Source organism: Sesamum indicum, linkage group LG6, assembly GCF_000512975.1.
Source record: "Sesamum indicum cultivar Zhongzhi No. 13 linkage group LG6, S_indicum_v1.0, whole genome shotgun sequence".
NCBI classification, from domain to species: domain Eukaryota; kingdom Viridiplantae; phylum Streptophyta; class Magnoliopsida; order Lamiales; family Pedaliaceae; genus Sesamum; species Sesamum indicum.
In genome coordinates, this window is record NC_026150.1 from 20572705 (window position 1) to 20634270 (window position 61566).

Here is a 61566-nt window from a genome sequence, read left to right on the forward strand (position 1 = left end):
TACGAACAAACAGATTCAGAGACAAGAAAAACAGTGAGGAAAGACAAGGAACATGACTCACGGAATCATGCGTGAGATAAGTGTCGCAATAGTCACAGTAATACCTGAAGAGAACAGAACATAAGAGGAAAACATAATTCAGATGAAATCTCCGCAAGAGTATCATCTCTACTCCCTAAAAAAAAACAAAAAGTTAACACATACCTGGGCATCGCGAAATTCCGCGATAAACGGAAAACCTGTCGATCAACGAGATCCAATTGGAAAAGCTTTCCAATTAAATTTGAGCTCTTCGCGAAGATCGGAAAGAAGGAAGCAGCAGAAAACCCTAGAGTAACAGAGAGAAGCGTGATTTCATTTTTTACAGGAAAATTTCTACAAATATACTATTGATTGATGCGACGTCCACGCTTTTACGGTGTTTCAAGACCAGTATAGGAAACTACTAGAGGGAGGCTTTGGGCCGGATCTTCATTCGATATGGGTCGGATCTCTGACAGCCCATGTCTCATTTGCTCTCAAATCGTCGAACTCAAATCCAATTTCAAAATTTTCTTCTTTCCAATAACAAGTTCTCATTCAATTCAAATTTGACTCAATATTAAAATAAAGGTATAATTCTCCTCCCATGAAATTTTAGCATAATTATACGTGGATTCTCTATAATTTGAAAAATTATATCTAGTATTTCTTAAGTTTGCTTTTATCTAACAAATAAATCCCTCTGTTAATCAAAATTCATCGAATTTGTTGATATTAACAAAAAGAATAAAAAAAATTCAATCTTAACCCTTGATTAACTTATTACAGGTGAAATAAATTTTTTTATAATCAAATTACCATTATACGTCTTCACATACTATCGCATGCAACGATGATGTATATCTTCACATTGCGTGTGGGTATGCGTGTGGGCAGGGGACCATCTCTGGTGGTGTGCTTGTATTTAGTAATCCTAACGACAAGTAAAAGGAGCGACTTGTTCGAGGATGATGTTTGGTCTCTTGTGATGAAAAGAACACATTATAATGATGACATGGTTTGCTTATGTTGTCTCAATAGCTCAAAACTAAACTGAAAAGGGCACCGCTACTCCTACTCCACTCTATTTATTCACTCCTTGTTGTCTCAATAGCTCAAAACAATTGTACGGCAAGAAGGGTAAAATAGTGTTGTTGACTGCATCGTTTAGAGATTACATAATTATTTTTTTATTTGATGAGGCATTTGTAATATTTGAATTAATGATGGGATATTTGTAATTATGTCGAGTATAAAGAAATGTAGCTATAATTTATCCTAAAATAAAATGTAGAACTTTGTCGATAGATATTCCATTAATTTTAATATTTTGCATTTTAACTTGATTTTTGCTCTATTTGAACTACGAACTTTGTAAATTGAAAATTTGGACACGCACGACATATCTGTAGCTCCCCCCCCAATTTTAATATAAAAATGAAAAAGCACAACGCCAATGAGGTCTAATTTAATTTACAAAGTTGAACTCCAAGATTAAGAGGTGAGGTCGTGGGTTTAAGTTTATTTTAATAATAGTTGTTGGTTTATTGTAATAGTAGTTGTTGGTTAGTTATACATATTTGATATTTATATTGACCTACATATATTATTTGAAAATTATAATATAATTGTAACTAATTCTTAAAATAAAACTAAAATAATAATATGGGTGGCAGGCGAAAATTGACAAATCTTGGAATTTTCAATTTTGTACTTTACAATGTAAAAATAATAATAGTGATAAAAATAAAATTATTATATGACGAACCAGAGGGTGTACTTTTGATGTTTCGGGGCATTTGATGTAGTATGTGGATTTAAAATAAATAAAACAATAAATCCCAACATACATGCTATAGATTATAGAAACAAACGAGAAGTGGTATTTAAATGAGACATTACCTCTTTCGTTTTTTGTTTCAATCGACAATCTTGCATTCGCCCCTTTGTTCACTCTGGACTCCGACGTAGGAGCTCTCTAGAGATGATTCACACCGCACCATGGAAGGTTGCTTTGATCTCTTTGGTAGAAGAAATCAAAGTCGGTTGAAAGAAATGATTGAAGAGAACTACACTATTGATGAGTGTATTCTCTTCATCAAAAAATTCTCTACGACTCTATCTTTGATCCTAGATAAAAAAGAGTTAGAGAATTAGAGGGATGAGAAGGGGAGAGAGAGAGAGAGAGAGGGCCGAGAGTACTAGGAGGAGAAAGGGAAATGTGTGTTCTCTTCACCTTTTACTATGTGGAGTTATCATATGAATAATGATAATAACACACACATACATATATATATATATATACTTTGTATGGGAAGGTGAAAATGTATCCTGGTATATTCCACCTATCTACAAGGCAACCTCCTTCCTATATGTAATGATCCAACCGTGCCATATAATAAAGACTTCAAATATGGTCAAATTTACATTTTTTAAAAGTGCAATTTTGACCAACCCTCTTTCCAACAATAGAAGTCAACTCTATTGCTAGTAGGCCTTAATTTAGTAGACCAGATTTCATTTTAATCAAATTAACATAAATCCAAGGCCCGATGAATTTAATTAAATTCAATTTAATAAGATCCAATTAAGTATAGCCCAATGTCATTTAATCCAATTAAAGGCATAAACCCACATTCTCTTTAATTAATAAATTGAATTTATTAAGTAAGACAAGCTCAATTAAATTAATTCAATTAATTCAAGCTAAAAATTTCTCTCAATCATGAAGGCTTGGTAGACATCCATTGTTGGCACTATACAAGAAATGGGATTTTCTCTATAAGTAGTGCCTATCATTTGGCTTTGACTCTTCAATATGAGGCTTCCACAAGTGCATCAGTTCCAAATCCTTCTTCACAATGCTGGAAAATATTGTGGAACAACTCTATTCCTCCAAACTCAAGCTTTTCATTTCGAAAATTTGCCTGGATTCTATCCCCACTACTCACAATCTCAATAGTCAAATGCGTACGGACGTTTTCAGCTGCTCGTTCTGTAACGAAAACAGCGATGATGTTGGCCATATCTTTATAGCATGTCATTACTCTAGACAGGTTTGGGTTTTATCCAATTTCTCAGTGGCAGGGCGATAATACAGATTGGATCTTCTCATTAGCTTCATTGCTCGACCAAAAAGACTTTGAGTGTTTCTTGGTGTATCTGGTGGGGAAGAAATAACCAATGTATGGAAAATTTCTTTGTGCACCCTAGTCAAATTATCCTCTCACCAAATTCCTTGATCCAATCCTATGCAGCAACCATCAAGCTGCAGACTCAAATGATATCAAGACATCTAGATGGACTCCTCCTCCATTTAGGATGATCAAGATTAATTTTGACAGGGCTGTTTTCGCAATCGACGATGAAATGGGGACTAGTGTAGTAGCTCAAGATGGAAATTGAACAATGGCCGCCTAACTCTCCTTTCAACAGATAGCCGATCCTAAATTAGGGGAAGCAATAGCAGCTAGGGAAGAGCCAGACTTGGTACGCCGTAGGAATTGGTCACAAATTATTTTCGAGGGTGACTGCCTCCAAACTGAGATCTCATGCTCATGATTTATCTTATGTTGGTGTCTTAGTGTAGCACCCCCCTTACTCACTACATTAATTATTACTATTTCACCCTTTCTAAGCGATTTCTTTTCACCCCGTAAAATAAATTTTATTTTATCAATACAATATAATATCACAAGAGATAATAGATTCCACAAAAGTTTATATTTGCTCTCACCAAATGTCCTCATATACATAACCTCAAACGAAAATAGCATAACAGCTAGCTGTACAAAATTTTAAACACAAACCCGACAAAAGACTAGTATATTTAATAACCACACAGCCAAAAGTCCTGACTTTAGATGTTACGGTTGACCCACCTAATAAGAATAATGGCACATCTCAAAGTTCAGTGTAGCTAATCAGTGTGACCTATCTCTTGAAAGTACGTGGCAAGGAATAAGTTGTCTACTCCGTAAGTCTAGCTAACCAGTCTATATATATACACACACAAGCAGGAAGTTACTGTACAATGCAATCACATCAACTAATAAGTATTCGTCATATAGCAACAACAAATGTAAGGAATAATGCATACCCACAACTGTAAATCAGTCCATGATAAAGTATTTGAAGTTATTGTTTATTTCTTAAGGCCTTACTCTAATTGGAGTACACCAGTTAATGGTTTTGTTGGTCATCATCATCTTAGTCAATGTCATATCATATACAGTACAGCATACTCGTTGTATGTAATATCCCCACACTATCCATCCCAGTGTGTAGTAATATCAGTACAGGACATTACGACAAATATGGAATCACCACACCACCCTACTATGTAGCTAACAACATAGGATATTCTCTGTTATCCGAAATACCCCGGTACCCAACGCGCCATGGTACCTAGCTTAAGTCATTTATTTTTCATATCATATCATCAACCACACCACCATTAATCACATTATCATAATCCATTGACTATGTTCCCAACTAGGTAAGCACCATCTTTTATTCCAATTCACAACAACAATATCACTAACTTTATCATTCAATTCTCTATAATACTCATTTTCTCAGTAATAACTTTTCCATTCTATTTCATTCAACAACCAATATACTATATCCACATATATAAATATAAGTTCAAATTCACGATCAAATATATAAGTAACCTATAAATATAATGCTACACATATAAATATAAATCAATTAGTGACATTTACCTCAAATCTCCAAAATAACTATGTTAACACAAAGAGCTGCTCAACCTTTTATCTTATCGTCACGTCCTATAATAAGATATTATACATATAATCAATATATATAAAATATCATAAACTCTAAATAGAATATTATATAATATTCGTACGTTTTCCACCAATCTTTTAACATTTCATTTATATTGAAGTCTAAACATCTGTTCTATTTTTTTTAAATAACTACATTTTTCTTGTATATTTATATAACTACATTTTGCAAGTTCAAATACACATATATGTATATTGTTCTATTTCTTTTAAATAACTACATTTTCTTGTATATTTTATTTAATCCTTTTAATAATTACCATTACATCCTATCTAATTTTTTAATTAATATAATTTACTCAAAAATATTATAATGAATTCCAATTTACTCTATTCAAATTTTAATATATTCCATCTCCAATCTACAATTTATTTTTAATTTTTTTAATAATTATCAATTAGTCTAGTTTATTTTAAAATTTCTTAAAAATTATCAATTAATCTCTCAATTATATATAAAATTCTATCAACGTCAGATTTACTTTCGGACATCCTTTACTTAGTGTTTGTTCTTGTTTTCATTTAGTCATGTTAACCGTGACTGTAATGGCTTAGCGCACAAATTGGCTTGCCATGCACGCACCCAGCTTGAGAGTCTGTTTTTTCAATTGCTGATGCTGAGCAGTTTCGTCCAAGTGATTCAAACTTGACTTAATTCAATTAATATATCGATTTTCCTTGAAAACAAAAAAATAAATAAATAAAAGAAAGAATTGAAACATGTGACATAGGATGCGTAATTTACGCGCAATTAGTTTATAGTGGGAATTAATTTATATTTAAACCTTAAACTGAACACCCTGAACATGGTTTGCTTCAATGACATTATGGTCAACTATGAAGCTGCTACTTTAAATACTACCATTATTATATATTTTATTTCATTTTTGCTGAGCCTGGTTATAAAAATAGCTGTCTTTCGAATTTTACTATAATTATAAATATTTTTTTATTATTTTAAAAAATTAAATATTTTTTTAAAATTAAAAATATATTAATAAATACCTCTACAATAAGCTGTCGTAAGGGATATTTATAATTTAAAAAAAATTATAATTTTTTAAATAATATAAAGATATTTATAATTAACGCAAAGAATTTACTGTGATTTATTTGAAAAATTAAAATTTTTTGGTTGTAGAAAGAAACCCTAGCCGTTGGATGAGGCGAGCAAGATCCACCAAGAGATGAGATGTAAAATATTGGGCAAGTTGGAGTAGGACAAAGATAATGGCACAGTTCGCCTGAGGGAACCTGTCTTTTATTGGCAGAGGCTTGGCGGGACAGACTGGCATTCTTAACAATCACCCTCGCTTTCTATGTTTATCTACGGTTATGCCCTTACCGTCTGAATCCCCCCGCCCCCCCTTTCTTTTTCACTTTCCTTTTGCAATTCTTGATGATGAATGCCATTGCCACGTCAACCTCTCTCTCTTGATTTGATGCATCCATTTTAGGAAATAATATATGACCCTAATTTCGAGCTATTTCTTTTTTTTTTTACATATTAATCATTTTATTGAAAATTAAATTCATTTATTAAAATATTAAGTATCAAATATTAATAGAATAATCTACTCAATGGTGTAGTAGACTTAATGGTGTTCATAATTTGGTAATTGATCGTACTGAATGGAACTGAAAAATTCGATATGTATTAAATATTTGATTCGGATAATTAATTTTGACGAATTGTGGTATTTGGTCTGATATCGGTATTTGGTATTAATGTACAGTACCAAATTAAATATATATATTTTTTAAAAAAAATTATATTCTGATTGTAATATAATTATAATAAATATGGAATTATATAACTGTATAGGATTATTTTTCAAATTCGATTAGATCGATAAAAAATTGAACTAATGCCAAATTTTATGCGATTTTTTCTAAATCAATTTTTATTTGGTATTCAATATACTATGTTAATGTGTTATCGAACGAACACTCGTAAGTAGACTAAATACAATTATTAAACTACTATTTAGTCTTGGTTTTATCATTATAATTGTTTTTTATTTCTGAAATTTTCTATTATAAAGTTGTCCTGCATCATACTATGTACGATAATATAGACGCATGTTTCACATTAATTAAAGATGAAGAATGTGTGTAGTTTATAAATTCCAAGACTACCTAATTAAAATTTATTTTATGAAAAAATTATAAGATTTATATGAATCAGGACAAATAATATATCGTATAACGGATGTCTATGATATCGCACTCGACATCTTGCATCTTTAGTACTCTTTTGCATAATTAATTACTTTATTAAACTAAATATTTAGAAAACGACATTATTGCAAAATATTAGCAAGTTCATTGAATCTCGTATTCCTAATTTTCATATTTTAATATTAGCACTTCTGATTACTCTAAAGTAAAAATGTTTTAATTATCCTAATCCCAATGGTGAAAGTGTGAACTTTATTATTTAATGTCTTGATCAAGAGCGTATTTTCCCGATCATGATTATATTATTATTTTATATTGTAAAAACAATTAGTATTAATTTTTAATATTTTAAAGATCCGATACCGTGTTCGAGGCGTGTCATTTCCAAGCCTTAAGATTTTATTTGATGGATTGAATTCCGAATTTTAATAAGTTGGTTCAAAATTCGATTAATTAAAATCTGTAATTACTTTTGCAAATCAAATATTTATTTAAAAAGGCACAAAATAAATAATTAAGTGGGGCCCAGCAGTAAGATAGAGATGGGGGGTCCGTGGGGGGTAATCCCGTCAATTGAGATGACTCCTTAAATCTTCAATCAGTCGAATCTATTACAACAGTCAATCGCCGACTTTTACCTTTTTTTCCGGCTTAACCGTTGAACAGAAGAAACAGAAAGTAGTGGCAGCCTCCGTAAATACAATCGGAATCCGAGGTCATATCCCTCTCGGTTCAATTATAATAAAATTCACGGAAGATACCAAATTCCCAACTTTGCCATCTAGAGAATTCCCAATTTCCTCCGTTGGGAGCGAAGACTCGGCGCAGAACAGGAAAAACACCTCGGAAGAATTGTTTCAGATCATCATTGAGCATTTCGTCAAACGGCTGAAGAAATTTTTAGGGGAGAGAGAGAGAGAGAGAGAGAGGAAATAATTGTGGAGAGAGAGTCTTTGTCACGTTGATGGCGGAAGGAGAGAGCGTGAAGCTGTTCGTAGGCCAAGTGCCGAAGCACATGACGGAGTCGCAGCTTCTCGCAATGTTCAGAGAATTCGCGCTTGTAGACGAAGTCAACATAATCAAAGACAAGGCGACGCGTGCTTCGCGAGGTTAAATTTTTTGACTCTCATTGCATGCTTTGTTCAAATATATGTTGTGACGGATCGCGAGGTGTGATTTGCAGGTTTTTTTAGGTATTTTTTCGAGATTTGTTGTTTTGGATCCCTAATTTTAGTGTTGCTGTTCAATAGGGTGTTGTTTTGTGATATGTCCGTCGAGAGAGGAAGCGGACAAGGCAGTCAATGCGTGTCATAACAAGAAAACGCTGCCTGGGGTTAGTATAATTGTGTTTTATCGACTTGTTGGCTTCAAGGTTAGGCAATGTGTTTGACTAGTTAGAGTTGAAAGTGTTGCTTGCCTTAGAGAGCAGCTGTAATTACATATCGAGACCTCATCCCCATTAGATATCTGCTCCGTGTTTGTTATAACTTGATTTTGTTCATTCTCCATTTCATATGAAGGTGACAATGTTTTACTGTGTCCAATTCAGGCATCTAGTCCGCTGCAAGTGAAGTATGCTGATGGAGAGTTGGAAAGGCTAGGTGTGATATAATCTTGATTTTGTAACGCATGTTTTTCCTTATGATTTTTCCTGTTATATTTTCCTAGTTCCGTCTATCCTATGTTTTCTTTTTCTTTTATTAATAACCTTTCTTTTTCTCTCTATTTGTTGCTTCTAAACAAATATCTCAGAGCACAAACTCTTTGTTGGCATGCTTCCGAAAAATGTTTCTGATGCTGAGGTGTCTACTCTATTTTCGGAATATGGAACCATAAAAGATTTGCAGATTCTTAGAGGTTCTCAGCAAACTAGCAAAGGTGAATGATGTATTTGTTATTGTTAAGCCAACTTTTGGCTTGGTCTTTTTAGCATTATCTGGTGTGATCTATTGACGTGATGGATCTAAGTTTATCCACTTAAGTTCTAATCTGACAAACAACTCCATTTTTATAGGTTGTGCTTTTCTGAAGTTTGAGACAAAAGAACAAGCACTTGCAGCAATCGAAGCCCTCAATGGGAAGCATAAGATGGAGGTGTGTCTCAGTTCAGCAGTTTATGTTTATAAACATGCATAACAAGATAAAGAAAAGTATAAATCTTGTGACGTTGAACTACTGTACAATTCTTTCAACATATTTTACCTTTTGTACTCGTGCAAGTATTTGCACAATCTTTGAGGTGATTTACATAAACAAATGTTCCTTTATACTGCACAAGAACCTCCTTTGACAATATTTGATAGAATAATTTCTCGACCTCATTCAATGTTGAGATATCTTAATGCGGGCTTTCACTCAAATATAGAATTTGAGACTTAAGTTCTCTGAGTATATATGCCTTTCACTTCCCATACCTGTTACATATGTTTGCCTTGAACACCAATGTAAAGAAGGTAACCGTATTGTCTTGGAAACATTGCATTCTTTCCCGATCTACAAAAGGTTTACATTTTGTATGTTTATGTCATGTCCATTTCCCGGTATAAAAAACTCAGATTCTGTATTTTATGCAAGTTCATCTCTTTATCCATGATTTTATGCAGGAGATTAAATAGCCAAATATTGTAATTATTAGGATTCTCCAGACTATTGCTCAATGACATTTTAACTTTCAAGTGGAGCAAAATGTCTGCTATCATTCAAGTAAAAGGAAAATGTTTCCAGTAGCTATTAATGTACCGTAGGCCAAATGAATTGTTGAATTTTAATATTGTTGCCTTCTGTAATAGGGTTCGACTATTCCTTTAGTGGTCAAGTGGGCTGATACCGAAAAGGAAAGACAGGCCCGAAGGGCTCAAAAAGCTCTCTCACAGGCGTCCCATGTACAGAATGCTGACTCCAGGCAGCATCCATCTGTATTTGGTGCTTTACCAATGGGTTATATGCCTCCATATAATGGATATGGTTATCAGGTTTGTCCGGATTTATACTGTATACTGCATTTCTTACTTAATGAAGTACTTTTCTCCTTTGCTATAGCTAGTTCATGCTGATGGTTTCATTTTTATCAACTTCTGCTTGCCTCTGTAGACTCCAGGGACTTATGGACTCATGCATTATCGCCTACCAGCATTGCAGAGTCAACATGCCTTCCCCAATTTGATTCCATCTATAAACCAAGGAGGCGCTATACGTGGAGTAAGGCCTGATCTTTCATCAGGAGTGGGCCCACGAAATTATGCAGTGCAACCTGCAAGTTATGTTGGATCTGCTTATCCACCTGTACCTGGGGTTCAATATCCCATGGCATATCCTGGAGGAATCATGAATAGTCGCCAAGTTGGGGCCGCTTCTGGTTCTCTATCACCTTCTCCTTCAAATAGCCAATCCGCAGCATCTTCAAGTGTCACTACAAGTTCTGGGGGTCAGATTGAAGGTTGTTGGAAATTTAGTCCAGTAGCTTTCCCAAGTTTTCTTATGCTGTAACTATACACATAGACAGTCATTGTGTTCTGTATGTGCGTTCCTGTGCCCAAGCATCTGTAGGTTTCACAGTTATCTTACATGTGTGTAATCTGTTGGAAAGCAGGTCCACCTGGAGCTAATTTGTTTATTTACCACATTCCCCAAGAATTTGGCGATGATGAGCTTGCAAATGCCTTTCAGCGTTTTGGTAGGGTGTTGAGCGCGAAGGTTTTCATCGACAAAGCAACTGGTGTCAGCAAATGTTTCGGTATAAACTCTAAGTTGCTATCAATCTAATGCAAGGACTACCCCTTTTATTTTTTTTTTCTAATTAGCTGTTATCCACAGGATTTGTCAGTTATGATTTGCCGGCAGCAGCACAGAATGCAATTAACACGATGAATGGTTTTCAATTAGGTGGTAAAAAATTGAAGGTTCAACTTAAAAGAGACAATAAGCAAAACAGACCTTATTAACTTAAGGTAAGCAATGGACGAGAGTTACATTCTCAAGCATGAATGTTCATACGAGACCTCAAATGTGGAAAATGCTGCAGTTTGAGCGAGTGTGGTGGGTCTGAGATAATCAAAGATTGATCGCAATTTCCATCCTTGAGGGAATGAAGTCCCAGAACTTGTAATTCTTCATTTATTTCACGCCACTGTAACTGTAGATTGTATAACATGGTTACCAATTAGACATTGATTATTTATTAATTGATTTTTATTTAGATGTATTTGTAGCATAATTGTCTGTGAATTTCATAAAAAAATATGACACTGTGGAAATTGGTTTTTTTCTGTAGTACTGTTCTTTTATTCCATTTTTGTTTCTAAGGTTCCTAACTATTTAAGAAGTTACCATGCTGGAGACATTGAAAATGTTCATGTGACATCTTGGAGCTCAAAATAACGCCCTGCCATTAACATTAAAGGTAGTATATTTTGAGTAGTTGCTATATGTCCTTCTATAAGTCTGGCTAGTGTGTCTTTGAATTGAGCATTGTATTATGACATATCTTTTCCATGTGTAGCATATATTTTGCTTTTGCCTGAATCTTCAGGTGTGTTGTGACTAACATGATTGGTGATTTGTTTTTTTGTTACTTAATAGCATTCAGTGCCATGATTGGGTAGTGCGATCCTGTCCATTGTCATCTTGATGTGAGTTAAAACCCCATTTGCTTGATAAGTTAGCTATATTTTTGTTTCTCTGAGTTTTGGTTCCACTACTACTGTGTAGTTTCTCTCTGAACTGTTATATTTCATTTCAGGATCTCAAAGACATCTTCTGGTGTTTCTCATGATTGAAGCCTTGTTTTGGACTCCTATACCCATCTCAAGCTTCCGCTGGAACTTTCCAAGTTATTGTGCCATTGTTTATTTATGATACTCGGCAAACACTGAAAAGAAAGCACCGATTCTTCCTGCTTAAGATCCACTGTGAGCAAAGGTATATCTTACTTGGATTCACCCGTCTATTTGTCATGTTTGCCCACTGCATATACTTGATGAGAGTGTGATCGATGATTTTGAATGAAATGTCTTTTTATCATGAGTTAGTCCAACTGTCTCTTCGTCATTTTGAGAGTGACTAACTAGGTCTGGAGATCTGCAGCATACTATTATTAAGTCTTACAGCTGGCTAGTTGGCATTATCTTGTTAGAGGTTTTTACCATGTCAACTACAGTTGCATGTCTTCCAGCCATGGAAATAAAAATCAAATGAACTATCATTCCACAATCCAGTAAGAATTACCTTAGAATGTGACGCCAATTTCCCAGATTTGGTTCATCTGAGTATTAACTGGTATAGTGCATAGATGTCAATAGCAGTTTCTCGGATCAATGTTTTTGGCGTTCTGTACATGAGCTCCAATCGATATAGTTGTATGCATGAGGTTTGCGGCATCTGATATACTGATTTCAATAGTTTGAGACTCTTCTTACCTATGTGAAAACTTCTCATTGATGAGCTGCGGCCATATTGTTGGGAACACAGGGACCTAGACAGTTTATATAGGCAGTTGTTGAATGATGAGACTCTCAGATTCGGCATGCCTTGCCATGTTTATCTGATTATTGAATGCAACATCCTAAATTATGGGAACTCATCTATCGTCTCCTTGCTTCTAGCAGGTGGTGTCAGGGAAAACATTTTCCGCTTGCTTCTGCATAAAGGACCAAAAGCCTATTTTAACACCAGTTAATTATGTTTATAAACAATTCTTTTTGTTTCATAATTCATCTAAAATTCAATATTTTATTTCATAAATTCATCTAAAATTCATTACCAGAGTGCTGGCGATTGAAAATTCTTTTGTTTGCCTGTATGTAAACATCACGTTTTCGATTCTGTTTCAAATGCATATGTGCTTGACTTGGGATTCATACATCAATCGTTTTTATTTTGAAATGCATAGTTATGGTATTCTGTATTAGCTCGCCTGAGAGACGCATCCAATATTAGAAAACACTCGGACATGAATGGATTTATCTGAAATTACAAGAGTAATATATACAAGTAGAATGGTAGCAAGTGGAATGTCATGCTCACCAAAGATGATGCAAATACCTACACTATCACGATTGCCAAACCCAGAATTCATTCTATTCTGGACCTTAAATCAATTGATTTTCACAGTCGAGAGTATAAATGTAATTATCCTTAAAAAGCATAATGATGATGTAAGTGTGGTATAGAGAAATCGGTCTTTTAATTTTTAGTTTATTTACACAAATAATTTATTCTTTTTGCGTAATTAGAAGAATCATCCTTAATAGTAAAAAAACATAGAAATTTAATACTGTTGCAATTTTTGGGGTTGTATAAGTAATTTTTAACAATTAAAAGTAAATACTATCGATATTTTTAGGGATGTAAATGTAATTATTCTTACTTTTTATTTGTTTAATCTCAGCTTTATAGCTGCACCACTTTTGAGCTACTAAACCCCAGATTTCCGCCTCCGACAAATGGATGTCTCAGTACGGAACTGAAGAAATAATAGTCGATTAAGTAGAAAATTTTATGGTATTCGGATTTGTTCCCATAATTTGTCATACATTGGGTGGGGGGAGTTAAATTAAGTCCAACAGAATCCTATTACCCAAACCCACTACTTGGCAAAAGATGAAGGCATCAGAAATTCCGATGAAAGAGGAAACGCAAGTAAAGAGAGAAGAAGAAGAAGAAAGTGAGAAACGGAAGCCCCTTTTCAGACCCGCCAAAGACGACACCAAACCACTGCTCCAGGACCCTGTAACTCTTCACTCACTCAATTACTTTTGCTTCTACCTTCAATTCTTTTCAATTCAGTTGTACGCTAGCATTTTAGTTAATTATTTGTTTCTAATTTTCTGGTTTAATGGTTTGGTTTGCAGATATTGAGATCCGATCCGATTGAGACAGAGGAAGCTGTGCTGCGCTTGCCTCCTATACCAGATTGCATCAAATCTCAATCCCGAGGAGGCCTATGAGTTCACTTTCTGTACGTGATTTTTGCTTTTTGTTTCAAACTGATTTGGATTTTGACTCGTCATTTATCAACTTTGTCCTTTGTTTTTCATTTGGAGTTGGCAGCTGGAACTTGAAGGATGAATTCCACCGGTTTCCGATCGCATTGGCGCCTCCTCTTGAGGTTCGGAACTCATTGCTGATAATTGCTATTTACTGTTAAAAATCATCAAGATTTTGTGTGCGCCCTTATCCTATGATGTACAAGACCAACAGTACATTGTGGTAAGGCGTGTTGGGGTTTAACTTGTACGTTTGCAATTCCTTTTTATATCAATATTTGATGTTTACTCGTCTATTGCTTATTCAGTTCAACACACGTTACGCTTCAAAATGTGATTAGTTGAGCACAATGTTTTTTTCAAACTTATATGTGGAGTTGGAGCAGCATTTGAGTCAATGTTGATTCGTTTACACAATGGTCAGAATGATACTTGCGTGTTGCATAATCCTGAATGAGCAACTGAGGTTTTGGGTTCTAACTCAGATTGGGGTGCCCTGTTTTGGGTTGTGCTCTTGGAAGGAAAGTCCTGGCTTATGCTTCTTGACTCTCAGACCAAAAATTCCTGCTCAAATCAGGTTTAGTCGAATCAAACTAATCACAAAATAAGTGTATCATATTTTATGTGATTGGCCATTTTCTCTGAACTGTACATCAATCACACACGACTAGTATATTGCACTAGCCATGTGATTGGTTCAAATTTGGTCAAGTCGAGTGCGAACTAGAATTTTTGTTGACCTTTTAACCCTCTTTCAAATGTTGATGAAAGGTCCTCTGCTTAGGTGAAGATTTACATGACAAGGAATTTAGAGAAAAAGGCGTCAAATACCAATTTTTATTTTCACTTCATTCTTCCTAAATTAAAACATGTATTCCCTCAAATGAGAATTGGAGTTAACCATAAAATTTCTACTTTTCTTCTTTTGGATAATTGACAAAGCCATTTTCGACACTGATTCTCTTTTAACTGTGCTGCGTGGATAAAATATCAGTCAGCTTCATGTATCAAAATCAATCACCTGATTTGACCTGGTCAACTCGGGTAGACGTTATTACCGTCGAAGAACATTGGGCAAACGGCCTCATCGGAGAGCCAAGAAAATCAATGGAAGTCGTAATGAGATGGCTTATCAGGTAGCTCGATGAGCAAGCAGGTCAAACTCGTGTGGTATATCCCACCTTCCCAATTCCGCTTTTTGTGATGTTGAAACTTTGTATTTTGAACCTCGCAGTGTTTTTTGAATAAATTCTCACACAAAAAGGGTAAAAAAAAATGGTGGAGCTAGCACATGTGATTTACTTAGAAAAACGCAATAGTAATTTTTCTTTTTAATCAAATAGTTGAGTGTTTAATCTTTTCTGAAACTAATGAGTGAGATTTGCAATTTATACGGAGTCCTAATGATAGAAAAATTGAAAAACAAGTTATAGTTGATGATATTTGACAAGTATGAGGCAAGGAGGAGGACCCACGAATTCCTTCTAGAAAAATACAAGACAAGGAAGAATACGAACCACAGGTGTATAAGTAGTCTTCTAGAAGCAGAACTCGCATATGTAGCGGAGTGTCGTACGAGGAATCAATCGAAACTGTCGGCCCATAAAGATTTCCCTCAAACCCATACAGTAAAAGCACAATAGCTATTCTACTCATCAAGCGACGAACAAGACACCCTCCCCACCACTTCACCTTTTCTTTACCTATTTTCTCCACATTTCCATCTCTCTGTTTCCTTATATTTTCATTTTCATTCCGAGTTATCTGTCTATATATGTATGTATGGAAGGGGGGGGATTTGATGCATCTGCTTACATGTTGTTTGAGGCGAGCGGCGATTCCGAAGCCGGATTCTTTGACGCCGCGGCGGAGGCGGAGTCCGGCGCCGCTGCTGAGGATGATGCGCAGTCTTGCAGCTACGGATCTGTGTCTGATAGCGGGGCGGTGCATGGGGTTGATGATGCAGGTGGGGATGCGGATTTCGATGATTCTGATGGAGAGGAGGAATACGGTGGGCGTAACAGTGATGAGGAGGAGGGCGTGGTTGATCAATGCTGCGGCGTGGCGACTAAGGATTCGGTGGTGGCTGGGGGGGCGAAGGAGAAGCTGAATCATGAGCAGAAGGCTTGTGAGGATTCAAATGTGAAGCTGATGAATGAGAGGGAGAGGGATAGGCTGTTTTGGGAGGCTTGTTTGGCGTCTTAGAGAAGAAACAAGTTTTTCTTTGAAATAATTACATCGCCCTTCCCTATAGTTTCATACTAATTATTTTTTCTCAATAAATATCTTAAAATTGTAGAGAGGATATACATATAATTTCAGGAATAGGTGGTGTAACTATCTCTTTCTTTTATATTAGTTCAGTTTTTGTTGATTATGCAACTGTACATAGGTTTGGCGCAGTGAAGATACTGAATGTTACTCTATTATTTTAGTGTGTTCATTTCATTTTCATTCCTTGCATTTACAGATTTGTTTATTTAATGACTTTTCTTTTATATATATATGTACAAAATGTGCAATACAAGATTCATATTAATTTGAAGGCTCAATTTTACTTTTGTACAATTTTTAAGGATTGTAAAATGGTCTATCACATTTTTTAATTTGGTGATTTTACGTCAAAAATTGATTGGAATTTCAAAGGTGGCCGGAATTATGATGTTACTTTTCGACAAATTTTGAAAATCTTGATTAAAAATTAAATTAAATCTAAAATTGTATTCGGAATCAATAATTTGAGTTTTCATTTTTAGATAAATTTGTTCTGTTAGTGCTCTTATATATACCATGAATAAAGTATATGGATCTCAGATCTCCTTAGGGGGGAACAGAAGTACTCTTAATCAATTTAGTAGCTTTTGTTACTAACATGCAAAGACAATGAGCCTCAGAGTGAATTGAAGATTGTCCAAAAAGCAAAACCAAGTATTTGTTTATTCTCACCAACTATTACAACTGATTTCTTGTTAACTATTAAGTACTTAAAACTATTTTCTAGTGCAGATTTCACATGTTTAAATCTTTTAAAAGTACATTATTAACATTGTATTTTATATATGTATAACTATTTAAATACATACAGATAATTCGAATTTTATATAAATACTCAACACGTATACATGGAGTAAGACATAAGATATAACACCAAACAACTGTCATAACAATTAAAAAAAAGAGAAATTGACTGAATCCCGTTAATGAGATTCTGTTTTATATTGAATTATAGTGTCAAATCAATATATTTTCAACGAAAACGTGTATAAACAAATATTTTTTCACTTCAATTACCATATTATAGAAACAAAAGCAAACAGGCCTGCTTTTAGTGATTGTTGAAATTAACTCAAACCAAAGCCAAGCCAATTGCATTGCATGTATCAGTACTCAACCAAGTGCTGCACAATTTCTTTTGCATTGGATTCAGCTTTGAGCAGCACAGCAACTACAGTTAGGAATTGGGCAAAGGGCAACCAACTAGTTCATCAGTTTACTGTTAATAGCAAAGCTAAATTGGTAAAAACTTAGAATCTTTGCTGGTGGAGCAAAGCGAGGAGAATAATCACCATTTCAGCACTCAACTGAAACTCACTATCTATCAAAAGCAGACCATTCTAGCTGCCTAAAACTGTTGTTGGTCAGTAATTGGTGAGTTCTTGTAAACCGGAGGTACTCTTTTGCATCCATCTCAAGACGGCCTATAAGGACCACAACTTAAATTTTAGTCTTCATCATAGCTCGTGCTAATGGCGCAACTCCCTATTTTCTGGCCGTATAACAAAATAAGAATCTGCTGTGAAAGTAGAACCATTTATGGGACTCGGATGGTCTCTGCACAATATTCTCTGAAGTTTTTTCCGAAAGCCATCTTTTGCATTCTCATTTTCGTCCAGTTGCCTTAAGAAGGACTCTTCAATCTCGCTCAACGACTCGACTTCATCTTTATCTTCGCTGCTGGGGCTATAGTTAACTGGCTCTTCATCATCTGAGGCTGGTCCTCTCGATCCAGAACTTGTATCCATCTCATGTTGACCACCACAATATTCCACATAAGTCTGCCTGTCTAAGAAACGAGAAGAAACAGGTGAGTATCCTCCAGCTGTCTCCTCACGTTCTCGTAGTTTTTTCATGATCAGTGCTTTTAATAAGTTCATCACTTGAACAGCATGCATGAGAGCTGTCAGTGGGTCGGACATCTAACACAAACAGCAAAAAATAAAATGGTTCAGTCATATAAGGAATGAAACTAATGATTCTTGATATATGAGTAGTTCTAGGATGGTTTGTTTGAATCACCTTAGTCATGTTAGGGGCAAAAACCATGGCAATGTTTCTTGCATTCATTTTGTTGGATTCTTCTTGCTCAACAACATCGGCCATTAGATCAATAGCCCATCCAAGCAGAGCACTCTCGGTCGGTTTTAGCTGCTTAACCAGCTCGATAAATTCCTCTTCTGTATTGCATTGCAATACCTGCTCTGGCGAAAGCCCATCAAGCACACCAGATGGGAGCTCTCGGAACCAGGCTTTGATCAAACCTGCCAAACAATGGACATCAATGTCTTCAGGCACAATGCCTCGGTTGAGCTGGTCCCTAACGTATTCCTCTTGGCTATTCTCTGGATTTATCCGAAAAATCCCTTCAGCCTATCACAATAGTGAGATAAATAGGATCAGAGTCAACCCTTAAATCCTTATGGCCAAAGTGCTGTAGTGGAAGAAACCTTAAGAAAGAAACTTCATTCACCTTCAGACCATCTTGTGCATATAACTTATCCTGCATTAGTAACAGGATAGTTGGGACACTATTGCCCCTCATGTCATAAGACCACTGCATCGATTCGGCAGAGACACCACATACACTAACACTGCATAAGTAATTGGAGAATCAGCCATATAGAATGCTAAATTGAACTAAATCCAGTACAAAAGAACAGTAACTGCTTTGAGGAAAAACTGTCAAGAATCAAACATAAAATCACAGGAAACTATTCATCAGGAATATTCATTACAGCAAACTACTGCCCGTATTCTTCACTCAATACTAAGACAAACCGAATACTTGAAGCTGGAAATGTCCAAGCATCCATTGCTTCACGTCAGAAAATGTCCAAGTATTCGTTCCAGTAAAGATTAAATTAACCTCATCATAATCCCTCAGTGAGTAAATTGTTTCAAATTTCAAGTTTACATATACTTAGCAATCAACCTTGTGCTCTGTGATAAAGAAAAACAACTTATACTGAACACACACAGCAGTATTTGCTAGTATTATGCATCAAATCTAAACAAAAAAACACAACTGTCCCTTTAACAAATCCAACAAGAAAAACCAAACAGATTAAACATCAGAACTTCAAAACAGCCCTTCTGAACCAATAAACCTGAGATTTCTACTGCTTTTACACGACACACAAATAATGAAATTCGAAGGAAAAAGGAAAAGAAAAGAAGACAGATGTCAAGAATCTTGCAATTCAGAATAGCCATAAAATAAAAACAAAACCAAGGAAAAAAAAAAAAAAGAAGTCCTTTTGAACTCGCTTTCAGCATACCTAGCACTGGGAGCTTTACATGGAATCTCAACCTCAAACTCAACAGGAAGACCCAAAAAACCATGGAATCTATCAAAAGTAACATGAGTTACGTGCTGCACATTTGTGGGCCACCCGATTTCCATTCGGTGAACGGCGGAGGCGACCTCTTGGTCTGGCCTATCGATACGGCAAGCCGAGACCATGGATTTCCTTAAAGCTGATAGAATAAAATCCAACAAAGAAAGCTGCTTATCCTGATCCTCACCCAGAGCAGATTTTGAGCTCTTCCCTCCACAGCCACCACCCCTCGTCACCATAACCATCCCAGTCATCACTTCCTCCCTCTCTCGCTCACTAGAACTTTGTCTTTTCTCTCTCAAGAAGAACTATGGGGTGGAAGCTCCAAACCAGAAAATGGGTCTTTGTTTTGACTGTGTGTTGCATTCAATGCAAGAAAGTGAAGGGAATTGAGTTTTTTGAAGCTTCAAGTGATATATATTTCTGTTTATATTTTATTATTCAAACGGCCCTCCATTTCAAATTTTTATTGACTTGTGTGTATATTTTTGTTGACCATAAAGGGCATGCCTCTGGGAGAATATTTCTGTTTTGCCACTCAGCTGTTGAGCTATTTCTGTCTGAGTGGTTGGTTAGTCGGTCACCTACTTTTACTTACTTGGTTAATAGCTAATCTCTTATAGAGTAATTGCAATTACGGACGGCAATTGGACCCGATTTTTTAGAAGCCCGCTTTGGATCGAACGGGTTTGATACTTATATTATTGGGTTCGAAACGGGTCCGAGTTCTAAAATATTAGACTTGGCAGGGTTTCGAATATGTTCGGGTTTTATATCGAACATGCCTCGATCTATTTTTTATTTATATTAATATATTATTAGTTAAAAAAAATTATAATATTATAGGTAAAAAGTTTTAAATAATTTAACATAAATATGAAATACAAAAAATATAGTTGAATGTATTATTTATATTATATAATTTATTTTAGATAAAAAAAATTATGTTAAATTATCTACATTTATAATGATATTTAGTATTACTTGTATGAAAAAATTAGTTGAATATATCATATTTATTATATAATTTATTTTTAAATAAAAAAATTATATTAAATTATTAAATTTAAATTTATATTACTTAATTTAAAAAATAAAAATTATAAATTAGACGGGATGGGGGGTTTGGCGGAGCGGGGCAATTCAGAATGGGGGTGGTGGGGCAGTGCGAGGTTTCATGAAGCGGGGCAGGTCTGAGGTCGGACAAACCAACCCCAAACCCGTCCGATTGCCATCAATAATTGCAATACGTTTTTGCCCTTTTACTTTCAACAAAATTAAAGGGTAAATTGGGCAATACAGTACGATAGCTGTCTTCAAATAGTAGAGAAGAGGACCGTTGACGTTGATCCACATTGAGCCCTGAAAACTTTGGCTCCAACAAAAAGAAAAGATGCCTTTTTTTTATTTATCGTGTTTAATGTAATTTATTTTTCTTTGATATATAAATAAATAAATTATCGTCTTATAAAAAAATATACTAATTTATTTTTTTATTTTTAAAAATAAAATAATCTAATTTCATGTTTAATGATGCAAATTGCTTTATTTTAAAAAACACAGGGGGATAAATTTAAAAATACAAAGCGATAAATTGCTATTTATTTTTTTCATAAGATAATAATTTATTCATTTGCAATATCACAAGAAAATTGCTTATATTTTTTCCCTAACACAAAATCTTATGGCTAACCATAAGTTTGAAACTGGGGTAAATTTCAATTTACCCCTACATATTGGTAATATTTAAGAAATGCCAAGAGGACCAACAATTTCATTTTTTATTCCCTAATTATGTCACTGAATCAAAGGGATAATTAAATTTTTTTATTATTAAAAAAATTTTATATTAAATAATTTTTTTTATATACTAATATTAATATGTCTGGATCGTGTAGTCAGACTCGACATATTATTATTAATATATTAAAAATAATTATATTAATATAATTTTTTTAAATAATAAAAAAAATAAATAACTCGGATGTAAAGGTAGATTCCCATTGATTCTCTTTTAGCTTTCAAAAGTGCTTCACTTCAAGTAGGGTCCATACTTGCGGAATTTCTGTAGGAATAAAAAATTCGTAGGGTCCATACTTGCGGAATTTCTGTAGAAAAAAAAAATTCGGGAAAAGGGGATTTGTTTATTATTATTTGGTTGTATAGAATGATTTAGGGATAATTACATTTACGCTTCCTATTTTGTGTTCTCTTCTCATAAATTAATCATACGTTTTGAATTTTTTTTATGTGTATATGTAATTTTTTTAAAAAAATACCAACATTTTTATGTAAAAGATGTTGATGTTTCTGATGAATGTATATGTAATTATTCAAAAAGTAAGAATGATTTGTGTAAATAGGTCATAGATTAAAATGTGTAAATATAATTATTCTAATAATTTTCTTATTTATTTGGACGGGTTTAATGCATTTTACCTCGTATATTGCAAATGAGCAAATTACTTTTCTTTATGAAAAAATAATAGTAATTTATTTTTCTATATTTTTAAAATGAAGTAACTTGCCTCCTCGTTTAAGGAGGTAAATTGCTTTATTTTGAAAATACAGGATTAAATTATTGTATTTTAAAAAAATAGGAGTATAAATTGCTGTGTTTTTTTTTTATATATATATATATAAAGATAATTTACTCATTTATAATATTGTATGGGGCTTGCTTGCATTTTTCCTTACTTGGGCGGAAAATTTTTCTTTGAATATATTAGCTATAGAGAGTTGAGGAGTTTAAGTAGGAGTGGAAGATTTGCAAAGCTTTCATGTATAAAATAGAGTAAAATACACTTTGCCACCTAAACTATCTCTAGTGTAACATTTGCTCTCCTAAATTAATAAATGTAAAATTTACCCCCTTAATGGGATAAAAAATGCCCTTTGTTCTTTAAATAATTATATTATTTTTAATATATATTTTAATATTTTGCATATATAACTCATGGACTTAAAGTATGACAAATTATCATTATATGGATATTATAGTTATGCTCTTAATACATGATAAAGGTGGATCACATCAGCAATCTCATGCAATTTAAGACACTCTATAGAAAATGTAGATATTTACACTCTCCCACTTGACCTACCCACTTTAGGGCGAAAAAAAAATTATTCCTTTAACTTTGTCATCGATTAATTTTAATCCTCTAACTTTTGTAATTATCAATTTAAAGAAAGTAATTTGCAAAAATCAAGTAAATAAAATTATCATATATTGCATGATACATAAAGTATATATAATGCATGAGTATCATGGCTAAAAAACTAAGTTCATCAACAAAACTTACTAAACCAAAATTATTAGAACAATTATATCGGTATACTTTAAGAACAATACTACTAGACAAATATGACTAGAGAATGGCTCTGATACCACAATGTAGATAAATTTCATAGAATATTACCTCCAGCCATGTTTGTCTAAGTTTGGTTGTTGTTTGACAACTCTTGAGATAGATAATCTTTTACACCACTTGTTTGTTCTTCACTCGTTTTTCATGGTTGTCTTCTAACCCAAGAGATCTTTATGCTTATACTCTACAATATATTCTTCACAAACTCACATATATATCTTTCTAAGCTAAAGACCTCCCATATTACTGTGTCTTTATTGTTACCCATGAAGAAAACCTTTAGGTTTTCCTACTGAGTGATAGATTAATTATATCATTCATAACAAAAATGGTTAGACTCTTTACACTAAATATTCTTAATTCTTGTCACATAATTATATGTAACTCATGGATTTAGCATGATAAATTATCATTATATGAATATTATAGGGGTGGCAAATAGGCGGGTTGGCCAGGTTTGAGTCGGGTTAAAAATGAGTCAAGTCTAAAATGGGTCTAAATTAACGGGTTCAAATGAGTTAGGTCAGATTTGTATAAATCATTTTAGTAATTTGAATCTAAATATTTCAAGATCTCACACAATGAAAAGACAAAAAGGACAATATTTGAGATATGAAAAATATAATTACTACTTGTAATGTAATATGACTAAACTTGTATTACACGTCATTTTTTCTTTGTGACCATGTACTTTAAGATTTATTTGCTAAATCATAGCGTAAAAGAATCTACTAAATATCTAACAAAATACTACATTTTATCAAAATAAGTCAAACATTTTGAATGTTCATCTTGAACGAACATCAAGCCGTGCAACTAAATTCTCTATATTAGTTGAGAGATAATTTTCATATATGTGTAAGAGAAAGAAGGTTGTGTGTGTATGGAGAGATGTGAGAGTGTTTGTATAGGAAGGAAGAGGAGTTGTGATCGTATTTGTATGTGTGTGTGTGGAGAAAGAGGGTTATATGTGTGAAAGAGAGATGTGAGAGTGTATGAATATGAAGCAAGAGGAGTTATGAGCTTGTTTTTGTGTGTGAGAGAGTGTATATACGAAGAGAGAGAAAATAGTGGGTTCTTTTAGTTATTTTTATTTTAGTTTATGGATTGAACCCTTTAAAACCCATTATCAACTCATATCCAACTCACACAAAATATATTATTATTTAACTCCAACCCCATATCTATTCATTTTAAAATATAACCAACCCAACCCAATCTAAAATTAGTTGGCTAGATTGAACCCATGGGTTTTAATCCATTTTATCACCCCTAATTATAACCATACTCTTAATAAATAATAAAAGTAGGTTACATAAAGACTCTCATGCAATTCAAGAGACATAGTCTCTAGAAAATGTAGAGAATTACACTAGATGCTTCCATCGTCTCAGAGAATATTAACTAGAAAAAAAACAAGAAGAAATACTTTACAAATAGTTATGCCCCCATTTCTAAGGTTTGGTAAAATTTCACACACTTTCTATAGTTTTAAATATTACATCTACTATTCTTGACATTTGTTTTTGTGTAACAACTAGATCTTTCTGATGGTAAAAAATTATTGAATTTGTTAATATTAACAAAAAAAATGAAAATTCATATTTTATTGGCTTATTACTAACTTATTACAAATTAAACTAATCGTTTTTTTAAACTAAGTTACTCTTATAAAGATGAAAATATATCTCCTCATATATATTAGTGTAATAATTAGATTAGAAAAAAACCATTTGACATGTATTAAATTTTAACTACCATACAAATTTACTTATTAAATGAAAATGAATATAAAAAATACTTAAATATAAATTTTCAAATCACAAAAGATTTACGTATAATTACATCACACCAGAAAGAAGAAGGGTGGTGCAGTTATCCCAAAACTTTATAAGCACATGCAAAATTCTTAATCCGTCACATCAGGTATTAATTGGCGGATTCCTTTTCATGTTTCTCAGTAAAAATTTAACTTGTTTAAACTAATGGAGATGTGGTTGATACAATATTAGTTAGAAGACACGTCCAATAATTTATACACACGACGAACAGATAAAAATGCACTCCGCTATGATTTCTTTGAATACACAACTTTTCTTAAAACTAGTCAAAATCAACAACACCACCCACCTACATATCAATATACTATCCTTTCTATCATCATTACTATAAATCATTATTCTGTAACTCTTTCACTTACAACACAAAGAGGGTCACAATCTTCTCTTCACTTGTCTCCTCTTCTGTACACCAGAAACTCCATCTCCTACCAAATCTCCTGTCTTGCTTTGTACACATTTCAAGAAAGCAACTTGATGGAAGATCGATCACCTTAATTTACCAAGAACTGACCACTCTCTTAGTCTTCTCAAAAGCATTTGTATCAAATACAACAGAGGGTGCTGATTGTAGTGGGTTGCCGTTATTATGGGTTCCATTGCTTCCACTCTGAACCAACTACAATCATGCTCCTTAAGGACATTTTTTTCAAGAACAGTCATGTACAGCAAAAAGGGTAGACATCATATATAGGCAAGTGAACTTCGGTCATGATCAGGTTGTGGGCGACCTCGTGTAGGAGTTGGAGGTCTTTGAATGTTAAGCTCCTAAAGAAACCAGAATCCAACATCAATACTTCATAAGCAGTCAACTGGAATAAAAACTTTTTGACTTAACAACAACTGGAATGTAATAGGGAAAAAGCAAAAAAGCTAGAGTGTACCTGCATCCATGTCTCCTCAGTCATACGTTCTGGAGATGTCTCCGGAGACTGCAGAGGAGGTGGCAGGGGATGAATCAACTTTGGAACAATGACCAATCCTCTGCCAACAACCAATATCGCCCCAGCATTGTTCGCCGTTCCTGAATGCATTTTCTTAATCAGACTGTATTTCTTTATATGAGAAAATGGAGAGTAAAAACTTTGAATGCATACCACAATAGTTCGTCGCAGAAAAAAGGGTTATCAACTGCCCTTGGGCAAACCGTTCGAATCCATCCATAACACACTCATGAGCTCTTATAATAAGTTGCAACTTATTCTTCTTACAGAAATCCGTGACCCGATCAGGCTGCAGTCAATAATTAAGTAAACAAACAAACAGCAAGGCCGTGACTATACAGTAACTCATTCTCAAAACTGAGATTATTCCATACGACTAATAATCTTTAAGATTTAGTTGCAGAATACAAAAACCTCAACGTCACATTAAAACTGCATTACAAAATCCATGTCCAGATTTTGATTTTTGAATCATCAAACAGAATGAATGTAACCATGTTAAAGATCTTGCCAATCAATTGGCCAGGCTCAAGGAATATCAAAATAGAAGGGAATGAAGATAGCTCGACAGCATTCTGCAGGCATTTCAAGTGCAAAATCACTACAGTAATCTGCATCGATATAAAATGGTTCATGATTGCATACCCCAAACGTCACTAGACCGGGTCCTCTTGCATTTGGTCTCAAGCCCTCTACGCTATCATTTTCAGTGGGATCAGACCTGCATAAAAGCATGAAAATGATAAGAAGGAATTGGCTACGAGCTAAAGTAGAGTAAAAGAAGATACATATAATACCATAACAAATCCATTAGCACTATTGACCCAGCATCCATTGTTATGGGCCTCTCTAGTTTCTCTATCTGTTCTACTGAATTTATTGACCTCCCAATGCCACCATGCATGCAGATGATTTTCTTCTCTATTAATGCAGCAAGAGGGAGATAATTGAACAACTGATTAAAACGTGTCCAAGCCCAGATTCCATCACTTTCTCCCTGCACGATTACCATGCAACCTCCATCAGATGCTCAGAAGTATACAAGGTAAGTAATTTTTCAAACTTGTGCATACCATTCTCTCAATACATTCAATGCGAAAACCAAAAAGTGCATTGATGTCAGCAGCTTCATGGTTCCCACGTATCAGGTGAACATTTTCTGGGTACTCAATCTGAGGTCCAACAAAAGTAAAAGTTAGGATAAATAGAAAAACACATCTTGAATAAATAGTCATTACACTAGTCAGCCCAGAGGCTTGCCTTAAGAGCTAGGAGCAAGGTTATGGTTTCCAAGCTGTGCTGTCCACGATCAACATAGTCTCCCAGAAACAAATAGTCGATATAACTGAAACAGAAGAAGCCCACAACATCACTTCAGAAGTAAATCCAAAGCTTGTCATTCACATATTGCAAGACAAAGCTCGTATTTGTCACTATAGGCTTCCAGAGAAAGGCATCAATCTGCAACATAGCTCATAAATAATTGCATGACAAGAGTGCAACTCATAGGCTCAAGCACATCTATATGTTACCAAACTAAACAGCAAATCCACACTTGCGAAATTGAATAATCTACAATGTCCTGACATTTAGAGACAAGAAGCTATTTCACAAATCATCTACTATCCTTGAGCACCTCATACTTCACGTTGCAAAGATTCTCCCATATAACTCACATCAAGAATGACCAAAAGACTTGCTTACCCTAGATCCCAACAGTTGATCCCACATGCAAAGAAACTGACATAATGGCTAAAGAGAGCTAGCAATGATGGCTCAAAAAAGGATAATCGAAGAACTGATGTTTCAAAGGTCAATCAATATCATCCTTATTGGTGAAGACAGGTTTTATGGACAGTCCTGCAGCATACTGTGGCTCAGCAACTGCAGAACCCATTTTTGCCATCAACCAACAATGAGATATAATGTATGATGTGTAGGCATGCCAAAAGCTAAATAGAATTACTTGCAATGAGATGACAGATATTTGAGCCATTCTTTTCTGAAGATCTTAATCCTTCTCAAATTGACTCAAACCCACGTTTATATCTATTGTAAATCAGAAGTTTACAGTTACAACTCTTAGCAGAGTCTGACTATTACATATTGCAAGGTTGCCAGGGTGGACTCTGAATATTTAGTATAATTAAATATCTCCACAAACAAAAGAGTACCACTTCCAACTGAAAATAATAAGATATGTATTATATGTTGGCTTCCATAAACTATAACACGAAACTTACGTAATGTCCCCAGCAGTAGAAGGAAATCCATATTCATCAAACAGCCGCATCAGATCACCGAACTGTCCATGAAGATCACCAAACACTTTGACAGGGGCTTTCAGTTGCAGGACCGTTGGCTCATGCATGAAAATCTGCTCAGCAGCATAACAAAGCTCACCAACTTCATAAGAGTCCAGAAAGAACTTTCTGTTGACAGGAGGTTTCCAATTCCGAGGCCTCAGCAAAGTTGATATAATCTGCAAGACATAAACCGGGCTAAAAATTTCAGTGTGTCATTAAATTATATCTTGAAAAAATTAGAAGATTCCACAGAAAAACTTGCCTTTTTATGCAAGCCCTGAGGAGACTTTTGTCTTACAAACTTTTTAGTGGGATTTGACAGGTCATTATGTGATGGAATCATTCTTCTACTTTCATTTTCAAATTGATCCAAGGACAACTGCCTAACCATACCCCCCAAGTTCCCAACAGCTTCTTTTGCAACCACAACCTGAAACATTGAAAAAGATAAGATTTTGTGGCTTAAGATAAACGCAATAATTTGCGCAACCAACAATATATACAAATCATACCGCTCTTGGGTGAAGGCGAACATCAGCCTCTGTGTCGCTACCTTCAGAAGTCGTCTCTGGAGAATGTGAATTGACATCTGATAAGGACGTTTCCTCTGGGTTTGCTGATGCTGCCTGAGCCGATTGCCAGACGGCATTAGCAACCTCAGCTTCAGCAGCAGATGCCTCGGCCAATTTTTCCATAGAATTTTTGTCCATACTGAAGGATTACAAATTAATCTAAGATACTTGATATAAACAAACAAAGAACTATAAGGGACTTGGAAATAAACCTCAGAAAGCCAGATGAGGGCATTTCAGGTCTGTCATCTGGAGTTGATGGGGAGGAAAATGGATTTAAAGTAGCATTGTTTGATCTTGGACTACTAGTCAAGGCTCTCTCTGATGGTGATGCTGGGGTGATGTCAGATTGAAACTCAGAGTTTTCTGCAACCAGAAAATCATCTAACAGAGTATCTGCAACATTAAAAGCTATGTGTTACAGCTGTTTTCACATGCACAAAGTAGGACAGAATGTGGACTCTGCTAACTGTTAGCATAGACGTCCAATTTTAATTTTAGAAGCATGAAAATTACTTGCTATCAGCAAACCAGCTGTATTATCGTCCAAATGATCACGACAATATAAATATCTACAAAGAAGACAAGGTTGTGGCACAAATTGCAAACTTTACCTCCCCTTAAACCACCATAGATATATATTCGAACACCAACAGATGCCGCTGCATGGCGACATCTACGCATAGACTCCAAAGAGGGATCGGGATCACTGTGTCCTTTGTTTCCACGTGAAGTCACTAGCCCATTTCTGTCAAGCCAAACTCCAGCAGCAGTATCCAACACTTCAAACCGAAACAAAATTGTATACATAAGTAATGATCTTCTTCATTTGAACAAGTCCAAGCAATTCCAGTAAATTAACCAGAAAACAACTCAGAAAATTACCTGCCACTGCAGCATCACCTTCTACTGCTCGTCCACCTCTAAGAACACCCCCAGTAACATGCAATCTAGCACCAACGAACACCTGATAAAGGGAACCACTTACGACTGTTATACAGAAATACAGAAAGTAGCAAACTGAATAGGTCTATCACCATCCATTTTTGTTCCTACAACTCTAAGCTTCTTCCTGAAGATTATAGTGTTGGCAAAAGGTATGAAAAAGTTAAACAATTGGATGTCGGATGACTACAAGTCTTCCGCTGTTAGACCAAGATCCTATGTTAGTGGTTACATACCAACAGTTGAATCAGTTTGGAAAATGAAGTTTCTATGAATAAAATCCATAGGTATCCAAAAGGACACCCCTCTTGTATGCATAGATGCCTCGTTCAAGATTCACCATTACAACCAGATCGAAAAATAAAATTCCACTTTGTTATAAATCAAAAAAGTTTGAAAGAAGATCATCTGAATTTGAAAGAAGCAGCAGCAGAAACGAGCAATCCTAGATCTATTACTTACCGCAGCATGCTGATACCTTGGAGAAGGTGACACTCCTGGTGCAAGAGTCCATTCCCACAGGCCATTCCGATGCATAAGTAATCCATAAGCATCTGCCAGTGGCTGTAAGGCCCACAAACAACCAATAGCTAAGTAAAACACAGGCAACGCAATAGGCCTCAAATTACGGGAAATCTCAATTTCTATAGGATGAGAATAAGCAAATTATCAAAAGCAGATCGATCAACCAAAGTAGCTCTATGGTGATGGGAACAACCATCTGTATTACCTTCCATACAGATGTCCCATAACAACGCTACCTTAATAAATTTGACTTCAATTTTGTGTTAATTTGCAAAACAGATGGTGAGCATACATCACTTTCACGCCGAAACGAAGTTTACAGAGAGAACAAATGAGTGCATCCACTGGCAAGCAATATATTGACTTGAAAAATGTCTCTTTCCTTTTCTCAGGTCTAATAGCTCAAGATTTAAGCACCCTGAAAAAAGAGATCATACCGTTCCTGAAGCGTCTCTTCCACCACAAAGCAAAAACATCCCGTCAGACCTGGCACTAGCCGTTGCATACCTACAGACGTGTTGATTTAATTCAGTAATACTTGATTTATGGACTGAATAGCAGGAATTTCCAATTGCATGTTCAATTATACCTTCCAAAGCAATCATGATATAGATGATGAAAAATCATCATATTACTGCTTCTACATTAATTAAAAGCCTAACCAGTATATCGAGAATTTTCATCATGAAATCATCCTAATACTACTTCCAAATTAATTAAAAGCAAAGAATCTAAAACAAAATTTCCATTTGGGTGTTCGAAGACTCACTTCCAACTGGAAGTATCAGACTTTAGAAGTCAATAATATTGTATACCATTAGGATGAACAACATCACTTACATTCTAGCAGAAGGTCTATCACCTTCTGGATTAAGCCTCTGCCACGCATATGGTTTTTGTGCAGTATCCAAAGCCCAAGCATCTGATAGCACTCTTTTACCTATAGAAGAATAAAAAATCCTTTTCAAGTAGCATCAACCAATAAGCAATAGATCCACCGAAAAATAAAAGTTAATAAAAAGTAGTCCAGCGAAATATAGGATAACTATTCAGCACATTTTGTAAAAATATATAAGTGAAACCAGCATCACAAGTTTCATACAACAGTCAGGTAATAGAAACATTGTTCGATCTGGTCCCCTTTTGAGAATGGTTTTGGAATCTTTAACTCAATTAAATACAACCATCCAAATACTTTCTAGCTATAAAAGATCCAGTCAACTACATTCTACCAGGACATGTGAATTTTGTTAAATTGAGATTGCACTTCCAGTCCAACCTCGTAGAACTGCCTCCATGAGGAGATGAGAGCTAATTAAAAGAAAAACATGCAGGGCATCTAAATGAAAAGTGAAACCACTCAGGAGAAGCAACTTGTGTACAATGTCATAGCTCAATATCAAAAGATTGATGCTATTGTATTCATCCTAGCAATCGTATACAGAGAATTCAAATGAGATTCCCAGCAACATCCTAGAAGTAAATTTGGCGCAGGTAAAGATGTTCACCACTGAAATCGTACCGCGGTACCGCATCCAGCACTCAAGAGCAAAGATTTACTTAATTAACAGAATCTATCATAAAAGCTCCCAAAATTAATCAAGATTTGGGTTGAAGCTTGCAATAACAACCAGTCATCACTTTAAATGATTCTGGGATGAGATTTCATCATGCAGTAATAAATTTCTAAAGAGTTATTCGCCTAACACCTCCATATAATTGAGTGATATAACTGCCACATGTACTTTACTTATTAAGATTACCAAATGTAATCTTACTGAAAAAAGAAGGTTCGTACCATCATTTCCACTAACCGTGACAAGATATCGTTGTGCAACCAAGTCCATGACATGGCCATATCTAGGACCCGGACCCTGTCCTTGAACTACAACTCTGAGCTCCAGAAAAGCGTAACAACCGAGTCAAAATCAAAAATCAATTCTACTGATAAGAAAGAAAGATACAAAAACACAAACATCCGTCTCTAGAAGCTTACCGATGCCACTTGAACTTGTCATTTGTCAAGTCGAGCACGTATAGGTCATCTGTCGAATGCCCTGCAGGACCTATCCCACCCTGATGACAATTGCATCAATCCAAACTTAATTTCAAATGTTTCACTTCATAATAAGGTAAACTTTGCAGCCTTTTCACATGCTAATCACCTGAAACACGACCATGGTGCCAACTGCTGCTGCTGCATGCGCAGCCCTAGGAGATGGTGGCTCACCAGCTGGTCGAAGTCTAATCAAATATTTGTAATAAAGTAAAGCAATGAACATTCACTTTAAAGTAAATCTCACCAAATTCAGACAAAAATAGCAAGGCAAAGTCCAACTGAAACCAAAAAAAAAAAAAAAAAACCAAGAGGGCAAAGAAAACCTGGTCCATTTTCTAGTGAGAACATCGTAGGAATGAACTGAATTAGTCACTCCAGCTAACCCTAAAACACAAAAGAAAAACTAAATAAAAAAACAGAGCAAATCAAATTTAACTAAAAAAAAATGCAGAGCAAAGAGCAGCAATTACGAATGCCGGGTGCGCCACCGTTGCCTCCCTCAATGGCAGTGGCGCCTCCGAACAGAATGAGGCGAGGTCCATGGGTTTTAGTGGCGGCTACGGCAGTAAGCGTGTGACCACAACGCGGCCCCGGAGCGTCGTCATCAGTGTCCCAATAGCTTTCCAAAGTTCGATACGTCGGCGCCGGACAAAGCCACGGTTTCGATCCCATGAACAAATTCCAACCAAACTCAATTCCGCCGAAAATTCTCAAACTTCAGACTAAATACATCCAATGACCGGAGAATTGAATGAAGAAACCCAACAAATCCACAAGAATCAGAACCCTAAAACTGAGAATAGTAACAAAAAGAACAGTGGATCCAGAGCAGCAGCGGTGGGTGCCACCGGAAACTGTTCCCTCTACTGGGAGTGGTTGCCAGATAATTTGAGTTCTATATTAAATAAAAAATAAAACAAATTGTTCCCTTTTCATCGTCTTCTCCTTTTTATATTACTGATGACAGACAAATATAGAAAACCAAAATATTTCAGAAATGGGGTTTTATCGATCCAAGTGAATGAAATTATGATTCACGACTAATAATTGAGATTTAGGCAAAAAGGGAGAAAAGCCCACTGCCTCAGGGTCAACTATTATTACACCCTTTTTCAAAAGTTATTATTTTTTTCTTTTTTGGTGTCAAAATTATGGACTTTATTACCAGTCCTAAGGAAGTCCATTCTCACAAAATGCTGGGGTGTCTTAAATATTTCAGTAAAATTCCCATTTCAGAACATTGTAATTGAGATCATTTCCCTTTAAAGGGACATTATAATAATTTAAGGTTAATTATACTTAAATTCTCTTTAAAACTATGAAATTTGAAATTAGATTTACACCTTTTTCAAAAATTCTCTATTTAACATTATTATATATATTTTTGTATTTATAAAGGGATAAAAGTAATATAAATTTATATATAGAGAAAGAGTAAGGTTAACATCATTATATCTTTTTCCTTATAAGTGCTAAATTATTATATGAAATGTTGAATGAAGGGTAAAATTGAAAATTTATGTAGTTTCTTTAGCTGACATCAATATTTTTTGTCTAAATTATAACGAAAACGGATTCGGTGCAAACAGTTAATTTTTAGAGGGGATAAAAATATCATTTTAATTTTTTTGAAAAAAATATAATTCTTTTATTTTTAGAGAAAATCAAGGTGTAATTAACCCTCATAACTCATTTTTTAAAAAATAAATATAGCATTTATGTTAGAAGTAATATGGTATTTTAAAAATTAACGATCCGAAACAACAATAGAAAAAGTATTCGAACATTAATATAACTTGGCGGAGAGTCTGAATTTTATTTCGACACCTCTTTGATTGTTGACTAAAATTCTTTACGACGGCGTCTTCTAGAACATACTATTATTATCTTTTATTGGTATTTATATTTATAGAATTATTACTTTTTGGAAAAGAAATCCGAAGGCATGTAGGATTTTGATATTTATGTGAGACTAATATTAACGTAGTCTTACTTTATGAGTCTATAAATTGGTTGACACGGAGTCTTGAATAATTCCTGTGTTTACACCTAACCCTCCGATTATTTAAACATGTTCAAATCTATGATGTAGCTCCCCCTGCTTTCAGTTTTGTTAGAAGTTGATCCTTTTCTACTAAGAAAAGGTAAAGTTATCCACAAATTAAAGCAAGAACCCAGTCAACTCCCATTATGGTTGGACTGTGTATTAAGATACCTTCAAAGACAATTAAGCATCAACATGATTCTAATCAACCTGGCGATGCTGTTGGGAATTGATTTTTGTGTTCATCACAATGTTATTCATAGAAATGCTTACGTACAAGAGAAAGATAGGTAAAGGAGCATCATCTGTAAAATTGGATTGGAATTATGGCTTCCCTGTCTGTATCATCACGGCTCCTATTTATGTTTATAAAATATAGTTCTGTGGCTTTCTGTAAAACCCAATAACTGCATTGACACAGTTTTCTCTTGTTCAAATTAAGGAAGCATCGAGTATATGCATTTGTTAACCTGAATCTTTCATGAAATGACAAAATTAGGTCGAAGTCTCATCGTACAAGAGAGTGGAGAAGCTTCTGGACAATGGAGATGGCGGGGTGGCAAAGGGGGTGCCCTGCACAAAGCTTGACATTAGGGACAAGGACTGGGAAATGCTGAATGAACCTTGTCAATTTCTGCCACTATTTCTGGTGTGAGGTGGACACTGCAACCATCAAGGACATCTTGGAGCTGCCACAGCTTCGTTGCTCCAAAAACAGCGCTCGCAACGAGAGGGTGTCTCAAAACAAAAGCTGCACAACTTTGAACTATAAGATGCATGTAGACAATTCCCCAGTAGTTCAGGATCATAAAAACACAAGAGATACAGGAACATTAATTCACAACCTAATAACTCTTGGACAACAATGTCAGCAGAAGACATCAGCATGTTCTGTAATAATATTACCAAGACAAATGTTCCATCATCCACAACAAATCACGCCACGCTAATAAATGGAACATTGTTAATAGTTCAAAATCATAGAGAAGTACCTCATCAACTCAAAAGGAATATTAGACATAAAGTTACAGTCAGCGACACGGTACCAAAATATCAGACCTCCCAATTTAAGTTTGCATCATTTGTTGAACCAAGATGTTTCAGATGAAAAGGTAGTCCAGTTCAATACCTTCAGTTCCTAACTATTGCATCACAGTGGGTTCACCTTTCATTAGTACTTTTTACTTTCCGCAATTTTGCTATAAGAGCTCTCTTCATTCATTTATTGAACATAATTATGTGAATAGGGTCTTAATAAGTTCTAATATGCAAAGTAATGTAGTTCCGCTTTCTCAATCCAGGAAATGCATTGTTGGAACTAGTTTGGAAAGACAAGCAAATCTACATTAGGGGGCCCTTCATATACCCAAATGTAATGTGATATTTCACAATCATATATATGTGTGTGCGCGCACGAGTGCTTGTACGCATCTAATGCAACTGAGTATCTATTCTACAGGAATTAGTAATGCCAAATTATTTATTCCCAGGGAGGAAATGGAATATGCAAGTTCAGAATGCAACCAATCAAATAAGTAAACACTCAAAGATTTAACACCAGATGTGCAGAATAGCTAAAAGAACCATAAGGTATGAAAGAAACCTTCCTGTTCGGAATGGAGTAGTCTAGCAGAACAAAGGGAAGTCCACACAGGGAAACCTGGGATTTTTAGCATTTTACAGAAATGGTTTCACCAAATTTAAATTTTCCAATAAGTCACTTGCCAGGTGGCAGTTCTGCCACATCACATCAACCAATCCGCGTCCACCATTCCACTCTGACATTTCTATATAAACCCCCTTCTAACATTCCGCCGTTTCATCACATTTTTAGGGCTCTGAATCATTAAACGCATTTTGAAAGATGAGGACCACAGCCACCGCCTCCACCAAGGGTAGCAGAGGCAAGTCCAAGGCCTCCAAGTACGTTTCCCGTTCCTCAAAGGCAGGCCTCCAATTCCCTGTTGGTAGAATCGCCCGATTCCTCAAGGTCGGAAATTATTCCGACCGTATCAGTGCTGGAGCCCCTGTTTACCTATCCGCCGTTCTTGAATACTTGGCCGCTGAGGTGATCTTCTATATAAATGAATGTCTCTAATGTTTATTTCCTTTTCTTGTTTTTTAGATAGAGTTTTGGAATTTGGTTGACTGATTTTAATAAGTAGCGGGTTTTCTTGATTTAGCTTTTGGAGCTTTCGGGGGATTCGGCAAAGGACAGCAAGAAGAACCGAATTGTACCAAGAGACATAGAGCTGGCAGTGCGAAATGATGACGAGTTGAGCCGGCTCCTAGAGAGAGTAACGATTCCATATGCCGGAGTTACACCCCATATCCATCACTTTCTTTACCCTAAAAGCAATGAAGGAAGGGACGGAGAGATTGGCTCTGGATCGCAGCAACTCTAGGGCTTTTTAAGGTTGAACCGTTTGTAACTGAGATCATGAAATTGGTGTAGAGTTGTTCAAAACTCGATGTCTCCTTTAATGGCATTCTATCAGAAATCATCCTTTATTGTGACGTTCGCATAACTTCCATTCATATCTACCTACTCTTAACTTTAAATCAAACTAATAACCTAAATGAAGCAAATTAACAAGGCTCTATGTATCTCTCAAGGTCTCTGGAAACGGTAAGATCAAAATATTAACACCATACAGGAGATAGGAAATCTATGCAAGTCCTTTATTGGACGTGATTGACAACTACAATGTTCTGTCATTAAGAAAACCAATATATAATGACATAAAGATAATACGTATCGGGTAAGTAACCTGAAGCAGAAGTAGTGCAATAATACAAGTACCATATAGCACACAAGAAAATTCTTAGGTTACAATGTCAATGAACAAAACTCTGTCGTACCTATTGCAAGAGATACAGGATGAATGCCATATTTTTTCGCAATGGAAAAATATAACTGCAACACACGATTAGAAGAGGTAATTAGAGAAGATGTAACCCATTGACATATAATTCACCACTGCAGCATTATACTTCATCTACAAAGTATCAAATAAGAAAAAGGTGAAAAAACAGTGAAATCCGGAGCACTGCCTGCCACAATTTTAAAGTTTATTTTGATATTTTCATTCAAACTGTATAATTGATGATTAAAAGGAAACAGATTATGCGACCTGATTTAATTAGCTCAGCAGTATAAACAAGTAAATGACGAAGAAAATAATCAGGTTTTGCTTACTTCAGTGGCTTTTCTAATGATAACATTGGACAGATTGTATCTTGACTCCCCTTCAGCATACCTCCCTGAAAGACGCACAAGCAAACATTCGAGTGAAAGATCAAGTGGTCGTCAACCATTCCAGAAGAGATGGGACAAAAGACCTTTGAAAAGATTCAGACGACCATCAGATGGACCTCCACCAAGTGAGAGATACTTCCCCGAGAGGATGCCCATTGCCAATGGGCTATAGGCCAATAAGCTTATCCTAGAGAGGGAGAAACCAAAAAAAAAAAAAAAAACAACACTGATGGTCAAATGACTGACTAAAAATATTTTCAAAGGCATAGCGGAACATCTCATTCCAATAAGGCTAATGGCATGCTTAAAAGATCACAAAGATTACTATCCTCTAGTGGTCAAAGAAAATGATGAGTCCTGTAAATTTGAATGAGAATTACCACTCCCTTTCTTTTTAAACATTTCATTACTTCAATGAATATCAGGAATTCGCAAAGACAAACCAATACACACTCTTCCAACCAAGAAAGTTAAATTCATTAAAAACTTACTTAAAATGCATGTAGGTAGCTCAAAGACAAGGAAGAAGTATTCAAGTAAGAGGACAACACCAAATAACCCATTGACAAATCCCACACCCAAAAAGAACCCAACAAGAATTGACGAACAAAATATTAGTGTCAAGAAAGTATATGACTGAACATGGTCACTAAGTAGACTAACAGTAAGCACCATGCTCATATAGAAGATCCTCGGGAAGTAAATTCGGGTAAGAAATAAGAGAGTGCATGCACTGTGTTTTGGAATTTACAGTAGGAAATTGTTGCTATGATATGGTTTATAGCAAAAAGAACAAGATAATAGTACATCTAAAGTCCTTTGTGACTGGAAAACAATATTCAAAGGAATGATTTACATGCCAGGAAAAAATCAAGTGCCACAAAAATGTTATTGTAAGTTCCCGAAACCATTTTGGTATAGGTTCTACATGATTCAATAACATTCTCATGCTTGTCATGCCAAAAAGACATATGCTCAGTTGTTCTACAAGAAAGACAGAGAAATTCAACACTTTTAAGTTAAATGAGATATGGTTAAACTGCATGGCAGCTGATCAAAAAAAAAAATTGTGCTAACATTATTGATACCTCTCATGATGACAGCACTCAGCCATCCCCGAATCGAAATTTCGGCAAAGTAGGTTATAAGAATTCTGAGAAAGAAGTATAACTTTGTTTTATTTTCATTAAACTTTAGAGAGAGAGAGAGAGATGGAGAGTGGTAGAGAAGAAGCCTCACTATTTTTTAACAGAGTTGAACCATACAACACCTGCACAGAAACTATGCTATGATTGACAGAGAGACCTTCAGCAACATGTAGGAACTTCATGAGACCATATGGCGTCTCATTACTTAGCCCAATGTACCTTATCTGCGAGCAAATATTAGCCTTCATTAACAGGAACAGAATTTCAATATGGTTAACAGCAGGTAATTACCCTGAAGCATCACTGACCTTACCAGCAGTAATAGCTTTGTCTAGAGCAGTAAGTTGTTCCTCAAAACTCACAAAGGGAAAGGTTCGAGCTGGGTCATACTCAGTTTCTCCAAACATAGGGACATAGCTGCAAGTAATCCTTGACAAGTTGTAAAAGCAACCCACTACAAAGTTCCATGTCATTTCATGAGACAAGAGAAGCTCATCCACAGGTTCAGAGATGTATGTTTTTAGTTGTGGAAATACCAGATAACATAATTTTGGTTATTATTGTGGGGTTCTAGAAGAATGAGACAATAAACAAACCGGTCAGGCCAATGAAGTTGGTACAAGTCAATGTAGTCTGTTTGTAGGCGCAACAAACTGCAAATTTCCGTTAGAGATCAGGGCCAAACAATAGAGTGTAGAACAACAAAGGTAGCACCTCAAACTCCAAGCTGAGTCCACTAAAGTCATTTCAGACAAAAAAAAAATTGAGATACCGATGGATATATTGTCAATTACTATGTAGTATGTACAAGAGATAAATGAAGTTGAATATAGAGAAACAAAGGATTCAGCTTAACCTATCGTGAAGGGCCTCAGCTACATTCCAAGCATCCAGACTTTGTGGCCCGTTACGAATCCAAGTCATTTGCCCTGATGGCCCACTAACCTAACTCCACATAGTAACATATAGGTTAAGCAAAGCTTATGCAGTGATACCACGAAACCAAATTCCAAAACAAAACAATTATTCATTCAAGAAACTTCAACAATATCCTTCTCATTTATTGTGTACACGGCTTGGTACTACTGAAGCATGTCCAGTGACTGTTTAGTGGATGTTCAATCCCCAGTTAAATAACATGACAACTTCCATCTCAGCTTTCATAATAAGGATAAGTTATGAAACATACACAAGGGGAAGAAATTCGAGCTAAGAACACAAAGAATTCCTTTACGTCTTCTAAAACTATAACAGCAGAACTAGTTCAACCATCAACAACAGATTTCTAATCTCTGCAGCTTTCGTATTTGTCTTTTAAAACTATACCAGCAAAACTAGTTTAACAGAATGATATCAACAGGTTTCTAATCCTTACAGCTTTTTTACACCATTTTGTTATGTAATCTGATCCAACATCTTCTGCACATTATTGTAAAGAGCTGAATCAAATAAGTGAAACCTTAGTAGCAAGTACTACACGATCGCGTGGAATATTCCGGCACCGAATCCAACGTCCGAGATACTCCTCACTCCTCCCCTGAGTTTCGGCACGCTGCGGTACCGGATACCTACACCAAGCAGACACAAAATAAATGAAGAAAGTGAGACAGATAGTGGAAGTACAAAACACCAAAAGCAGAGAAGAACAAGTTGCACATTTCGGCTGAATCAAAGAAATTGATGCCGGAATCGAAGGCTTTGTCGAGAAGCTGGAAAGACTGAGGCAACGAGTTCTGCTCCCCAAATGTCATCGTCCCTGAGCCAAACAACCGGAAATCAGCTTCTGAGAGAGAAACACGAGTTGAGAAATGGAAGAGAGTGAGAAAGTATCGAGCTGGAAACCTAAGCAGAGTCTTGAGACAGACATATCGGGTGCGAGATTAAACAGCGGCACCGCCATCGATGAACTATGTGTATGTAATGCCCTCCGGAGCTTCAGGGATAGGATCAGGATGATGTTGTACTACCCCGCTTTTCCTCGTACACACCCGCTGACTCCGGTTATTAGTATAACGATATAGTCGCTGGTTCTGTCGCACGATTTTGGTTCTCGAGGAAGTTGTCAAGCAAATACGGAACGACATAAAATAAAAATTATTGGAGATGGGGAGACAGACAAGATAACCCTTGTGGAAGAATTGATTTGTCAAATTTATTTAAATTTATAATTTCAATTATATGTTAATAAAATTATTAACATGCATACGCTATCGTCAATTTATTTCAAATTATCTATATCTTTTAATCATCATTATATTATAATATTGACGAATGACTTACATAATATACTACTTTTTATTTTTAAACATTGTAACATATAATCTATTAAATTATACGGATAATTATATCACATTCTTTACTTCTTGTTATTTTACATAAACCACTCCTATTTTTTGAAAAATTACAAAAATTACTCCCGACAGTCTTTAAAATTCAAAAATACTCCTATTGATTAGGTCAACTTTTAAAATAATTTTTTAAAAATAGAAATACCCTCAAGAGTGTTTTTATAATTATCAAAAACTAGAAGGAATATCAAAATATTTTTTTTAAGATGAGTAATACGACCCCGTATATTTTTTTACTATTATTTATACTAATTTTAATTTAAATATAAATTATTCCTCAGGAGTGTTTCTATAATTATCAAAAACTAGAAGGAATATCAAAATATTTTTTTTAAGATGAGTAATACGACCCCGTATATTTTTTTACTATTATTTATACTAATTTTAATTTAAATATAAATTATTAATTATTTTTATTGAATCTCTATATTACACCTTTTAATAATTAAAATATTAAATTATTTAATTAATATATAAATTATCTCTTAGTAAAATTATTAAATTAAAAGATTATTTATCCTCTATTTTTATTTATAACTAAACTTTACTAAAACTATATTAGAATTAATATTATTAAATTATTTATTTAAAAAAAATTATCCTTCTTCCCCAACTGCACCGTCATGCCCACCCTAACCCCCGTTTTATTAAAAAAAAAGTATCCCTTCTTCCCCAACTACACCGTCATGCCACCCTAACCCCCATTTTATTAAAATATTTTTTAATAAATAAATTATTTTATTTTATTAATTCTTATTATATTTATAAATTATTTTATTCTGTTAATTCTAATTAAATTTATATAAAATACATAAATGGTATTTTTTATTTTCATTTTAGTAAAACTTAATTAAAATAAAAGTAGTGGATACTGATCTTTTAACTTTAATAATTTCAAATAATTTATACAATTGTGATAACTTTTTAATTTAAACTTATAATCTATTAATTAATTTTGTTTATATATTAATTGAATAATTGAATATTTTAATTATTAAAAGGTGTAATTTTATATAAAGATTTAATAAAAAAAGTTAATAAATAATTTAAAAATTAGTATAAATAGTAAAAATATTATTTATCTTCATGAATATTATTTTGACACATTATCTACTTTTAATAATTACAAAAAACCCTAAGAGCATTTCTGTTTTTAAAAAATTATTTTAAAAGTTGACCTAAATAATAAGGATATTTTTTGGTTTTAAAAACTATAAGGGATGATTTCTATAATTTTTCAAAAAACAAGAATAATTTGTGTAAAAAAATGATAGGTGAAATAGTGTAAATATAATTATTACAAAATTATATACACAAAAATATTACGGCAATGGACGGGCTTAGAAGGCTTCAACAAATCAATCCCATGTAGGAAGACCACCCATTGCCTACGACTAGAAAGAACAGAACGACTCTTTTCACAAAAGTCTTAGCTTGCTCGACTAAAGTCATGCCTTCGCTCTCAAAAGCAGGTAATTTTGGATTCGCTCCATGTTACACAATTTTCCGGAAGAGTGCGCCAAGGTTCTTATGGTATCGATTTGAGGAAGAGATCTGTCTTTCTTCAATCGAGTGAGATGATCGAGAAGGCATGAGCCCAATAGCCACCCACATACAAACAGTTCTGCAGAGCTTTGCGGTGGCCAGTTCTCAAATAAAAAGGGGGATGGAAGTGCTTAAATTAAGAAGGCGATGGTTGATGTTGTCCAGCAAAATTGAAGAATGGTGATGATAGCTTAAATCTTTCACTAGGAGTCAGACAAGAGCAACCCAAGTGCCAGCAACAGGAAAAAGAATTCAGTTCTACCAATTACTAGATGCACCCTGCGTTTTGCAATTCCAATCAAGAAGATGCCTGGGGAAGAACATAAGAAATGCATTCGTTTGGTTCACGGCAGGGTAGAGCAACAGAATTTGCAGTTGTTAAACATTAGGTACAGGAAAAGTTTGTGATTCCGTATGATAAGAATAGACCAAAAAGTAATCAATCAACATAAACATATTCCGCAAAATGGAAGCACACTGTTTGGAAATCAAGGCCATCAGAGACGGGATTGCAAATTAAAATACTATTGATATAGAGATTAATCATCGTTCATCCATACCACTATATGTACTCCAAACACTCCAAAACTAGGGTTTTACATGGACCAAACATCATGGCAACTCAGTCGATCCAAACCCTTCATAAAAGCAACCAGCAACTAATATGCCTAATTCACAACGAAGCCCTAGAATTCTTGTGAAGCAGATCCAATCTCTTTGTCTTTTCCACCAGCCTTCTTCGGCAACAGAGTTTGGTGAATGTTAGGCAACACACCACCATTTGCAATTGTAACATTCCCCAACAACTTGCTTAATTCCTCATCATTCCTCACCGCCAACTGTATGTGCCTTGGCACAATTCTGTTCTTCTTGTTGTCCCTTGCCGCATTGCCCGCAAGCTCCAAAACCTAAACCATAAACCAAAAAAAAATTAGATTCACCAAAACCATAACTTTTCTTAGATCCCAAATTTAGCAGAGGAAATCAAAGATAAAATGAAGAAACGACTGAAAAAACTGATACAAATTAAAGTTTCCCTTTTCGAAAAACCGAATCAACCACAAGAATCACTTTCAAGCCACAAAAAGATCATTAACAAAAGGCATCTTCAAAGTGCAATTCCCACCATCAAAACAGAGTATTAGAAAAAATAAGAAAATTAACAGCAAACACCCAAGCCACATTACCTCAGCAGCAAGATACTCAAGAACGGCGGAGAGGTAAACGGGTGCGCCAGCGCCGACACGCTCTGCGTATTTACCAGCCTTGAGAAAACGCGCTATTCTGCCAACAGGAAATTGAAGGCCAGCTTTCGACGAACGGGAGACAGATTTCGAGGATTTAGGCTTGCCCCTACCGCCCTTCGTTGAGGCTGCTGCGTTAGAACTCATATTTCCGAGTGCGAATACTGATTCAGAAACCCTAGCCACTGAGAGGATTCGAGCGAAAATGTTTTGGTCAGTGATGAAGTTGAGGCGAGGTGAAATAGGGTATTATATAGGAAAGCAGGGTGGATTTTGATTGGTTGGTGGGATGCGCTCCGGATTGCCAGCCTGGCAAGGATATTAGTGGAGCGAAAAGCAAAAGGGTTTCAAATTTTTGCGCTCGCGGAACAATTTTGGCGCGTTAAGAAGTAGACCTGGACATCTAGAAATACAGCGCGATAAATACAATTTTGATTATCAAATAAAGTTATTTATGTAGTTTTGTATTATATACAACATAGATTATTGATAATATTTTTTTAATATTATATAGATTATTTATTGATTAAATTTATTTTTTTTCTCTTTTGAAGCTTGAAGAAAAATGGGGAGGGGGGCGAGGAGAACTGGTATATGGTGCCAAAATTTAAAAAATACCCCAAAATAAAATAAAAATGGCTATTTTTTCCCCTTCATATGAAACTTTCATTAACTTTAATAATTTTATTAACGAAATGACTAAGAATTAATACCAAAAAAATAATTTGAGGACCAAAACTGCAATTTTAAATTATTTGAGAACCAAAGTTACTTGATTTTGTTTGAAAATCAAAATTGCAATTATACCGTACATAAACCTCATTTTTCTCACTTATATGCTCGGTTTGAAATTTCCTTCCGTTTATTCAATCAGAAAAAAATCTTTACGTTACCATCGAAACTATGATGAAAAATATAAGTAGATGATAGTGTCAAAATTATCATGTTTTTTTAGAGAAACTCTTTCTTATGTTTCCATTTCCCGTTTTCAGTTTTTGAAATAATAATTAAAGTAAAAAAATATTTATTTATACACACTCTTATTAAAAATATATTGATTTGACATTATGATTTAATATAAAATACAATCTCATTAACTAATCTAAACCCATATTTACTAAGGTCAATTAATATGGATATTAGTTGTTTACTAGTAAAAGTGTTGCCCACTACTATGTCATTGGCTCGCTACTAGTCCCTATTCGCCCCATAATGTGCAGAGGATCTGCGAAAGATCATTCGATTTGGGAAAGATCGCTAGATCTGAAGAAGATCGCAGGATCTGAGAAAGATCATTCGATCTAGGAAAGATCGCGTCGCTTCGAGAATTGAGCTCACCGCCAGATTATTGACACGTGTCACCCTCTTAATTGCTGTGGTGTTTCGATTGCCAGGTGACCGTTACAACTTCAACCCTAGCTTGGATGATGGGTAATGCGATGAAAGGTGCGACCAAGCGAGCCAGTGGGTGCTTTGGAAGAAATATTTAAACTTCTCCCAAAGTAATTAATTACATTTGGAAGAAGTGGGGGAATTATGATGGAGATTTTATTGAAAAACAGAGATCGGGAGATGTAGCCCATCGATGGTCGCGGATCAGTGTGGGCCAAGGACATTCTAGAGGTCGCAAGATGTGGTTGCTTTGTTGGTCGTTGTTCATTGTGGATCCTGGACATTTCTTTTGGGTCAGGAAAACTAGGATCCGACCCATATAGGGACCCAAACAGGTGGCGTTCTGAGGCAACGCTTAGTCATTGCATGAGCATCTTTAGAGATAACACGTGTAGAAGGATGGGACCCACAAAAAGGACCCTATAAATAACCTACGCCATGACAATGAGAGATACTTTTGAGACACTACTTTTTACTTGCATATTTAGATTGTCAATTTTTTTTTCTACCACAAACTTACTTAAACATCGGAGTGTCATCGTCGGGAACGAACCCGACTAGTTTATTTTTTTTTATTTTATCTTCAAATATCAGATTTGGTGTGATAACATGGAGAGATCGTGATCTTTGATCGAGATCGAGCATGAACAAGCCGGATCAAGAAGCCTCCTCTAATTGATGGGTTGCCAGGATTTGGAGAAGATAATGAAGAAACGAGTTTGAGAAAGAAGATGAAGTGGTTGGGTGAAAGATGGTAGTAGATAGTGATTTGATTGTATTAAAGGTGTGGGCAAAAGTGTAAATTGATGATTTAGTCAAGTTTGCTATTCACGTCTTTAAACAATTGGCTTATTTATCCACCAAAGCTTAACACAATAATATTATGAAGTAAACAAGTAGTGCAGAAGTCTTATCCAAGTGAATACAATATTTAATATGAAGTAATGCTATTCCTAGGCCACAAACATTTTTGTTCATTCTTCCTTTTCTTTATTTATTTGAATAAACAAAAACTGAACCATTAAAAATGCTTTAAAATATTTTTAAAACATCATATGATATACAAAAGTTAAAATACAACACAAAAAATTTTCTATCACATAATCATACATAAAAAAACATGTAAATCATGCTTAATCAAAATTAAAGCAACTATCTACATTACATAAAGCATAACATCACATGAACAATTGCAACAAGTGTCGAACTGTGCTTTGATACCATCGAAAGAATCGATATAGCTCAGGACTTGACAAGAATGCAACGAAAGCATAAAAATAAGCATATTAAGATTTTAAACTGAAAGGGAACTAGTCCCATAATCCCAGGCATTCAGTACTCAATAAGTATAATACAAGTGGCTATTATAATATAGAGTGACGAAAATGTAATCACAAAATTTTATCTTTTCGATTTGAAGACTTTTTTCAAACTTTTCTCTTCCAAACGTGTGCTCACGCAAAGATCAACGAGATTTTCTCTACGTCGAACACACACTACGCTACATGGTGGTCTATACCAAATCTTGTTAGAGGTAAAGTGTATGTAGTACAAGAGACTTGATTATACTATTAACTTAGTATATCAAACTTAAGAGGACCTTACTCTAACTTGAAACTAGTTCAAGAAGAACAAGAATATAGAGAAAAAGAGGGAGAAGAGAGTTGTCAAGATAATAAGTATGAAGAAGGAGTAGCGTTGTCTTTCCTATCATATATAATGACATATATACAAGTCTATACAATATTCACACACACACAAGTGACATCTTATGTACTTGTTGTATGTATTGATGTATACATTGCATGTCAAGTCAAAAATAGGTACAATGTGTGTCCCTATGGTATACTATCTACTAGTACTATAAGTACTCAAGCAATAACTCCCTCATCCTTACAACTTCATATATATATATACATATATCACATATAAATATATATATATATATATATTCAAGCTAGGGCTACACACATATATATATTGTTGGGCTTAATTCAAAAATAAGTTAAACCTATAGGCTGGGGCCTCTATAGAATTAACCCAATTAATTTTTAAAAGCCCAAATGAAATTTATTTGATTTTATCAAATAAATCCTAGACTCATAGCTTCATAAGTATTTGAATTTGGGCTGATAACAGTCTCTCAAGGCCCAACAAGAATATTGGGCCCGTCAATCACTAGTGGCCCATATTTACGTGTATCTATTTTTCTCAATTTTTTTTCTTTTGTTTAAAATAAGAATTTATTCTTTATAATATTTTTACACAAGAAAATAAATATTAACTACATTTTTATTATATCAATTAGAATAATTAGTCATTCAATCATAACATCATGCTCAATTTTTACTTTTGTTTCCAATAATATGCAATTCATTACGTTATTCAAATTTAAAAATAGATTTATTATTTTAATAACTCAAGTTGATGAATTTGTTCAAATAAGATTAAAAAACAACAACAAATTACTATAGAAGTAGACCACCACCCTCATTCGTGGGACTCAAACTCCGCTAGAAAAAAAAATTATTATTGACTATAATATTAGTGGTTATGAAAAAAAATTATAATAAATGACTATTATTAACTATGGTTAAATAAAACTGATGCAAAAAGCTGGCTTTTTCACCATAAAAAAAATTATTTACCACCAGTAAGAGCCACGGCAAATATTTTAGCCACCCTTACAAAAAGTACGGTCAACAATTGTTGCGTGACCGTAACCAATAATTATTTATTTCGACTATTTATTATTAAGCATGAGAATTGATTTGAGTTAAATATTATAATTCTTTTAGTGTCACAACCAAAAAGTTGTGAGACTCCAACCTTACTGATCGAATAAAGCCTTATTCGTCAATTTCATGCCCATTAATGCCTAACAATTGTCAACAATTAATGACATAAAATGAATTGCATAAGTGAAATAAATATTCACACGTTTAATACAATCATAACCCTTGAGGTCATTCTTGTAAAATCATGAAATTGTCAGGTTAAAATCTCATTAATTGACAGCAAATCAGAATTGGACTATAAATCAGAAGTAGTGATTTGAATGATCTAAATGATAGATGCAAGCCAAATAATTTATCTTTATTTTTCATCTAACTCATTTTTCTAGCTTTATTCTTTAATTTTTCTGCACCAATCACTGTTCTGTATAAACATTACTCTCACAATCACATTAAAATTGTTAAGGATAAATTATAATTAACTCCCTTGAAATTTGACATAATTACGAATATTCCTTATTGTGTGAGAAAGTGCCTACCCCTAATGTTTTTATGAAATTATGTAATATTTGGATGAAGGGCGCTAAAATTATAAAAAAAATTATAAAATTAGGAACAAGAGAATGGAAATTTTTGAGTACAATAAATATACAAAAGAATTTTTTTTCTTTTTTTTTATAATAATTTTGCATTTTAAGTTTAATTTAAAAAATAATTAGAAAAATATCTGTATAATTAGTGAGTTAAATAGTTTGAATTTTATTAATTTTACAAATTAAAAGTTAACTAATAAATGAGTACAATAAATATACAAAAAAAATTTATGAAAATATTTTATTAATTTAATAATAAAATTAAGTTATAACTATTTATTCTTTTAGATAAAAATAAATAATTACATATAGGTTTCTTAACATATTCTTTTAAAAAAATTATGATAAAATATTTTTATTCATTTTTTTAAAAATCTTTAAATTTTGGTTAAGCATATATATTTGTCAATTTCTTTTGAGAAGTATATATGAGTTGTTGGTTATATTATATTTATCATGCATCTAATATATATATATATATATATATGTGTGTGTGTGTGTGTTAATTTATACTTCACTTTGAATTCAACTTATTCACTTATTAAAAATAATTTAGTGATGATTTAACGTGCAAAATAGTAAAATATATCGAAAATAATATAATTGCTCAAGGCATGAGGGGTATTTTTGTCCAACCAAGGTGGTAAGTGTTACATTTGTTAGTTTAGAGTGGTAAATGTTACACGATGAATAATTCAAATGGGCAAAATGTATTTAACCCTATTTATAATTATATCAATTTTAAGGACAAAAAGTGCTATATATGCGCAGATGTAGATACCGTCGACGAGCTCTATTTAGAAGATTTATATATATATATTTTTTTCACTATTTACGATAAACCTTATATGTAGTAGCAATTTAAATGAAATTTAGCATTGTTCGTTTCTTAATAATTTTAGACTACACTTAATTTTAGTGATGTTTTCAAATTGTTAGAGAGACATCATGTAAATAACTCACATCAATGTATCAACGCTCGTAAAAAAGAAAATGCATAAACTGAACCACAATTATGTTCCATCAACAATACTATAAGATAAGCAAATTATAATTTAAATTAAGAAAAATATAAGAATCTATGATTTTTTTTAGACATTTTTCTAAATAATTAATAATAACTCATTCAGTTAAAAAAACACTAATATTTTATCTAATTTTAATTTTTAATTGAATTGAAAGTTTATATCAATGAGAATAAGGAAGAAACCACATGAGATTCACATACTCAAGTTTAATTCAAGCAAGCCATTTGTCAAAGTTTCAGGCGTGTTAATATTTGGGAAATAAAATTTATTGGATTCAAATTTAGACAAAAAAAAAAAAAGGAAATTACACTTTTAGTCCCAGAGAATAAGGAAGAAACCACATGAGATTCACATACTCAAGTTTAATTCAAGCAAGCCATTTGTCAAAGTTTCAGGCGTGTTAATATTTGGGAAATAAAATTTATTGGATTCAAATTTAGACAAAAAAAAAAAAAGGAAATTACACTTTTAGTCCCACACGATAAGGTATGTTGCACTTTTGGTCCTATAGTTTATAAATTTAGCATATTTAATCTCATAAAATAAATATTGTAATATTTTTGGTCCCATACGATAAAAATCTGGCACATTTGGTCCCAACTTTAGATACTACGAGACAAAATGTACTACAATTTTATCATATGGGATAAAAAATATTATAATATTTATTTTATGAAACTCAATGTACTAAGCCCGTAAATTATGAGATTAAAAATACAATACATTTTATCGTATGGGACCAAAAATACAAATTCCCCTTTAGAAAAATGAAGTCTTATACTAGTCTAGGCTATTTGAAATTTAATAATAAAGCTACATTGTAAGCAAAAAAGTGGACTTTTGGCTTTTGTTTCTAGCTACTGATGATTAAGCCATGATAATGACATTGCAACTAATTCAAGCATTGTCTTAATAGTACCATAGAATAATCCATCTAATTTGGACAATATAATTACTTAAGAGTAAATTATATCCACACTCATCCAGGTAAATTGAATTACACAAATATTTTATGACCCTTGTAAAATTATAGATGCAGCTCCTTAAGGGGTGTTAATGCAATGTACTCATACGGTGTTTGTGTAAAATTTCGTTATTGAGTTAAGTATGAAAAATGAATCAAATTATTCGATATTTAATTAAAAGTTATCCATAAAAATTTATTCGATATCAGATTATTAGAGATCGGCACATGTTTGATCTAATTAAAATTCTTTCGAGCTAGATTAGATAACTAACTAAACTGAATCCAAACGCAAATTTTGAAACTCGATGACAATTCAAACAAATTTGAATAATGGTGTATTCGGCTCAATTTGAATCGTTTACGGCCCTGTATTGGGTAGATCTTGTACTTGTAATTACAACTACAAATTCAAGAAATATACTTATAAATTTGCAAATGGTTGATGTATTTGTATTATTAAACATAATTATTTATTTATTTATCAATAAATTATTGTCCTTGAATAACGTCAATGACGTGTATAAATTAAATACTTCAATAACAAAATTAGAGAAAATTCAATTCTAAATTAGGACTCATCCAAAGTATTGATTGACTGCTGACTGCTAAGAGGCATCCATCAAACTATGAACACATTGCAGGAAAGCCACAAAACTTTTATGTACAAGAAAAAAAGGGGGATTGCTCCAGAATTAGACCTAAACATGATTGATTTTCCTGTTTAATCCCTATCTGAAGGATTCAGTAGAGTACTATGATGATTCTTGAAACACTCCATATGATCAGAAGGCGCCTTTTCCTTCAAGCTCTTGAGGCTAGCTTTAGCCCCATGAGCCACAAGATACATGGCCACCTGCACGTGCCCCGCCTCGACTGCCCGAAGAAGAGCCGTATACCCCGTCCCGTCCACCAGATCGATCCGAGCTCCGTAGTTAAGCAGAAGCTTCACACTCTCCATGTGCCCTTTGAATGCTGCTCTGTGCAGAGGAGTCCATCCGTTTTGATCCGTCCGGTTAACGTTAGCCCCTTGAGCTAAGCAACTCTTCATGGTGTGCACGTCGTCTATTCTTGCAGCTCTGTGCAACGAGTCGCTTAAATGTAGCATGTCGTAGAGGTCGGAGTAGCCATTTTCGACTGCCAAGGCATATGCGGTTTTGCCTTCTTTAGTGACCGCGTATTTTGCATAAACTGAGTGGTGTAGCAAGAACTCTGATGTCTCGATATGGCCTTCGTGGGCAGCATAATGGAGCGGAGTCCACCCCTCTCGATCTGTGACATCAACTTCACTACCTATTGGAACAAGAAACTGAAGGGCTTCTACTTGACCCTGAATGGCTGCAAGATGAAGTGCTGTTTGGCCCTGAGAATTCACTGAATTCAGGTTGATATCCGGGTAGCCTAAACACAAGATTTCCATTATATCCACCCGGTTCATAGCAGCGGCAACGTGTAAAAACCGATCGATTTCATTGTCTATTACATAACCTGATTCAATCAAGATCTGCACAGCATCAGCATTTCCAGACTTAACAGCCGACGACATAAGCGATTCTCCCTCAGCATCCCTGTGGTTAACATCCGCACCAGCCTCAATCAGGGCAGAAACGAAGTGTGATTTCCCATTCTCCACAGCAAGTCTGAGCAAAGAAGTGAGCTGAGATTCATCACACCAAGAAATGGCCTTTGAGAAGAGAAAATTGATCTCCAGGGACACGGAAGACGGCGAAAGAAGAAACTCAGCAACATGGGGGCCGACAAAGGATATAGGAATCACGGCATCCTTAAATATATGCGGCCCAGGTTTCGAGAACAGCCTGTGGAGATCATCCTGATGGGCTTTCCCGGTGGGAAGCATGGAGGACCGGACAAGGATCGTGCACGGAGGAGACGAGAAAGGAGGCTGATCGCGCGGCTCGTTGAGGACTAAAGTGAAGGATGAAGTTGTGAGAGGTGGGATAATAGAGAAAGGTTTCAAGACAGAGAAGAGCGACGGATCAGACAGCTTGAGGCAAACGGCGACGGACATGGTGTGCATCAGGTTGGTTAGCTTGAAAGCTCCGCCACATTTCTGCCATCTGACGAAAAAAACGTCGACGGCCTGCACGTCGGGCTTGATCAGTCTGTCCATCTCATGAACTGAATTGGGAACTTGGAGATGGATTAGGTGAAGGATGATGGTAATGGGGGGGTCATATGTTATGCTATTACACTATATCTTCATTGTTTAAGACAGCAGTTTTAGTATTATAATTGGCATTGTATTCCCACAAGGGTTTATTAATGAAATATGATTGGTGTGTTATGATGGAAGACAAGGACATTGAAGAACAGATGAGACAATGAAAATGAGAAAATTTGAAAAAATGAGCAACTTTTGGCCAAGTTACAGGACAAAACATGCCAAGCCTGTGTTTAATTTAGGGAAAAGGATGAAAAGTGTGCAACTTCTTGACCCGGCCAACACAACATGTTACTTGGACAATTTCTATAAATCTGCTTCGACTTGGTCAACAGTTGCAGCTTCTGAGTAATGTGTAGACAACAACCTTCTAGGCCTCCACATCCAAATCCTGCAACTACCCATAATTCATTGTAGATTCTATTGGAATTCTATCTATAAAATATCCAATAGGTCTTACCCAATTTATATTCAAGATTCGATCCGAGTCTTATGAGTTGAATCTTGTGTTACTTCTTCTTCTTCTTCTTTTTTTTTTTTTTTTATAGATTTGAAAAAATAAAAATTTTCAAATTTTAAATTTACATAAAAATGTAAGAATCAGTAATGAAAAAATTAAGTTAAGCATGAAAAAAGTATTTTAATTTTGGCATAATTTTTTTGTCCATTTGAATCTGCGTTCGACTTTCATTTTATGATACTTTTAAGATTTGAATTCAAACAAATTTGTCTATTTTACATATTAGTCGAACTTAACTAATTTAAATCTTGTATGAATGTTTTCATTTTCTAAAGGGACAATTGCACTCCTTCCTCAAGATCTGGAGTAATTACATATATACTCTTGTGGTTTAAAAAATTACATTTAAGATACTTAAGATTTGCTTTCGTTTAGCAAAAAGATCCATTTTTTAGCAAAAATTCGCTGAATTTATTAATATGAACAAAATAACTAAATGATAATCGATACTTACCCTCGACAGATCTGAAAATTATATGTCTATTGACAGGCCTAAATCCTCCTATTCTCCCCTTATTCCACCCACAAATTACTTTGTAAATCCAAATATAGTTTTATTTAATATTTCTTGTGCAATTATGTGCATGTATTGTTAGAATGAGATGTGATATTAACATTTTTAACACGTGAAATTATATAAATAGGTAAGAGTGAGATTTTAACTTGAGCGCAAATAACCATTTATTGAAAAAATTTAAATTATTAAACAAAAAAATCTGTTAAAATGTTGAATATTCAAACATGTGGTATCGATATATTGATCTTGTCGATTTTAAAAAAAAATAAATAAAAGAGAGAAGCGTACGGCCTGGTACTATGCAAGAACACAAGGATCGGATACTGGAGAAATGAAATGGGAAAAGACAGGATAGTAATAAGGATGAGAAGTAGAAGACAAGTGAACAAGTGATTTTTGTGCTATTGTGATCAAGTTTTTGTCTTTGCTGTTGGTATAATTTGGGATGTTTTTGCTTCTCTTTCTGCACCCCAAATACTCCCATTGTAACTCAATATGGGAACTGCTTTGCAGTTACAATATTCAGCTAATGATTATCTTGTCCAAAGTGACGATTACAAGGTGAATCAATAACAACACCTTGTTTTGATATCATTTTTTTTTTTTTTTGATAAATTACATCTTGTAATTTAAACTATGTCCGTTTTTTTGTTTTGATATGTATTTTTTCATATATGACCGTCTTTTTGTCGATTTTTCTGCTTAAAAAATATTACATTATGTGTATATGTGAAAAGTATCATATAACATAACTCTTAAATATCACATGTGTATTGCATATGATGCTTTTTCAACAAATTTTGATGGAAAAACAATGACAAATGACAAAATGCAAAATTTTATAAGGTTAAAATAATAAATTGACCTTAAAAATAGTTTATATGTCAAAATATAAAAACAGTCATAATTCGGATTGAAAAATATAATTAACCCTTATTTTTTCCATACATGATATTCACAAGTTTTCCACATTTCGGCTGCATATGCATGGCTCAAGGTGGAAAAAGGGTTGGGCTATATGAGCTAGCTCAAAAAAGCCCAGTCTAGGACCAGCCAATTCTAAGACTTTAAATGGGTTTAATTTTAAACCAAAGCACAATCATGGACCAACTAAATTGAGGCCCAGCCCGAGACTGGACTATTTTTTAGTAAAAGGTCTTGTCAGATCAAAACTGCAATGTTGAGAATTTTTCTATATTTCCTTTTTTATTAAGGCCTTTTTACATTTAGGGTACCTTTACTTTAGGATATTAGCCAAGATATCACACACAATCTTAATGTTTACTTTTTTTGGCACCGGCCCGTATAAGTAGGCATGGCCCATAATTTGTTGTGATTGTACCTTAATTGCAATCCGGCCCATGAGGTTGGTATTGTTGTATCACGCTGGCCCATGAGGTGGAGGCGGCGGCGGAGGTCTGGAGTTTTGGTAGAATCGAGGAGGGGAGGCAAGGAAGGGTCTGGCGTCTCCTCGTAGGCAGACGAGGGCGGGATCAAGTAGGGAAAAGAGGGAGATGAGTGATGAGAAATGCAGCAGAGCAACAAGCAGCAAACAACAATTCCAACTCTGTTCTTTCATAGTTGTAAAAAGTAGTCGTTTTTATTTACGTTAGTGGGTGTTACGTTTTTTATTTGTATTGCACGCGGAGGAGCTAACATGTCCAAGCGATTAGAGTATGTTAGACATTAGTTGGTATGTTTCTTCTTCTTCCCGCCTAATGCTTGCTACTCAAGAACCATAAGCTCCAGTTTCCAATAATAAGAAAATGAGCAGATTTAATCCCAAGTTCAAGCTATGCGTTCCTCTTCTATTTTCATGTATTCCATCTCTGATTTCTATATGGTATCAGAGCCATTATCTTGGTGGTCTCTGCATATTTTGTAGTTGATTGATTTGTGTATAATTATGCCTCTGAAACACATTTTTGTAATGGCCAATTCGTCAAATGTTGTGCCAGAGGTTACAACTGGCAATATTGGATCTAGAAATGAGAGTATGAAAACAAGTGTTAGATCACCAAAGGATGGTGATGATTTCTGTTCCACTGAATGGGAGCAACTGGTTATCTTGGAGTAGATTAGTGCATATTGCACTGGATGGACGGGATAAACTTGGATTTATTGATGGATCGTGTGCTAAAGGGTTCCACGGAGCTTCCACAATGGTGAATCACTGATTCGATGGTTAGGACCTGAATATTGAACACAATATCCAAGGATATTGTGAATGCATGCTTATATGCATCCTCGGCGATCTCTGTGGCTGGAGTTGAAGGCACGCTATGGCGAGTGTGATTGACCGTTACTGTATAAAATCCAGTGTCAAATTAGCTCCATGTCTCAAGGCGATTTGAGTGTTACTGTGTATTACACAAATCTGAAGCAACTTTGGGATGAGTACATGTGGTAAATTTACATGCGGATGCAATAAAGCAAAGGTCGATCAAATAGAGCCAGGACAGTTAATTCAATTTCTCATGGGATTAAATGAATTGTATGACAATATTCGAAATCGGATTCTGGTAATAGATCCTCTCCTTCACATGAATAAGGCGTATTCAATGGTGTTAGAGTTAAAAGGCAAAGAGAGGTGAATCTGGGATTTGCAGAGACAAGAGACAGCTCTGCACTACAGGCAAGAGGTTATGAGCAAAGAGGACATACACGACCAAAAAACTATATGAGAAGAAAAGGTACTACAGACAAAAAGAGGGTTTGTGTGCTCAAATTGTAACAAACTTGGGCATTGTAAGGAAACTTGTTTTAGTATCCATAGGTTTCCTGATTGGTACAAAGATCTTAATGACCAGAGGAGGAAATCTGGGAATGCAGGTAGAGCAAATGTAGTGAATGAGCATGATCAACAATCTCTTTTGGCTAGTGCAAGTTCAGCAAGTCACAATCTTGTTACAGAAGATGGAAGCTTTAAAGATTGTATAGAATAGAGTACCACAGGAACCTGTGAAAGTGCATTTTGCACAGATGGAGGAAATGGAAGGTACGATTTTGAACAATACTGGTGGGAAACCTTGTTTTATTGCTCGGATTGTGGCCACCGGAGCCACAACTCACATGTGTGTTGATGCAAACATATTTCACTCACTCATCTGCTTTCATTCTTGCATAAATATCCATCTTCCTGATAATAGTATTGCACAAGCTACACATTTTATGAAATGAGACTTTTCCCCAACTTAATCCTCACAAGTGTCCTTCTCGTTCCTAGTTTTTCAAACACAACCTCCTTTTTGTAACTCGGTTATGTAAAGCTCAACCTATCAGTTTTCTATTTCTCACATCTTTATGCATTTTGCAGAACCTGAAGACTAAACTTACTTTAGTAACAAATAGATAGGTTGGGTCTATTTTTTGGACCATGATTCCTTTGTATCGCTTAGCCCCATTCATCTTCGGTGTAAGAGTGCTCGATCAGTGAGCTATTATGCACTCTTTCAAGGGTGATTGTTTCTAGGCAAACCTCCTGGCTATCTCTGCATCCTTTTCATTGAGCGATCATTTAGGGGCCTTAGCTGGTGATCTGGGTTGTTTCCCTCTCAATGATTTGTCCCATTGTCTCAGCAGCTTAATAACCATATAGCTTGTTATTCTTCTGACTTACAATTGTATTCACTGTGGCATAAGCGGTTAGGTTATATTAGTCCACTTGTGCTAAGCCATATTCCTGTTTGAACATCAAAGAAAGAAATAAAGAGGGAGATTCCTACTCTATCTGTCCATTAGCTAAGCAGTCCAGGATGGCATTTTCCTTAAGTAAATCTCATGCGCACTGTCCTTTTTATCTAATTCATATTGATATTTGGGGGCCCTATAAACAACCCTCCTTATCAGGATGTCACTACGTTTTAACCATTTTTTATGAGCATTATGGAGTCACTTGGACCTTCCTTCTGTACCACAAATCTCAAACACTCCAAATTTTGTCTTCTTTCTTTGCAAAGATTTTAACTCAGTTTACTGTAAATATCAAGCCATACGTGCGGATAATGGGTCTGAATTTCTTAGTCTTCCTTGCCAAGAACTGTTGTAGAAAAATGGCATTGTACACCAGAAAAGTTGGATTTACACACCACAACAAAATGGTGTTTTAGACCGAAAACACAAACATTTGTTGCAAGCAGCAAGAGCTTCTTATGTTTGAGTCTCATTTGCCTAGACATTTCTGGGTTGATTCTATTTCACAGCCACAAACATTATCAATAAACTATCATCTCCTTCACTAAGTTGGAAGTCCCCTTTTGAGTTACTCTATCATACTCCTCCGACATATAATACATTAAGAACCTTTGGTTGCTTATGTTTTGCTTCCAACACTGCCCTCCACAAATCTAAGTTTGATCATAGGGCTTTTCATTATGTCTTCGTAGGTTATGTTCAAAGTCAAAAGGCCTGCAAAGTGTATGGTATAGATAACAAAACCACCATTGTTTCTAAAATGTGGTGTTTCATGAATTTATTCTCCCTTATAAAAACTCAGTTCTCTTCAGACTCTGCTTCTATTCCTATCTCTACTCCCATCCTTGATTCTACCTCTGATCTTCCTCTGAATCAAGTACTATTCCCTCTACACTACATGAGGAACACAAACTTTGTTCCTTCTCTATTCCTGATCATCCTGAGGAACACAATCCTTCTTCCCTCTCTGTTCCCGATCATCCTCAATCAATTCCTTCCCTTAGAATGTCTCATAAACAACCAAGACCACCTACTTGGTTAACTGACTTCGAATGCAACTCCTCTTTTGATAATGCTATTGATTCATCTACTCTTGCTTCATCACACAAGAATTTTTTGGTTGTTGCTAAAGGTACAACCAAATTGAGGGAGTGGACTTACTGACAGGTTTTCACCTGTGGCTAAAGTTGTAACTATGAGGACTTTGTTGGTTGTTGTTTCCAGCCATGATTGGCCCATCCATCAAGTGGACATAAACAACGCTTTCCTTCATGGCTTTCTCAACGAGGATGTCTATATAACTGCTCCAGATGGCTACCAGGTTCAGCCAAGGAAGGTATGTAAGTTGAAGAGATCTTTACACGGTCTGAAATAAGCTTCCAGCCAGTGGAAACTAGAGCTCACCAACAAGATTCATGGCTATGGTTTTTCTCAATCGCCTCATAATCATTGTCTGTTTGTACAAAATATTCCCACTAGTTTCCTTGCTCTCTTAGTATATGTGGATGATGTGTTAATTACTAGTTCCGCACAATCGCAAATTGATCAGGTGAAACATTTCCTGGACTCAGCATTCACCATCAAAGATCTTGGTTCTATCAAGTATTTTCTTGGCTTAGAAAGTGCCCGTTCAGTTGGAGTTACTTCAGCCACTCAACACAAATATATTTGGGACACTGTTCATGATGTTGGTCTTGTCTCTTACAAGGCAGCAGCAACTCCTCTACCACCTGGCCTCAAGCTCACTTCTCATAACATTACTCCCTTAACTAATCTAGAGCCTTCCAGTCAGCTAGTGGACCGCCTACTCTACTTGAGTTTTACTAGACCCGATATTTCTTTTGGAGCACAACAATTAAGCCAATTTGTCCATAGACCTATGCAGGTACACATGGATGCTGCTCTTCATTTGATGTGTTATTTGAAGGGCTGCCTAGATAAAGGTCTCTTCTTCCCTTTTGCAAATTCTCTTGCTCTTACAGCTTATTGTGACATGAATTAGGCTGGTTATGTTGATTCCTGACGATCATAACTGGATATTGCATCTTATTGGGGCCTGCTTTTACTTTCAGGAAAACTAAGAACCAGTTGCTCGATCCACTGAGGAGGCTGAGAATAGGAACCTTGGGACCGCAGTTTGTGAACTCCAATGGATATCCTACTTGCTGCAAGATTTTTCTGTAATTGTTCCTACACCTATCCCTGTTTTTTGTGACAACCAGGCTACTATTCACATTGTTGCTAATCTTGTGTTTCATGAGCGCACCAAGCACTTAAAGATTGACTGTCATTTCTTCCCACACACATCTCTGGAAAGTCTCAAATTGCGGACATGTTCACTAAATTTCTCCCTCGTGTTGTCTTCGGTTCTACTTTGTCCAAGCTGGGCTTGGTGTATTCCCCCCAAGTCCATTTTGAGGGGGGATGATCAGAAATGTAGCAGATCAGCAAGTAGCTGTAACAGAGCAACAAGCAGCAACTCCAACTCAGTTCTTATGTAGTTGTAAAAAGTAGTCGCATTTTTAGTTCATATTAGTGGGTGTTATGTTTTTTATTTATACTGCCACGTAAGTGTTGACATGTCCAAGTGGTTAAAGTCTGTTAGAATTGGTCTGCTTCTTCTTCTTCCCGCCTGATTCTCGCTAGTTAAGAACCATCGGCTCCAGTTTCCAGTAATAAGAAAATGAGCAGATTTAGTCCATAAGTTGAAGCTATGCGTTCCTCTTCTATATTCATGTATTCGATCTCTGATTTCTACAATGAGAGAGCGCTGGCAGCGGCAGAAAGAGGCGGGCTGGGCGTCGTCGCCTTCAAACAGAGAAGAGGTGAGAGAGGTGATTTTTTACAGGGAAGAAGACAATGTTTACAAATTAATCATTAACTACTGAACAACTTGCCTGGAAAAAGGATAATTTGCTGGATAATTATATTAGATATTTTACGAGGAGGAAGGCGGGCTGGAGAATTTTTAATAATTATTTAAAACAATTAATAAAATATAAACAATTAGTTATGATTAATCAATTAAAATTTTTAAATCCTTTAAAATAAACAAATATTTTAAATTTCACTTTAATAATTATGATAAGTATTTATTGTAAATTTAAATTTAGAGAATGACAAATAAATAATACATAAATTTTAAAAATAAAAATTCCTTTTGATGTTAAAAATTTATAATAATTTGTACAATTTATATATATATCATTAATATTGTTAATAGATATATATATTAATAATAATAAATATGATTTTTGATGGAATTGAATATGGTTGTGATGGGGAAAAAAATATAAATATATGATGTATACATAAACAATATAAATGTTTTTATATTTTGTGATTTGATCACATGTTTTTGCCCTCAAAATGGACAATTTTGTGCATCCCTTATAATAACTACAAAAATAGATATATCACACAATAATTATTTAATAATTCATACAAAATGAATAAGCTTCTAAATTATCATCGTATCAAATATCTCAATATTAATGGTGCAATCCCTTAATCCCATCCAACGGACCCCAATCCTTCACAATTTTTTGCTTAGTTTCTAAAACTGAGCAGCTTGTGATTGCAAGTAAAGGCCGCTATTGTTCGCATGCTTCCCAATCAAGATAATGGCTGCATTTTACAAGCCCACCCCTCCTTCTTGGACCCATTATATGCACTCACAATATCCATACACCTCTCTTTCTCTCTCTCTCTCTCTCTCTCTCTCTCTCTCTCTCTCTCTTTTAAAAGATACAATTTGTTATATAATATAAGATAAATTACAACATATTTTTGAAGTTTATTGTAATTATACTTCATTATTTGAAAAAATTACAAATAAGCCTCCTGATAGTCCATTGTATAAAGTGTTTATCAGACGGACGTTAATTTCAGAAAAAATATTTATAATTATAATAAATTTTAAAAGAGTACATTGTGACTTACACAGTGGTGTATTATATTCATATATCAAAGGCTAAGTTGAGTACAGCAATAAGTCCAATAAAATCTTACACTAGCAAAAAATAATAATAAAGAAATAGAGATGCAATAGGACTAGAATCTTACAACCTTTTAATTATGGATGAAGCTCTCATGAATGCTGTTTAATTTTACCTTTGTCCTATATTTGTCTCCTCCTCACCTTTTTCCGGACAGTTTTTTTTCCTTTTTTTAATATTTCTAT

The 61566-nt window shown here is 34.7% G+C and overlaps 10 protein-coding genes and 1 long non-coding RNA gene across 14 annotated transcripts in view; 5 read left to right on the forward strand and 6 right to left on the reverse strand.

Moving 5' to 3' along the window:
* The window catches only part of LOC105165252 (U1 small nuclear ribonucleoprotein C), a 2189-nt gene extending 1795 nt beyond the window's left edge, over nt 1-394 (reverse strand). The window contains exons 1-2 of the mRNA XM_011084205.2: nt 205-394; nt 62-104 (exon numbers count right to left, since the gene is read on the reverse strand). Coding sequence (XP_011082507.1) covers nt 62-104; nt 205-212 — 51 coding nt within the window. The 5' untranslated portion in view covers nt 213-394. The remainder of the gene's footprint in view (nt 1-61; nt 105-204) is intronic.
* LOC105165253 (RNA-binding protein BRN1) lies at nt 7702-11214 on the forward strand. The gene is made up of 9 exons (XM_011084206.2): nt 7702-8122; nt 8264-8346; nt 8563-8614; nt 8766-8891; nt 9028-9107; nt 9803-9985; nt 10104-10449; nt 10603-10746; nt 10827-11214. Exons 1-9 carry the CDS (start codon nt 7978-7980, stop codon nt 10952-10954), a joined length of 1287 nt encoding a protein of 428 aa, XP_011082508.1. The 5' UTR covers nt 7702-7977; the 3' UTR covers nt 10955-11214.
* LOC105165255 lies at nt 11286-14384 on the forward strand. 2 transcript variants are annotated; one of them, XM_020694803.1, is made up of 6 exons: nt 11286-11412; nt 11592-11641; nt 11752-11930; nt 13399-13739; nt 13862-13968; nt 14054-14384. In XM_020694803.1, the coding sequence occupies exons 4-5, from the start codon at nt 13611-13613 to the stop codon at nt 13955-13957; spliced, it is 225 nt and encodes a 74-aa protein (XP_020550462.1). In that variant the 5' UTR covers nt 11286-11412; nt 11592-11641; nt 11752-11930; nt 13399-13610; the 3' UTR covers nt 13958-13968; nt 14054-14384. The 2 variants fall into 2 exon arrangements, with proteins under 2 accessions (XP_020550462.1, XP_011082510.1); XM_011084208.2 differs by having other exon boundaries at nt 14061-14384.
* Nucleotides 14891-16472, forward strand: LOC105165254. The gene has a single exon (XM_020694802.1). The coding sequence runs from the start codon at nt 15779-15781 to the stop codon at nt 16199-16201; it is 423 nt and encodes a 140-aa protein (XP_020550461.1). The 5' UTR covers nt 14891-15778; the 3' UTR covers nt 16202-16472.
* LOC105165256 (rho GTPase-activating protein 2) lies at nt 17284-20028 on the reverse strand. Its single transcript, XM_011084209.2, has 4 exons — nt 19552-20028; nt 18744-18864; nt 18293-18643; nt 17284-18192 (listed from the first exon to the last, which is right to left on the reverse strand). Exons 1-4 carry the CDS (start codon nt 19863-19865, stop codon nt 17740-17742), a joined length of 1239 nt encoding a protein of 412 aa, XP_011082511.1. The 5' UTR covers nt 19866-20028; the 3' UTR covers nt 17284-17739.
* Nucleotides 24956-33193, reverse strand: LOC105165257 (serine/threonine-protein phosphatase BSL1). Its single transcript, XM_011084210.2, has 21 exons — nt 32642-33193; nt 32495-32555; nt 32278-32356; nt 32109-32188; nt 31911-32005; nt 30953-31052; nt 30550-30619; nt 30050-30151; nt 29528-29609; nt 29257-29424; nt 28855-29038; nt 28583-28781; nt 28333-28500; nt 28008-28246; nt 27025-27109; nt 26838-26936; nt 26562-26761; nt 26410-26485; nt 25918-26053; nt 25705-25844; nt 24956-25588 (listed from the first exon to the last, which is right to left on the reverse strand). The coding sequence occupies exons 1-21, from the start codon at nt 32841-32843 to the stop codon at nt 25505-25507; spliced, it is 2649 nt and encodes an 882-aa protein (XP_011082512.1). The 5' UTR covers nt 32844-33193; the 3' UTR covers nt 24956-25504.
* On the reverse strand, nt 34592-40674 carry LOC105165260 (protein tas-like). Of its 3 annotated transcripts, XM_011084212.2 has the most exons (12): nt 40465-40668; nt 40279-40378; nt 40082-40190; nt 39479-39567; nt 39219-39275; nt 38931-39039; nt 38745-38846; nt 38563-38627; nt 37558-37661; nt 37415-37479; nt 37078-37132; nt 34592-34966 (listed from the first exon to the last, which is right to left on the reverse strand). In XM_011084212.2, exons 1-12 carry the CDS (start codon nt 40520-40522, stop codon nt 34806-34808), a joined length of 1074 nt encoding a protein of 357 aa, XP_011082514.1. In that variant the 5' UTR covers nt 40523-40668; the 3' UTR covers nt 34592-34805. The 3 variants fall into 3 exon arrangements, with proteins under 3 accessions (XP_011082514.1, XP_020550590.1, XP_011082515.1); XM_020694931.1 differs by lacking the exon at nt 39219-39275 and having other exon boundaries at nt 40465-40667; XM_011084213.2 differs by lacking the exon at nt 37078-37132 and having other exon boundaries at nt 34807-34966; nt 40465-40674.
* On the forward strand, nt 35012-36732 carry LOC105165258 (histone H2AX-like). Its single transcript, XM_011084211.2, has 2 exons — nt 35012-36283; nt 36399-36732. The coding sequence occupies exons 1-2, from the start codon at nt 36080-36082 to the stop codon at nt 36618-36620; spliced, it is 426 nt and encodes a 141-aa protein (XP_011082513.1). The 5' UTR covers nt 35012-36079; the 3' UTR covers nt 36621-36732.
* LOC105165261 (histone H2AX) lies at nt 42934-43991 on the reverse strand. Its single transcript, XM_011084214.2, has 2 exons — nt 43703-43991; nt 42934-43423 (listed from the first exon to the last, which is right to left on the reverse strand). Exons 1-2 carry the CDS (start codon nt 43904-43906, stop codon nt 43202-43204), a joined length of 426 nt encoding a protein of 141 aa, XP_011082516.1. The 5' UTR covers nt 43907-43991; the 3' UTR covers nt 42934-43201.
* LOC105165349 (ankyrin-3-like) lies at nt 51196-52602 on the reverse strand. Its single transcript, XM_011084330.1, has one exon. It carries the CDS (start codon nt 52600-52602, stop codon nt 51196-51198), a length of 1407 nt encoding a protein of 468 aa, XP_011082632.1.
* LOC110012120 lies at nt 55019-59970 on the forward strand. The gene is made up of 2 exons (XR_002287248.1): nt 55019-59326; nt 59456-59970. It is a non-coding gene; the product is annotated as an uncharacterized LOC110012120 (long non-coding RNA).

Excerpts from the sequence above, each read along its gene's own strand:
- LOC105165254 (XM_020694802.1), top strand. The coding sequence starts at position 15,779 with ATGGAAGGGGGGGGATTTGATGCATCTGCTTACATGTTGTTTGAGGCG.
- LOC105165256 (XM_011084209.2), bottom strand. The coding sequence starts at position 19,865 with ATGACTGGGATGGTTATGGTGACGAGGGGTGGTGGCTGTGGAGGGAAG. Across the intron at positions 18,644-18,743 it reads ATGCACAAGATGGTCTGAAG|GCTGAAGGGATTTTTCGGAT; the intron begins GTGAATGAAGTT and ends CTATTGTGATAG. Across the intron at positions 18,193-18,292 it reads TTGCCCCTAACATGACTAAG|ATGTCCGACCCACTGACAGC; the intron begins GTGATTCAAACA and ends TGTTTGTGTTAG.
- LOC105165260 (XM_011084212.2), bottom strand. The coding sequence starts at position 40,522 with ATGGCGGTGCCGCTGTTTAATCTCGCACCCGATATGTCTGTCTCAAGA. Across the intron at positions 40,379-40,464 it reads TGTCTCAAGACTCTGCTTAG|GGACGATGACATTTGGGGAG; the intron begins GTTTCCAGCTCG and ends TGTTTGGCTCAG. Across the intron at positions 39,276-39,478 it reads GCTGAGGCCCTTCACGATAG|TTTGTTGCGCCTACAAACAG; the intron begins GTTAAGCTGAAT and ends GGAAATTTGCAG.
- LOC105165257 (XM_011084210.2), bottom strand. The coding sequence starts at position 32,843 with ATGGGATCGAAACCGTGGCTTTGTCCGGCGCCGACGTATCGAACTTTG. Across the intron at positions 29,425-29,527 it reads AGGTGATGCTGCAGTGGCAG|TGTTGGATACTGCTGCTGGA; the intron begins GTAATTTTCTGA and ends TTCGGTTTGAAG. Across the intron at positions 28,501-28,582 it reads TTCGCCTTCACCCAAGAGCG|GTTGTGGTTGCAAAAGAAGC; the intron begins GTATGATTTGTA and ends TCAATGTTTCAG.
- LOC105165253 (XM_011084206.2), top strand. The coding sequence starts at position 7,978 with ATGGCGGAAGGAGAGAGCGTGAAGCTGTTCGTAGGCCAAGTGCCGAAG. Across the intron at positions 9,108-9,802 it reads ATGGGAAGCATAAGATGGAG|GGTTCGACTATTCCTTTAGT; the intron begins GTGTGTCTCAGT and ends CTTCTGTAATAG. Across the intron at positions 9,986-10,103 it reads ATAATGGATATGGTTATCAG|ACTCCAGGGACTTATGGACT; the intron begins GTTTGTCCGGAT and ends TTGCCTCTGTAG.
- LOC105165255 (XM_020694803.1), top strand. The coding sequence starts at position 13,611 with ATGAAGGCATCAGAAATTCCGATGAAAGAGGAAACGCAAGTAAAGAGA. Across the intron at positions 13,740-13,861 it reads AACCACTGCTCCAGGACCCT|ATATTGAGATCCGATCCGAT; the intron begins GTAACTCTTCAC and ends TTTGGTTTGCAG.
- LOC105165349 (XM_011084330.1), bottom strand. The coding sequence starts at position 52,602 with ATGGACAGACTGATCAAGCCCGACGTGCAGGCCGTCGACGTTTTTTTC.
- LOC105165261 (XM_011084214.2), bottom strand. The coding sequence starts at position 43,906 with ATGAGTTCTAACGCAGCAGCCTCAACGAAGGGCGGTAGGGGCAAGCCT. Across the intron at positions 43,424-43,702 it reads TTGAGTATCTTGCTGCTGAG|GTTTTGGAGCTTGCGGGCAA; the intron begins GTAATGTGGCTT and ends TTTATGGTTTAG.
- LOC105165258 (XM_011084211.2), top strand. The coding sequence starts at position 36,080 with ATGAGGACCACAGCCACCGCCTCCACCAAGGGTAGCAGAGGCAAGTCC. Across the intron at positions 36,284-36,398 it reads TTGAATACTTGGCCGCTGAG|CTTTTGGAGCTTTCGGGGGA; the intron begins GTGATCTTCTAT and ends TTCTTGATTTAG.